Source organism: Lactuca serriola, chromosome 7 (genome assembly GCF_051521515.1).
Source record: "Lactuca serriola cultivar US96UC23 chromosome 7, Lser_US96UC23_V15, whole genome shotgun sequence".
Classification (NCBI taxonomy): Eukaryota; Viridiplantae; Streptophyta; class Magnoliopsida; order Asterales; family Asteraceae; genus Lactuca; species Lactuca serriola.
The window spans coordinates 166,456,844-166,528,932 of NC_136414.1; the positions used below are offsets into that span (position 1 = coordinate 166,456,844).

Genomic DNA, 72,089 nt, shown 5'->3' on the forward strand with positions numbered 1-72,089 from the left:
AAGAGAGGGTAATCTGTTAGTTTATTATATGAATAATAAATTAATTTGAAATTGGAATAAATGATTTATTAATATATTATATGATTAATATATCAATTAGAAATTATAATTATTAATATAGCATTAATCAAAATTAATTGGAATTAATTAGAATTAATTAAGGTGCAAGGGGTCTAGCTGACAATGTTCAAAATAAGAACAAGGGAAGGGTTCCAAAACCCTCCCTTGTGAACGGTTTTGGAGTGCCCTTATGGAGAATTCTAAAAGCCTCTATGATATAAGGATGCTAGACCCCCTTATGGAGAATTTTAAAAGCCTCTATGACCGGTTTTGGATTAAATATATTATTATTTTGTTCCAGATTAGGGTTTTCAGGGTTATCCTATCAACTATAAATAAGACCCCCTTAGGTTCCCAATTTCGTCCAACCTACCTATAATCAGAAGAGAAAAATTTCTACTCCCCTCTCCTCTCTCCACTTGTTCTTGATGTTAGGGTTTGGGTGCAAACCAAGATGCATCATCTCTTTGGTGTTAGGCTTTCCAAGTTCAATAACTACAAGGATTGGTGTGATTTGTTTGCAATAACAAATCAAAAGGTATGTAACCCTAAACTTGATTGTTTTGGAGATTCATTATGTTTATGTTAGGTATAGTTGTTCATTATATGTTGCTTTTAAGGTGTATGACATATACCCTTTGTAGGATGCATGTACCCTATTAATTGTTAAATGTTTTTCGCATACTACATGTTTTATTTTATACAAAACCCATCAGTGAACATGTTCAACCAAGGAATTGCTGAAGTCAGACTCCAACGCCGATCAGATTGTGCGAGTCGAGGAGAGACCGACAACCATAGTGACAACTTCTTCGGTTAAGGAGGCATGAAGGATGATGGTGGTTTTTTGATCATCAGTGACCCACGAGACATAGTCAGTCTTTTCAATAGACTTCCCATCGGGTTGAGATAGAAGAGAGGGACGGGCGACAGTAGATCCATCAACATGACAAAGAAGATTTTGGTTATATAGGATGGGCAGCATATAATTTTTCCATAGCAGGTAGTTTGAGGAGGATAGTTTGATAGTGAGCATGTGGAGGAGGGTATTGAGAGGCATGGCTCCACCAGGTTGGGAAGAAGACGCCATGGAGAAGGAGAGATACAAGGGAAATTTGAAGGAGAAAAGGGAAGGGAGATCAACCAATTAGGTTGATACCATATAATGAATTAAATATGAATATGCCAATACAAAATAAGATACATGTATATATAGGCACAACATAAGAAAGCCAAAAGACAAAAATGAATGACAAAAACTGATATAAATGAGGTAGAGTAATATAGTTAAACTATTCACTTTTGAATACCGTAACTAATTGGTGTTAAATTGAACATTTCTTTATCAAACTAAAATTGACTTTGTTTTCTTTATTTATTAATTTATAGATTATAAAATGTTTTATTGTTTTGGGTTATTTTTTGTATGTTTGGTATTTCATATGGGTCTTGCAGGTAATTAGGTGTTCCAGCTCGCGCGTTAAGTTCGGGTCATGGGTTATCCTTGGATTGCTCATTTGGATCATATATATTGTTTGTTTATGCTTATTAGGAGATTATTCATACATGAAATATATCAGCTACCTTTTCTCTCGTTATTAGGGTTCCTGTATTCTTAGTGTTCTTGGTGTATAATCAGTTATCCATCTATTCTTGATCACCTTGATTATAAGTGTAGTATAGAAGAGAGTAATATAGGTTATTGTAGTAAGGTTTCTATTGTAAAAGTTGTCAAACGAACTGATCTATCATCAAGAATAGGTTGTTCATGTTGGGAAATCGATCCTGTCAAATCGTTGATTGTATTAGAGCAAGGTGTCGACGTATAAATGACTCCGATTAACTCTTTTATACACCAGAACTTAGAAGTTCTGAATAACTCTGAAGAGAACGAAAGTGATCTTGTTGCCAATTAACTCTTTTGGAGAACGGAACCTAGAAGTTTTGAAATAACTCCAAAGAGAACGAAATTATGCCTTGATCCATATCTCGATCTGAAAAAATGATTTCCGAATCGATATTCCTTGTGATTTTATGGGTATGTGTTTCTGAAAGTTGTGGATTCTTCATTGTTGTTGTTCAAGATTTCGTTCTATCACTGTAAGTCATCTTGTTCCCTTCTCTGTCCTCGGTATCTGTATTCAGGTCCACTGTAAGCATCTTCTACTTACTCTTTCTTTATTGCTCCTGTTCCTTTATCGAGCAAGGTGTCGACGTATAAATGACTCCGATTACTCTTTCTTTATTGCTCCTGTTCCTGAGACCCGGGTTCTTAAGTTTTTTGTTTTTTTTTTTTTGGTGTGTTCATTCTCTTCTTGTTGTGTTGTTTGATTTACTATGAATATTGGGAAGACTCATGGTGTATCAGGGACTAAGTCCATTGAAACACCAGATGTTGATGATCTTTTGTGATGGAACTATTATATTTTTTTAAACTGCATGGAACTGAAAATTTCAGAATTTGGAAAAGCTCTATGACTAGAGCATTAAAAGCTAAAAACAAACTTGGTTTTGTTGAAGGAACTGTTACTAAAGTTGAGAATGATCCCATTAAGTCTCTTAAATGCGAAATAGCCAATGTTGCTGTGTGTTCTTGGCTTCTTGGATCCATCGATGAGACCATTTACGCAGGACATGGTGGTTCTGAAATAGCAATTGACATTTGGAATAATTAAATGAAACTTACTTTAACTATGATGGTTCTATTGTCTTTAATATTCATCAGAAAATTAATTCGTTAACTCAAAATGGATTATATGTTTCAGATTATTATTATAATAAGACTGATTTATTATGGAACAAATTTGATGGTTTAACAAACTTAACTGAATGTGTATGTCCTGCTTCCATCCGATTTAATAATCACTCAAAACTTATGAAACTTATACAATTTTTAAGTGGTCTTGATGACTGTTATAATCAGGTCAAAAGCCATATTCTCTTAACTGGTCCCTTACTTAATGTCAGAACTGTTTTTGCTATTATATTAACAAAATTGTCTTTTTATAAAAATAGTTCCATGTCTAATACTTCTAATAAATCTCAAACCTCAACTGTCTTTAATAGTAAATTTAATGATAATAAAAGGAATAAAGGTCCAAATCAAGGTCTTCAGTGTAAACATTGTGGTATTAACGGAAACGTTTTGATCCATCCATTGATATATAAGTTCAATGACAATTATACCTTTATTTTAATTTTACCTTTTTTTTTTGCCAAACCTGGACCCAACAGTCTGTGTGATAAAACATAGATCTAAGTGTGTGTATCAGTCTTTACTCCCAACCATCTCTTAGTACCACTTCTTCACTTCCACAAAATCATACATTCTAAATGTTTACATTCAACTCTATTAGAATCAATGGAAAACTGGAATACGAAAGTAATAGTATCTCAATTTCTAAAATCAAAAGTGGACTAACAGTTTCCATTCATACCCTTTTATGATCAATACAAATGAAATAAGAAATAGCTACAACGTGAACCAAGCAACAAAATAATCGTTTCAGCAGCCAAACAAGAATATGATTGAGAAAGAACGAGAAATTAAAATCTAAAAACGGGTTGACCTGAACGACGTTCACCACGTCTGTCAAAGACCGTATGAAACAAATGGAGCAAGTTTAGAGATATTAAAAGTAATAGCAATGGATTCAGGTTTGTCATATCAACGATTCCATTCACGAAAAAACCCCACTAATAGGGACGTCAATGGTGTAAACGGAGCTGATGGGTTGTTTCCTTTCCCTTGACTCCCTTCCATTGCTCTATTGCTTTGAGGTGGATATCAGAATTGTAGAATCCGACAATACATGATGGTGGTGTTTTGATCGGAGATGGAGTTTATAGACAAACTCATCTAGGTTATCCATGGCTTAAGTAAACCCATAACATTTCAAATCGTGAAGGAGGACATCAATTTTAGAATATTTATAGTTATCGTTGTTTGATCGAATAAGAAAATGAAGGATTTTTTTTACAGTGATTTGAATCTTAATGCACAAAGATATCTATGTATGTAAGTGTGTGTGAAAGAAAGAGAGAGGGAGAGGAGTGAACTGTGGACGAGGTTTGAAAAAAATGGATGGATATTTCTGTTACTTCGATTACTATAATTAAAAAGGGCATAACTGTAAACACACACACACACACACACACATATATATATATATATATATATATATATATATATATATATATATATATATATTTCCGTGGATATATAAAAAAGTGGAGTGGAAAAATCAGCTCCTTATTGAAAAATATTATAAACTTGTTGGTTATCCAAAAGATTTTAAGCCTAGAAATGGAATTAATAGATCTTCTAATAACTATAACAACAACAATCTTTCTAATCACAATTTTTCAAAGAGATCCTTCTCCGGGAACAATGTTGTTTCTTCTAGTACTAACCAACGTTCTTCTAGTGTTAATAATTCTGATTTTAGATCTCTCACTCAAGAACAATTCTCCAAGCTTCTTCAGCTTATTGGTGATAAAAAATCAATGGATGAAGTAACTTCCAGTGGAAATATTGCAAGTACTTCTTGTAATTCTTTTCTTTTTTTTAAATTCTCTTAAATCTAATAAGTGGTTTATGGACTCAGGAGCTAATCAAAATATGACCTCTTCCGAGTCAAATTTAAATGATCTTGTTAATGTATCTAATTTTAATCTCAGAGTAGATCATCCCAATGGGTCTACTGTTAAAATTCATAAAATTGGAAATATGAATTAATCCAATAAACTTAATATGCCTGATGTCTTTGGTGTGCCTCATTTCAATGTTTATCTGCTTTCTGTTCATAAATTATGTAAGGATAGTAAATTTAAAGTCCTTTTGAAAAATAAAAATGTAAGGTGTAGGACTTACAGTCCATGGAGACTGGTAATGAGGGAGGGGGGGCTTTACTATCTCAATAGTACTCCTTCAGGCAAATCCTCATGCAACTCTAGTGTTGTTAAGTGTTTTGTATCCAAACTAACTTGGCGCAACAGACTTGGTCATCCCTCTGACCAAGCTCTCTCTTCCTTAAAAGAAATATTAAATTTTAATAATAACTCTTTGCCTCCTTGTGAAGTTTTTCACAAAGCTAAGCAAACTAGAGAGCCCTTTCCCACTAGTCTTCATTCTTTAAGAAAACATGGGGATCTTGTTCATTTTGATGTTTGGGGTCTATATAAAGTTCCTTTTACTGAAGGTTTTAAGTATTTTCTAACTATTGTAGATAATTTTACTAGAGGTACTTGGTTTATCTGTTAAAGTCTAAGGATGAGGTTTTTTCTTGTGTTTCAAATTTCTTGAATCATGTTGAGAATTAGTTTTCTGTTAAAATTAAAATGGTTAGATCTGATAATTGAACTAAATTTATAAATAACAGAATAAAGTATTTATTTGAATTAAAAGGGATTGTTCATCAAACCTCTTGCATTTACACTCCACAACAAAATGGTGTTGTGGAGAGAAAACAAATACATATTTTAAATGTGTCTAGGTCTTTACTTTTAGAATCTAGGTTACCAGTTAGGTTTTAGGGAGATGTTGTTATGACTACTGTTTTCTTAACAAATCACATTCCTACTTCTGTTTTAATGGCTTATCTCCTTTTGAGAAATTTACAATTACTCTCCAAAATTTGACAATTTAAGAGTTTTTTGTTGCGTTTGTTTTGCAACAAAGTTAAATGTTATTGACAAGTCTTCTCCTAGGTCTAAGAAATGTGTTTTAATTGGTTTTTCTAATGAAAAAAGGGTTATAAAATTGTATGTCTTGATACTAGTCTTGATTTCTTTTCCACGGATGTAAAATTTTATGAAACTGTCTTTCCTTTTAAGATGAAGTCATCCCCTGCTTCTTCAAAAGTTTTTGTCCAAAATGGTCAACATCCATCCACCTTTTTTGATCCATTTTCCAATGATGGGTATGATATATCCGATTCTGTGATTAATAACTCGAGTTCAGATGACTTGGGAGTGACCCATCAAACTAATGGTGGAAATGTTTCTCAGTCTTATAATGATATAGATAAAAAATAATTTAACAGATGATACATTTGTTCCTTGGTTTTGTGAGGATGTTCCCAGTATATTTGATCAGACCGAGGAAAATATATATTTGTCTTCTTCTACTCCTAGTCATTCTAATAGACCTTTAAGAACTCCTAAAATGCCCACTAAATTTAATCATTATATTGTAGAAGGTAAGTACAAGTATTGGGTTGAGAAATTTGTTAACTATTCAAGTCTTGACACTGAAACCAAATGCTTTGTTTATAACTTGAATAAAACTCTTCAACCTCAAACTTATCATGAAGCTTGTAATGATCCTAATTGGATCAAAGAAATGAATGAGGAAATGAAGGCATTATACAGGAATAACACTTAGGATATAACTAAATTACCTGGAATTAGGAAACTTTTGGTTGCAGGTGGATTTATAAAATAAAATACAAGTCAATTGGAGAAAATGATAGATATAAGGCTAGACTTGTAGCTAAAGACTATAATCAAAGGGAAGGTCTTGAAGGTTTGTATCGATCGGATACACTCAAGTATGAACAAAAAAGAACAAACTAACAAAGCTAAGATTAAGGAAAAAAAAGAACATGTTTGATCACAAAGATACTTTCACTAAGAAAGAGTGTTCTCATAAATAGAACGAGGTCACAGAGACGACACAAAGCTCTATTAGTGTTTGACCCTAATAGTACATTATATATGATTACAATAACAAAGATCCCACTATTTAGGGGATATATACTAATCAATGTAAAGGTCTGATCCTAATCACAAAGATTACAGATCATACATCTATTCTATATATACAACGTATAACTGCCTAATATACATATGATCACCAAGATCATTAAGCTCACACTGATGATGATCATACTGAAGCTGGTGTTGGCGCTGATGCTGGAGTTGGTGGCCAGCGTGTAGTGTTTGACTCATCAGATCATAAGTGTGACCTTACAATCTCCCCTTATATAATGATGTCAAAACTAATCTTCAAGGGAGTCATCATAATCATCATTGGAGAATTTTTCAGCTTCTGTTAGAATCTCAGGTTTAATCCACTTAAAGTCATCAAGATGAAGATCGGTCAAACGCTTACTGAGTTCAAGAGAGATTAGCACATGGTAGCCTCTTTCCAGTTCTTTATGTTGAATGATATCCAAATGAAGAATGAATAGATGCCCAATGGATGCAGTAGGATGCATTGAAAGGACATTTGATTATGACTATCAAGATAGAAGATACCATGTTCTGGTTCCCAAACGAACACGTGTTAACTGACTCAACACCCACTGGCAGCTTGTTGTTTATGTAGACAGTGCCATATGGAAGGAGGAACTTAGTATATTTAGACATCCTGAGCTTGCTTTGTCTATCTAAGGTAAATGGCTGAGATTGACCAGCTGAAGGCACCAAGTTCAGCTTCTTGACTTTGTTGATAAAATGTTGAATTGCCAATTTTACCTCTGGAGCATGAACACCTTTATGTTTTGAAATTATCTCTTGAATTTGAATCCAATTGTTGTAGCCATATTTAACCAACTCATGAGCAAAGACAACTTCAATGTATTCATACTCTGCCTTCTTCCTAAGTAGATGCACTTTAGGGGATTCTTCCTTGGGTTTGGAGCACCAAAGATTTATGATGGGATCAGGTTGATATCTTCGAGCTAGAACGTCTCCAAATTTCTTCTTGTTGTTTCGATAATTTAGTTCAGAGACCTAGTTTTGTTTGGCAATATGAATATTGAAACGTTGAATGTTAATCTCTTGAACATTGATCCGTTCATCAGTAGAGGCAAGGATTTGAGTAAGTTTGATGGATCGACGTTCATCTCTTCTTTTTCGAAATTATGCATTATGCTTCAGCATGAAATCTCTGACCTCATCAATGGCCATTTTCCAGTTCTTCCAAATTAACTGTTAACTTGATTTTCTTGGAAGGAGGAGGAGTTGGAGCTGAAAAACTATCAGCGGCTAAGGAACTTCCAGCTTCAACGTCATTTGCTCTCCTTGAGAAGGAGGCCTTTCTTTTTCTAGGATTAAGCTAATCATCATTAAACTCAATGTCACTATGATTTCCTTGGGGAATCTCTCCCTCTGAATATGTATCGGGGTGAACAACACTTAGAGTAACAACATTTTGTGCCATCAAATCCAAATCAAGAAACCCTTCATACTTATTAGTCTCAGGTTGATCATCAGCATCTGGAATAGGTTGATCATCATCCATTGTTTCAGACTGAAAGGCAACCATTTTTCCTTGATTATCGTCCCTTACTGATTCAGACGGAACATTCTGTAATGGAGCTGCCATTTTTCCTTGATTATCCTCCCTTCTTGATACAGACGGGTCATGTTGTAATGGAGTTACAGTCTTCATCACTAGTTCTTGACTATTCTCCAACTTTTTGGCATCGTCAGTTTTGGGAGGAGTGTCACGGGGTGGACTGGGAGTGCGAGGAGGAGGATTCGTTAAAGGTGGAGGAGGGTTATTTCTAGGTAGAGGAGGAGGTGGCTGATTATTTCCAGATGGTGATGGGTGTGATTATTCCTAGGTGGTGGAGGAGGAGGTGGTTGATCATCTCCTAGACAGCTAGGAGGAGTGTCTTCAATCATCATATCAGCATCATCATCAACCAAAGCCATTTTGTGTTTGATGTCAGCCACATCATTCTATGCTTTGGTCAATCTTTCTCTAAGAGATTGAGTCATCTGAACTAATAGGGAGAGTTGGGAGAGCACAATCGTTTGAAAGTTTGGACTATGCTCCCCTTGAAAGGTAGTGGAAGTCTATATAGGAATTTGCATTGGGGGAACAGTTGCAACTTGAGGAGAAGGAGACGTTGATCTTGGAGAATGCACATATTGAATTAGTGGATTAGTAGTTTCCACTTGGGGTGGAGATGATCCTTTCTGTATTATATCTTCTGCAGAATGAACTGATGATGAAGTAGAAGTCAAGGACAAGAGAATATGTTGGTTCAATCTTGGAGGATAATTAGTCATTCCTTAAACAGAGGATTCCCCTATATTAATGTCTATTTCATCTTCTTCATCACCAGCGTCTTCTTCATTATTTTCCTCATCATCCTCTTTTTCATGATTGAAATTATAACCCTCTTTAGTACGAACGAAAATTAGTTCAAGCCAACGATGATAAGGAACATATGTTGGCTTCTTGATCCCAGTGACACACCCAACTAATTGATCAAAAAGAGTTTAGAAAAATCCGGTCTTTTGTTGCAAGTCATGGCATAGAAGATTTGTTTCTCAAATAGGTTAACTGATCTAAGCTTCCAATCTTATGTCCAAGACATTTTCCAATCACCCCTGATAAGTACTTCCACCCTACATAATAGCATTGACTGAGGATGTATTTGGTCGTGTCACGAGTAGTACCCTGAGGAGAGAAGTTCTACCCTAATCTTGAATAAAGAGACTTGCAGAAGAGGTTTCAGAATAGTTTTCTAATCGAGGAAGACGAAGAGCAGTTTGAAAATATGTTTCATTAATAATAGCCCTAGAGTGACCGTCTCCAATGGTTCTAGTAATGGTTTGAGAATTAGAGTCGACTGATAAAGAATAGTAGAACTCACATACTTTCTTAGGGTAGAATGGATCTAAGAAATCACAGAATGCATAGAAAAGAGGACAGCTGTTGAAGTAGTTGACAAAGTCTCCAATCCATGAGTTCTTGTACTGATTTAGGATAATATCAGAGAATGCAACGTTGTTTTCTTGAATGACAATGGGAGTATCGGGAGCATACGGGCCTATGACCACATTAGCATCAGGAACAAATACATAAAGAACCTTCGACATGATGAAAACTTGAGGAAGTTGATGTTCAAGAGAGCTTTTTAAGAGAGAAATTTGATTGCTTGAATAGGTTGTAAAAGTGACATAGGAGAGAGAGTTATCCTAATTTATCCGTGAATTTTCTTTCCTTTTACGTAATCATGATTGGAGAAAGCGGCGCCATAAAAGTCTCGTATTCCAAGATATTGTTACATAGTCTAATGGTTATCCAAAATTTACCATTGAGGTAAGTGTATAAGGGAGACATAAGCGGAAGCGGTTAGCATATCACAGTTACATTATCAGCAGACCAAGGTTACAGCTGACAATCGAGTGAGATTAAGATGTCTCCTGATAGCATGGGTTTGAACTATCATTCACTGACATAGTATTGCAAGGTCTCATCAACGTATGGTTTTATACGCTGAATCATCAACTTCTTTTCTTAGAAGAATAAAAGGCGAGAATGGAATGATGTGTGTGATACATTCTGGTACAGAATGTACCCATCAGTAAAGAGTGTCGAAATTTTATCAGTGTATGGACAACACAATGAATCATCAACTTCTTCAATAGAAGATTTGTTGGGAGAAAATAGGTTGGTGAGTGTAATACATCACGGGAAGTGATATACCCATCGGCACAGAGTTTTCGAATTCTCATCAACATTTGGTTTCATACACTAAATCATAGAATTCTAAAGAAGAATGTATAACTAGAGTGGATTGGAGCGTGTGATAAGCTAAGGTACATAACCTGACATCAACACATATTTTTCAACCTCTCATCAGTGTATAATATGTTACGCTGAATCATAAAGGTTTTAAGAAGAATTTAAGGGCAAGAAGGGATTGGTAAATGTTATAGCCTACGACACATAGACTAACCATCAACGCAAAGTTTCAAACATTTATCAGTTTGTAGATTATCACAGTGAATCTTTAAGTTTTATGAAGAAGACATTAATAGAGAGAATGGAATGTTTCAATCATGCTGAGGTGGAATCAACGTGATTCATAAACAGCATAAACTTGTCAATGAGAAATGGTTTATCTTCTGTATCATGAAGTTAAGTTTCATTCAAGAATTTAGAATTCACCATCAATTCATTTAATATGGTAAAAGGTAATAAAATAATAAAGAATACAAAATTAATAAGAGAATAAAACAAAAGAGTTAGTCAATCAAGGAAGTTTTCTAAAAGCAAAATTTGAGCAACTTTTTCATTAATGAGATAAAGATCTGATTCAACAACTCTTTTAATTTGAAAGGCCATAAATGAGTTTCCTTTCTCCAAGATATATTCCCCTCAACACTATCTATAAAAGAATACAGAAGAAAGATCAAATACATTAACACAATTCACAACAAAACAAGACATAAGATGCCTTTAATCGTTGAAGTATTGCAAATAGATTCCAAGTTTCATGTTCACCAAGAACAAGGGAAGAACAAGAACCAGTCTTTATAACCAACGAGTTAATATGATCCAATCTTTTGTAACCTTCGAGTTATGAGAGTCACCAAGACAAAACTCAAAGGTTCCATTCTTTGTGATATGTTATAGAAGAGATCAGGAGCACTGTCTTGTTGAAGAGGTCTTTGGATCTCAAGTGGGAATCGGTGTAGCATTGAGAGCGTCTATGTAAATTAGACATGCCACGTTAGCTAGCTTCACTTTAGACATAATTCTCCCTTTTTTTTACTCGTCAGTAGTATACTTCATGTCCATCAGTGTGATCATTAACTTCAGGGAGAGAGTAGTTGGTGCTGAATAAAAGATACTGAGCCAGCTTCAACCAGCTCTACTCAGAAAATGCTACACCAAAGGAATGATACATCGATCCTTTCCAAAGGAAAAAATCAATTAAGATCATTCTCGAGATGAAGGCAGAAGATCCTCAGACTTAGAGAGTGAAAGAGAAGAACATACATAGGAAATATTAGTAGTACAATATACAATGTATACTCCTTTGGTAAAATAAAAGTTATAAATAATTGTTGAAGCATAAAAGTTTTATAGTAAAATAAAAAACAGAAGTGTATGTTCAAAAATTTAAGATGGCAAAAAGTAATGTAAAGTCATAAATCAACATTGTCCAACAAAAATATAATTAAAGCATGTAAATTATATTGTCCTGGAGTGCAATGAGCACATTTGTATTCTTTGAGTCAATGACCTTTCCTTCATTGTAGTCGAAAAGAACTTTGTAGCCAGCGTCACATAGTTGACTGATAGAGATGAGATTATTTTGAAGTAACATATCTATTTTAAATCCCAACTCTAGTTACTTTAAGAAAAGTGAAAAGTGTGCTAATCCATGAAAACGCACATCATTATTTATTAGAAGTTAGTGGAGCGTGTGTAGTTAACCGGCAAACTAATTTGGGACTATAAAGTTGACAAAGTGGCCCAAATCAAAAATTATCATTGTTAATGGAGAGCATGTCAAGCGTGTTTGAATGGTTATTCACATCTTGTTTATGATCTGCGGTATCCCAGGCACAAATAGAAGAGCATAATTTGAGATTAAACATGTCATTAATAAGATCCAATGAATCTCAAAGGATCTAGGAATTTCATAAATTGAAATTGGTGAATTGTTTTACCTACCTTCATAAATTCGCAAAAAGACTACGACATCCCTCTTCTTAATTGTGAAATGTATTTTGGATCCTAGCCTTGAATATTTATTTTGGGTTAAAATATTAAGGATTTATGTCAACTAACTAAAACTATCTCTCTTATATAGATGTATACTCCTGGAGATGCCTCGGTTACTCAATCTTCCACCAACAACTCGAACTTCACTCTACTATTGATCCTCTCATAAGAGAAATTAGTTGGTCCAAACTACATGAACTCTATGCAAAATCTCAAAATGAATCTTCGATACGAGGGCAAAGTATATGTCCTCGATAAACCTCTACTCGATGTCGATGAGTCAACTGCTACTCTAGAGGCACAATATGCCTACAAATAACACTATGACGATGCAACAAAGGTTGCTTGCATCATGGTTACAACCATGGTACCTGATTTGAAAAGTTCAATGAGGACTATTGGCCATACGATATGTGTTTGGATCTTGCAAAAAAGTTTCACAAGAAAGCACGTCAAGAGAGTTATATGGTCTTCAAGGCTTTGATGGTGAGTAAGTTGAAGGAAGGAGAAGTTATATGTAATCATGTGCAGAGAATGCAAATATATGTGGAGAAGTTGGAGAAGCTCAGTGTGTCTTTTGACAAGGAATTGGCCATAGACATGGTCCTAAATTCCTTGCCTCCCAGTTATGATCAGCTCATCTTAACTTATCATTTGAACAACACAGAGACCACATTGACCCAACTCCACAACCTGTTACAGATAGCTGAATCAACGATGATGAAGAATCAGTTCCCTTCTACTACTAATGCTCATGTCCTTGCCATTGGGAAAAATAGAGGAAAGAAGAGTAAGGCTAATCCTCAATCGAATTGTAAGAGAAATGCCCATGTTAGACCATCTGGCAATGGGTCAGAGACAGAGCCCGATTCTAATATTCTTGTTGTTAGTGACCCCAAATGGGCCACTTGCTACTACCGTAATGAAAAAGGGGCATTGGATCGAAATGAAGTTGTCCTAAATACTTTCAAGATTTGAAGGATAGAAAAGTTAAGCCATCTTCAGCACGTATATACAGCTTTTTCTTGGGTCCTTGACACAGAATGTGGTTTCCATATTTGTTCTGATTTGCAGAGGCTAAGAGAAATTTAGGAGGTGTAGCATGGAAGAATAAATCTGATCATGGGGAATAGGCGACCTTCACCTGTTACCAATATTGGAACTTATGGTCTTGTGCCTAGTGGTGATTTTAGGATAGATTTGATTAATTGTTGCTATTCGTTAGAAACAACGCGAAACATGATTTCTTTTCTTGCATTGTACAGACAAGGTTTTTGATATTCTTTTGATGATATGAATGGTTCGATTTTTGGCTTATAAAAATGATGTTTTTATGTTTAAAGCTTTACCTTTTAGTAGTGTGTACAAAACTGTGATTTGTGTTTATAGCTTAGGAAATAATGTATTTCACATTGACTCATCTAATGGTGTAAACAAAGTATGCTTGTGGCATTGTCGTCTTGGGTACATCAACAAGAAATGCATCGCCCAACTCCAAAAGAATGGAATGTTGGAATCATTTGACTTATTGTCAGATGATGAATGGGAGTCTTGTCTTTTAAGGAAGATGACAAAATCACCTTACACTAGAACATGTGAAAGAGGTGAAGGATTGTTGGACCTTATCCATACTAATGTATGTAGGCCCTTCGGATCTACTACAAGGGGTGAAAATCGATACTACGTGAGCTTTACGGATGATTATAGTAGATATGGGTATATCTACTTAATCAAACATAAATCAGATTCCTTTGAAAAGTTCAAAGAGTTTAGACACAAGGTCGAGAATCAATTGGGAAGGAAGATAAAAATGCTTCGATATAATAGAGGCGGAGAGTATCTTAGTATAGAGTTCCATGACGACCTCATGGAATGTGGAATAGCTTCACAATTGACTCATCCTACGACACCACATATTAATGGTGTGGATGAGAGGAGAAATCGAACCTTGTTAAACATGGTCATTCCATGATGAGTCGAGCTTCACTTCCTATTTCTTTCTGAGGGTATGCCTTAGAGACAACCACACATATCCTAAATCTTGTTCCTACTAAGAAGGTTTTCAAAACTCCTCTCGATATCTGGATAGCAAAATCTCTTTCGCTGGCACATGTCAATGTCTGGGGTTTTGAGGCTCTCGTGAGACGAGAAACTCATAGCAAACTAGAACGCAAAGTCGAGAGGTGTATTTTCATTGGCTATCCACATAACACGTTTGGATACTTGTTCTACATACCTAGTGAGTACGTGGATTGAAAAAAGCATATCGCAGCTAGGATCTTTGCTTTCATGAGAAAGTTAAAGAGTTTGATTTCTCTAGGAGTGAGGATGAGTCCTGTGTATATGTCAAAGCTATTGGGAATATAGTGACTTTCATAGTATTGTATATTAATGACATACTCCCTATAAGAGCCGACATTCTGACCTTCTAACAAGTAAAATCTTGGCTTGGAGAGTGTTTTCCCATGAAGGACTTAGGGGAAGCAACCTATATTCTTAGAATAAGGATTCTGAGGGATAGAATGAAAAGATTTATTGGCCTTATTCAGAGTACATACTTGGATAAAATACTAAAATGTTTTAGTATGGTGAATTCAAAGAAAAGGGATTTACCCATCCATCATACTGTTAAATTGAGTAAGAATCAGAGCCCCAATACTGATGAGGAAATAGTTGACATGAGTGGGGTACCATATATTTTAGTTGTAGGTTCGATCATGTATGTCATGACATGTACTCGGCCTAATGTGTCTTATGCTTTGAGCATTGTTAGTCGATTTCAGATCAATAATGGTAGAGCTCATTAGATTGTAGTCAAAAAAATTCTTAAGTATCTGCAAAGGATGAAGGATATGGTTCTAGCCTTGGTGGCAGTGATACGTTAAGAGCGTGTAACGATTTGTTTTCTGTTCAATTATTTTGAAATAGGGTTTAAGAAATAAAATAAATAACTATATAATTAGGATTATATTTTAAACTTGGGTTAAGTAAATTAAATGAGCAAATGCATCATAACGATCTAAAGAGATGTGTTAATCATTCTAATAAAATGGCATGATTAATCATCATGATCAATTGAACGGCTTAAATGAGTTAATAAAATATTTTATGGGAATTAACGTAAATAAAAAGGACTAAAATAATAATAGTAATATTTATTATAGCATTAACAGGATGGAATATAAGACTAGGGGCTAAAAAGTAACCCATAAAACATCTATTTTGTTAAGAATTCGGGTCTAGGGTAGATTATGCCAACTTACCCCAACACTAGGGATTGTTTCTGCCTAATGCGAAATTAGTTATCCTCATTTCCCCGTGTCACGACACAGGAAGCTGGAGACCTTCTCCTCCTTATTTTTCCTATTTAATACCCATGTGATTGTACTCCTTAAACCCATTAACCCTAAATTTTCTTCCAATTGGTGTGAGCTGCCAGTAATATGGGTTCTAGGGAGGTGCTTGGTCGATTTGTTCATACCCAGTGTTCTAAAAGGCGCGCCATGGCGTGCGCCAAGGCGTGCCATGGCGTGAGGCGTGGCTTTGCCGTTACGAAAAGCTTCATAACGTTGTTGCTAGGCGTGGCGTGTGGTAAGGCGTGATATGGTGTGCCATGGCGCGTTATGGCGTGTTATGGCACATGTTTTTTCGTTTGAGACAGTTTTTTGCTTTTTGTTATGTCTTTTCAAATCGTAGATACAAGTATTGTGGTTTTTGTTAACTTTTGGTTGTCAGTTATTGATCTAACACTTCTAAAAAGTAGTTATATTTATTATAAATTTATATTTATGTGGTAATATAATTTTAAATTAATACAAAATCGCCGCCTTACATCACGCCTTGAAAAACGTCATGACTCGCCATAGCTCGTTAAGCTTGAGGCTTGGCCTTGCCGCCACGCCACGCCTCACGCCATTTAGAACCTTGTTCATACCGAAGGAGTGAGGAGGATAATCGTCGTCGTTTCCATTTCTACCACCAGAAACAGTCGCCTCTTGTTTTTTGTAATTCGTCGAAGAGAAAGAGAGAGAGAGAGAGAGAGAGAGAGAGAGAGAGAGTGAGTGAAGCAACAAAGGATTATTTTGGAACATTGAAGAAGCCCTTGTGGTGTTCCATTGGCTGGAATAGAGTGGGAATCGAGGCCTTCCACCATCGGTAATCACCATGTACCGCCAGAAACTAGTCGCCGGATATTGGAGGAGGGGAAAATAGGAGTGGTTTGTCACTTGGTTCACTTTGTGGTATAACTGTTTTTCATTTTTAGCATCCTTCTTTTTCTTTCTTTTTAGATACACTTCACACAACCACCACTAACCATCATCTTCGGGGGTGGATGCTGTTGTAAAACGTCCCTGCCACCACTTTAAAGCTCAATGGGTGGTGGTGAGGTCATTAATATGCCGTGTGTTAAGCACCTAATAAGTTTGGTTTGAAAACCAAACTCATAAATCTCTTCTAATGAGCTTAATATGAAGAAGTGGGTTTATATGTTAATTGTTTGAATAAGTTCTTAATTCATTAAGTCATTTACTATTTGGTATTGAAAATAGTTGGTTTAAGTTCACCTTTAATTGTTTTGGTTGTTTGTAGGTTTAACCATGAAGGACTTAATGAGACAAGTGGATTGTAAGCTCAAACTCAATTGTTTTGTAATATTCTGAAATTGTCCTCGGTCTTTGAAAAATCATATAAAATCAGTGGTTGATCCAAATTAAGAAATAAATATATCCCTGGAAAGGTATGAATATCTAGTTTCACCCATATCAATGAATAACCTGACTTTAAGTTCAATTGTACAGTTTTCATTTTGAACACACGTTGGTCCAGAAATTTCACTTATCACTTTGGTCGTTTTATAAAAATCCTAACTAAATCAAGGAAGCTCCATTTTTAATGTGGTTTTTCCTTAAATGTTAATATTTATGTTTTTTTTTCAGTGATAAATTGGGCTTGGTCTGGTTCTATTCCTAAGTTATATGGAATTGGCATTTCTTGCAGGTTGGTTAAGAAAAATATTGTTTTTCAGACATTTTGAAAAATACGTAATTAAATCTACAAAAATCTAAAATGCATAAACTCAAAGGTTGAGTTTAGATGGAAGGGTCTAGTTTGTCACATAACTTCTCAATGGAAGGATTCCCATCCCTTCTAGGGTGTTCATAACCATTTTTCTAATTGATCCAATCAGGGGACAACTCTTATAACCAACTTGTGAAATCTTTAGAGTTTAATAGAAATCTAACTAGCGAATGTGTCCTACATTATGAAATGCTAAGGAAATGTATTAAAAGAAGTAATATCAACCTTCAAGGGTTTGGGGGTTGAGCGAGGTTTAATTTCCGACAGAACCAATTTCCACAACGATAATAAAAGTGAATAAGAAGTATATTATGAAGTATCTATAGGTAACATGTGTGATATGGGCTAAGTAAGGATTATTGATGTCATTGTAGGTGTGTTAAGAGCTAGAAACCAATCTTAGCTACCTATGTCGCTTTATTCTATGTAACTGCTTCTAATGAGTCTTCTCACTGTACTCGTGGGTCGAAGACACCAATCTCGGACCACTAGATTGTGTTGTGTAAAATGATAATTGTCTTTTTGACTTTACATGCATGTCTGTTTGGGTTGAAATACACCCCATGGATGGGTCCACTCTTGTATGTTTGGGTTGAAATACACCCTAAGGTTGGGCGTACTATCTTATGTTCGAGTTGAATATACCCCAAGGCTGGGCCCTTCGATATGTATTTGGTTGAAATATACCCCAAGACTGGGCCCATTGATGTGTATTGGGTTGAAACACACCCCAGGGTTGGGCTTACCGATTTCTATGGTATGTGGTATTTTTGGAATTCACTAAGCTTTGTGCTTACGGTTTCATGTTTAAAATGTTTCAAGTTTTCTTATATTGAAGGAAGATCACGACTTGATTGCATCGCAATCATTGGAGATTTCCACACTTAATAACTCTTATTCTATATTGTGATACATGTTTGAACCAAATGGTTTTATTTATATCTTTGAAGTTGTAATTGGTACAAATTCTTTTATTTCTAAATGAAAAAAAATAGGTTGAAATTCAGGACATTACAAGTTGATTGCAGGACATTACAAGTTTGAGGGATTCGGGCACATTCTCGGGTGTTTCAGAACTTAAACTGAGGAATTATTAATCGTTTTGAAAGAGAATAAAATTTTCTAAATATACTTTTTCAAAGAAAGGGGTGCAATGTCTGCAATCAACCAAGCTCAAGTAAGTATTTCCCAAAATACCCATACATGTTGATATGTTATATGTTTTAAAATATTTGCATGCTAAGATAAGGCCAGGGATACCTTCAAGGACTGCATGATAGAATGGCCTGATTACTGATGCCTTGTATCCTAGGAGGATTTGGATTTTATGCCTCATTTGGAATCTATGTGGAATTATTTGCTAAGTGTATGGTTTAAAATTATATATGGTTAGGATCATATAACCCTAGAATGGTTGATTTAGCCTTATTTCCTGTTCGGCGTCTGGTTGTGGGCTTAGGGTAGAATCATTTATTCGACAGTCTATTTGACTCCATATTGTGTATAATTTGCATGCACAAGGCAAACGAAAATGTTGGTAGAAGTTCTTAGCATCGCATAAGTTAGTGAGTTAGTGGATGCCTTTTAGGTTTTGTGGCCTATTGAGTTCTATTTCTTGAATGTTGCTTGCTTTGTGCTTTATAGGACTCATATTGATGTGAGTTAAGTATTGTCAGAATATGTTAAGTTGCATGTTGTAAAGGTTAAATAATCTTAGAGTGATTGATTCTGCCTAATTACATAACTCTCGTCTGAGTCTAACTGTTGTAGGGTTGGGTCTTTTAGTCAAAAGATTATTTAAGTTTTGTTGCATGTAATTTTATTCATGAAGTAGTTAACTAACATTAGTAGGAGTTCTTCAGTAGATGGTAGGGTGAGGTGGGGAGCATAGGAGAGCCTAGGAAGTGCTCTAGTGAGAATAGTGCATTGTTTAGCGGATTTTGGGAATGCCAGTTTGAGAAGATGACTTAAAGGACTCAAGATGATTCTTGACGAAAGTAAGGATATGTGTGGAAGGTAGTATTGGTCATGTACTACTGAAAGCACAGAACCCATACTCGAATCAAGGAAATTCATGAAGATTCTAAGAAGCCTGCAGGATGAGGATTCTTTGGGTATGTTCTGATCATTTATGAGGTTCCCTTTCAGTATGGTGATGAGTACTCGTGGAGGAGGTTTTGGTTCAGGTTCAGCCTCTGGTGCTGCGCCGATTGATGAGAGCATACACAAGTTTGTTATGTCAAAGATCACTCACGGTATTTTGGATGCGACTCTTGTGGTGCTTGGTACCATCAAGGAGGGGATCATGGAGTTGTTGGATGAGCAGCTTGGGAATTTTCATGCAGAGTTTGCGGCTGGTTAGATTGGAGCATGGATATTCTCTTTTCAGGAATTCAGGGCTTCTAGAGCCCCGGAGTTCTTCGAGGATAAGGACCCCATGAGTAGTAGACAGTGGATTGTTGACATTGAGAATGCTCAGCGGACTAGTTCCTAGTTTGAGGAATCGAATTTGGAATTTGCATCCTGCTTTCATAGGGATGGAACCTCTGACTGGATTATCATTGAGGTTTCACAGAACCTACAAGAGGAATTGTCTGGCATTATTGGTCATATCACTGACAGGTTGGTTGCCATGTTCAAGGAATATATTACATCCGTTCAGACAGTTAATGGGATTATTGAGGTGAATTAGGAGCGGGAGCTTGGTTTGGAGACGCACCGAGGAAAGAGGAAGCGGACTCATGAACCGAATCTGCTAATAACATCTAAGAAGCTTGATGTTAGAGGGGCCATAACATTGTTGCTAAGGGTGTAGGAACCCACGAGCATGTGTGCTGCAATTCCAAATTAGGCAGGTACGGACGGAAAGGACATGTTCACCAAGATTGCACACTGGGGTAGAATTATGTCATCATTGTCATCATCCAGGTCACATTAGGACAAATTTCCCACTCTTGTCGATTGGGGTGGCTCAGACCCCATCATATGTGGTCTTTCGAGAAGCAGAGTCAAGACCTCAAGATCTCGCGAACATCAGTCGGTGGTAGTTGGATCCCTAAGTGGGGGAAATTGGGTATTCATCTTGGACGCTCATCAGTTTGTTCAATATTTGTGATTTCAATATGATGAGTCGGAGGAATCTACAGTTCAAGTATGCGAGGTTTTTGTTTAGGTTTATTAATGCATAAATGAAGGAATATAGACTACCATTGAAGTGCTCGTGGTTAGGAAATTTCCTCATTCCTTTTCTCAAGGATCCGGTGGAGTCCTTCATGATCTGAAGGAATTTAAAAATTGGTCAAATCAGGGGTGCAGAGCAAGTTGCCAATGAATTTATGTCTTCAGGAATGCATGGGTTTTCCTCGCATTCGGAAGTTGTTGGGCAAGGAGCTTGTTGTGGCCAGTAGTTTCTTTCGGGAACACCAAGTGTTAGGTTAAGAAGCGTTTGGGCCACTCAGATTGGGTATCGATTATTGAGATTGGTTAGCTCATAATATAGATCTCTATTTATGGTCTAGGATGGGCAATTGTCAATTAATGATCAGTTTTACAAGTGGGGATGTGCATTTTCTTCATTACAAGTTTTGTCGAATATCAACATAAGTGTGGGAGTAATTGAGTGTTTAAGGACAGTTTTCATATTAAGAGTAGCCGTAAGGGTATGTAGTGGTGCAATTTGAGGTTTGCTAGTGCACCAACGGTAATTGTGAGGTTTATTGATCGAGATTGTTTGCACAATGGTGGATCAGTCGGTTTTAGTGTTTATCACGGACATCTGCAGTTATTTGAAGGGCTTGGCATGGGTTAATAAATGTCAGGAACGACGTTTTGTCAAATCTCCATGCATAGCTTTGATTTTACATGAAGTTCAGTTATGGGATGTTGTGCTGGTGTGGATGGTAATTGGGTCGATCCAGCCAGGGTTTAGTCAACATTATTATAGGTGATTATAGAATCTCCTTGAGATTGAGAGTTTCTATGATCTAGTAGGGTTTTATCGTAGGACCGTTCAAATTTTATCAAGTTCTGGAATCTTATTCCAAATGTGTAATCGAGTAATGTTGCTAATGAGTTGGTATGCTTCAGTTAGTTTGATATGGGGATAAAAACGATGAGGTTATCAGTTTGCAAGTTCCTTCACTCTTTGAATTGAGTTGTACAATAGAAAAAATGTAGTGGATCGGAGGCGGCTTGTATGCCCTCTTTGTTGTTATGTGAATCTTGGTAGTAAATTTAAGGCGGCTAGTGTGTTCTCTTTGTGGGTTATTTTTGGTAATGTATTATACTTGTGCTGGAGATGGAATTGGTATTGAAGGCTATGGTCAGACCGTAATAATTATACAAAGAGTACAGATGGATATTAGCACATATAGGCACGCCACTCGGTCCAGCAATAAATCACTCGTAAATTTATGAAAATGTAATAAAATGTTTCATGGGGCATATGGTGAGGTTGTGTCATGGACCTCAGAACCATTAACAATTGTAGCTTGGTGACTCAGTATTTTTTCAGAAGTAAGATTCAAGATCATCAATTTCGAGGACGGAATTCTAATAAGTGGGGGAGAATTGTATCGTTTTGTTTTCTGTTTAATTATTTCGAAATAGGGGTTAAGAAAATAAATTAATAACTATATATTTAGTATTATATTTTGAATTTGGTTTAAGTGCATTAAATGAGAAAATGCATCATATGGATCAGAGATGAGTTAATAATTATAATAAAATGGCATGATAATCATCGTGATTAATTGAACGACTTGAATGAGTTAATAAAATATTTTATGGGAATTAAAGTAAATAAAAATGACTAAAATAATAAAATAATAATAGTAATAATTATTATAACATTAATAGGAGGGAATATAGGTCTAGGGATAAAAAGTAATTGAGAAAACATCTATTTTGTTAAGAATTCAGGTCTATGGTAGATTGTGCCAACTTGCCCCAACTCCAGGGACTGTTTCTGCCAAATTCGAAATTAGTTGTATTCTTTTCCCCATGTTACGACACAGGGAGCTGGAGACCTTCTCCTCCCCATTTTTCTTGTTTAATACCCCTGCCTGCGATCGTACTCCTCAAGCCTATTAACCCTAAATCTTCTTCCAGTTGGTGTGAGCCGCCGGTGATAAGGGTTCTAAGGAGGTGCTTGGTCGATTTGTTCATACAGAGAGAGTGAGGAGGATAGCTGCCGTCGTTGCCATTTATGCCGCCAGAAACAGCTGCCTTCGGTTGTTTGTAAATCGTTGGAGAGAGAGAGAGAGAGAGAGAGAGAGAGAGAGAGAGAGAGAGAGAGAGAGAAAAGGAAGGAAGGAAGAAGTGAAGCGACAGAGGATTGTTTGGGAACATTGAAGAATCCCTTGTGGTGTTACCTTGGCTGGAATAGAGTGAGAATCGAGGGCTGCCACCGCTGGTAACCACCGTGCACCGCCAGAAACCGGCCGCCAGATATGGGAGGATAGGAATGGTTTGTCATTTGGTACACTTTGTGGTATAACTCTTTCTCATTTTTAGCTTCCTTCTTTTTCTTTCTTTTGAGATACACTTCACACAACCACCACTAGCCATCACCTCCGGGGGGTGGCGGCTGCCGGAAACGCCCCTGCCACCACCTTAAATTTCAATGGGTGGTGGTGAGGGCATTAATAGGTACAAGTTCCATGGCTAGGTTGTTTATTTTTGCAATTCTTTCCTTTCAAGTTCTAGTTGCAATTTGGTCCGGTGCGAGGGTTTTGAACACCCTAGGATAACCATGACTCCACCACTTCATGGTGGTTCAATGGTATTGTGTTTTTATGATTAATATGTTGTGTGTTAAGCACCTAATGAGTTTGGTTTGAAAACCAAACTCATAAATCTCTTCTAATGAGCTTGATGTGAAGAAGTGGGTTTATATGTTAATTGCTTGAATAAGTTCTTAATTCATTAAGTCATTTACTATTTGGTATTGAAAATAGTTGGTACCTTTAACTGTTTTGGTTGTTTGTGGGGTTATCCATTAAGGACTTAAGTGATGTTAAAAAAACATAAACAGTTTCAAAATGTCAAGTTTTACATGTTTATTAAAAAATATTTTTGAAGTTTATGAAAAAACTATTTTGAAAAGTGTTTTTGAGTTTGCTAGACACTTTTTTTGACTTATTAGTTTTTCAAAAAGTCAATAACCTGTTTTGAAAAGCAATCCCAAACACCTCCTTAATGAGATAAGTAGATCGTAAGTTCAAACTCAATTATTTTGTAAAAGTCTGAAATTGTCCCCGATCATTGAAAAATCATATAAAATCATTGGTTGATCCAAATTGTGAAAGAAATATATCCTTGGAAATATATGAATGCCTAGTTTCACCCATATTAATGGAATAACCTGATATTAAAATCAATTGTACATATTTCACTTTGAACACATGTTTGTCCAGAAATTTCACGGAGACAATATAAAGTCAAACTATTTTTCACAGAAAGTGACAATACACAATCTATCAAAGTATTCAAATTAGATTTGATCATCAGTTTACCATGTTTCCTACCTAAATTTTTAACCCCCAAAAACAATCTCGCATAACAATTAGAAACATTAGTGTTCAAAGGACACTCCTCTCCATAAATATTTTAAATGTCAAGGATCCATAAAGCCTCTTAAGTTATTAAGGAAATGCAACTTCTGCCTATATAAAAGAGCTCTATTGAGCATATAAAGACTATGTGAATAAATACAATTTTAAACCATGTTAACTGTTCCACAACTAACACAATTCCAACAAACTTCACAATTATATAATATTTATAATACATTTATTTCAACACTTAATAGAAAACAAGTAGTCTTAAGCTGCTTCAGCAAATCCAACTTGTAAATTACCATAATCGAATACCGTATGGTACTTACCCATAAATACATCTCCCAAAATCCTACACCAAAATACAAATATGTCACGTATTAAATTTAAATTAAAAAAAAAAATTATGGGAAATGTAATTATACCATAGAGGTCCACGAGGAGGTGGCACATCTAGAGCACTAAATCCACTGATGCATTGTGTTTTTGCTCCCTCACCAAATTTCAAAACATACTGATCCATAAAAAATAATTATTAGTAATTGCCAAAATTATAGTATTATAATAATATATAAATTAAAAAATACACAAATAAAGTTACCTGTTGAGGAGAGAGTTGAAAAGTTTTACCACCAATAGTAAAAGCAATATTCGGCATGGAAGAAAGACCTTTACAGTCAACTGTAGATTGTCCCCCGGGACTTGGCAAATTCTCACACAGCTGAAATTTATAAAACAAAATTTTGAAATTTGGAAAGTTATTATTATTATTTTTTTTAATTTAGATTTATATTTGTTTGACCTTGTCGGCATAATTAATTATGGAATCCTCGGTCTTGTTTTTCTTGAGCTCCTTTTGCATCCAAAAAACCACCATCTCACAGAAAGTACACATTTCATCGTTTACACCAGAAGATTTTCCATTATCTTTATCAACCACACTTTCAATTATTATACTATAAGAAAAAACATAATTGTTAGATATGAAATAATATGAATAAATAAAATAAATATAATTGTAAAGGAAGTGTGAAATTGACCTAGTTTCATGAGAGCCTTCAAACATGCATAACTTCATTTGGGAGCATATTTTTTCAGGTTTTGCCTACAAGGCAAAAAAAAACATATTTATTATTTACCAAATGTTTTTTAATTTTGTAATTAAAAATGAAAAATATACCTCGGATAAGAGCATATCAATTATAGACTTTCCATATTGCTCGACCAAAGTCTTGCATTCTTGGCTCATTAATCCATGAGCACCAATAGCTTGATTGATTTGAGTGACAACAGCCTAAAAACGATTGGATTTGAGAATGTTTTTTTTAATAATAAATGTCTTTTCTATGTATTTTTAGTTTCAATTGATACAATGTTTTCCAAAAGGGGGTAATTACAGGAAGAAAAAAAACATTATATTTTGGGCAATCAAACAATAAAAATTTGATATTTTTTAAATTAACCATTTTATGTTTTTAACATGTCGAAATTCAAAATGGTTAATTTAATAATTTATAACAAAATTACCTATGAAACTGCTATGACTTTTATTGCTTGATTAGATAAAATGAAATTACCCAAAATATAATGTTCTTTTTTGTAATTTTCCCTTTATTTAAAACTAATATACATGTCTGAATGTGTATAAATGTCTATTTTACCCTTAGAAATAATAAACTATATATACCGTTGGACCAGCCAACAAAGAGGTTCCAGAATCAACAATTGCTGCACAACCATTGGTGCAAAATCCTAATAAAATCAAATCAAATAAAAAAGGAGAGAAATTCTGAGATCATAAACCATGAAAACACAATTTAAATATTAGAAAGGAATCAAGGGTAAAAGAATGCCATAAAATTACCAGTTGGTTCGTTACCAATGAATACATCATTCATTTCAAACTATAAACAAGTAAAACAACTGAATGAGTAATAAATTTTATAAAAAATAAAAATTAAAAAAATAAAAATAAAAAATGAATATAAGAATATAAGAATAATAACCTGCCAGTAGCCTTTTTGAGTGACAGGGACATAAATGTGTTCACCTCTGAAATGATTAGTATCAACACCACCAAACACAAGTTCACCTCCTTCATTATCTTTAGTATTTCGATTAAGCCAAAATGAAAACACAGGTTCATGAACAAGACCTTGGTCAACCATGTTGTACCTAATATGGTCAATTATCAAACATTAACAAAAAAAAAATTACGTTTTTGGTCCCTAACTTTGTTTAAAATTGTAGTTTTGGTCTCAGGTAGTTTCCTCTTACAATTGAACAGAGGCACCAACATTGCAGAAGAGAACTATCTGGAACCAAAACTAAAACCTTTGAATAGAGTCACGGGGTAAAAATGTAATTTACTCCAAGAAAAAGTTTGGAAAGTGAGTGAAGTACCAAACAGGAAGAGCACCCCCAACAGAGATTTCTTGAAACCCAAGGCCAAGAATACCATCAAACTTTGCTGCAACAAAAGTGATACCGGGCTCTTTGGTTGCTTCTATGAAATCCTGAAAAGGGGTAATTTAGTAATTGTGAAAATGAACAAATTTTAATAAAAAAAAAATGCATAATTTTTTAATCTTTAGTTTTTACCTGTTCCTTGATAGAAAAATCACCAAGTCTTATAGAATCTTGGCTAAAGAAACCAGAGATAGCACCAGTTCCATATCGAATTGCAGCAGATTTCCCTAGATGTAGAAAAAACAAAAAACAAAAAATAATAATAAATGCCACATCAGCACCAACTCAACAAACCTAAAAAGCTCAACATATATCTATTTTACGTACACAAAAAAGCACTTTTTATTTGTGATTAATAAACTAAAAGAATAGAAGGTCAAAAAAATATGCAAAAAGTTATTTGGTCAAGTTTATAACTGAAAACATATGGAAAAGCTATTCCATTGAAAAAACAAACTCCACGATAGGAGATTTGCTTCTTCAAATTATTTGACCCAAAAAGCTTATGAATAAGCTCCTATTTTAGATGCTATAAGCATTTGAAGGCATCAAAGAACAAGAACATGACATCATACCATTTTTCTTATAGGTACTTGATTGGCTAGACTTATATTTTGAGTGGAAAAGACAAGCAACCTGCATCCATATCAACAGTAATCAACATCTATTGAATCAAAAGAGACAAAAAGATTGTATTATGAATCCTTAATAACTAGAAAAGATTGTAAATCCTTAATAACTAGAAAAGATTCACTCACTGAGAAGTAGCACTTTGTAGAAGGCACCCAAAGATTAGAACTTCCAGTGTCAAAAATGACAGTGAACTTTTGAGGTGGAGTGCCAATACCAATTTCACCATAATACTGAGCATCCATATAGTTTTTTAGAGAAATTATATCAGTGTCTGAATCCCTGAAGTTGCCATGGAGACCAAAGTTTCTTCTAGAATCCTCTTCATTTGATGCATCATGTTGGTTTAATTGGTTGATTTTTCTCTTTTTGAGTCCAATTCTAACCAATCCACCATTAGAAGCTGAATATGCAGGAGGTGAGATAAGAAACAACAGGAATGACAAGAGCAAGCTTGCTTTTAATATGGTACCCATGTGTAGCTCTGCAATTAGATATCATCATATTTCGTTTCAGAAACAAAATCTCATAGTAAAATAGATCAAAGTTTCATTCTAATATCACTTTTTTGAGTACATAATCTGTAAAAATCTTTATGAAATTCTAATACTTGAGAGCTTTCACATTCATATGATGACATCAATTTCTAATTTCTTAAGCAATTTAGCCAATTGAGAATCAATCACTCTCATAATTACTTTCTAAAACTATAAAATTGTAACCATGATTTACCAAAGTCAATCATCAACCACTATCCAAATCATAATGTGAGAGTGCTAGAAGAGAATCTGAATGATCATCAAGGCAACAAACCAAAAAAAACCTTAATCCAACAATTTAGAGCCTATTCCTTTTAAACGTAAGTTTAACCGATAGCCAATATCCTTACATTCACTCAAAATAACAAAAACCCCATAGTACTGACGAAATTCTCAAATGAACTTCAATTGTACACTGAACGAAATCTATTAACAACTTAATTCCTAAATCGAAATTAAGTATGATCGTATGAAACCCGAAGCGCAAAGTACGTACCCTGAGTTTACAACGGCGATCAAAATGATGACTGAGAATTAGTTGAAATAAAACAAAGAAGCAATTATAACAATATAATACATGAAATTCAATCAACGCAGATGAAATCGAGTGATCAGAGACGATTGATAACAACGAATTAAAAGAGGCCTAACCTGCGTGACTACCTCCAAAAGAAACAATGTGGAAAGCGTGAATATAGAGCAATATGGGACAGGAAAAACAGAATGAGACACTTCCAACACTACACAATGGAGTTGTCCCTCTTTATATATCACATAAAGGCCATTTTGTTATAATTATATTATATTATATTAATTATTAAATATTAAATATTAAATATTAAATATAAAAAATGTCCATAATAGCCCATTTTTAAAGTATTTTACCATAAAATAGCCAATAGCCACAAAAATAAATAAAATAATCCAATAGTCCATGCTTTTTGCAGTTAACCTGAAAATCTAATTCACTAAGAAAAAATTGTTTTTTTTTTTATTTTTTTTTTTAGATTTTCACAGGTCATGTCTGCACATGACAGTCAAAAAGTTTTTTTTTTCATTTTTTAATCGCCCATTGCTAAAATTCGGTTGATTACGAAAAACTATTTTCTTCTTCATATGTTTGTATTTCATCATTGTGATTGGACGAACCCAAATGATATAAATGATATGATGATTGTTACGAAGTTTTATGCGAACTATGAAGTTTTTTTCATCGAATAATCTATCTCTAGAGTTAGAAAAATATGATTTCCCCACATCCAATTTGAGAGTTTAAGATGCCTATTGAAAGCCTTTGTTACAAAAGAATATAATTGATAAAAAGTTTAGCACAATCGGAGTTCATATGAAACCAATGTTTTAAAACCCGAGTTTTAGTTGACCAGGTGTGATGACCGGTTCACGGGTCAACCGATTGAACCGTCGGTTCAACCCGATTTATGGTAGTTTTCTATTTTTATATATTTTTACTTTCCTACATAATACATAAACATATAAAACCAATAATTTGATGTCCAATAAGCGGTCGAACCGCGGTTTAGGGGAAACTCAGCCGGTTCGATCTGGTCCATATTTTTATAAAAAACCATTCTCAATTGACCCGCATTCTACCCCGGGTCACGGTCCAACCGGTTGAACCGGTCGGGTCAACTCGGGTTTTAAAACATTGTATGAAACAGTTATAAAGGTTTGAAGTTGAGTTTTTTTTTTTTTTTTTTTCACCAACTAATGTACTCTGAAACTAAAAAAGAAAAACTTTTCGACATCCAAATTTGGAATGTAATATATTCATGGAAAAACCTTATTACAAAGAACACAACAAAAAAAATCAGCTAAAACAAAGTTTGTGTGAAAGAGTTATTAATGTTCGAAGTTTGCAAAAAAAAAAAAAAAAAAAAAAAAAATCGTAGCCAACTACATAAATCTACATTTTAACGTCCCGCCAAATTGTGAATATTATGGCTATTTTTGGCATTTTTTTTTGGCTATTTTATAGTAAAAAGTTTTTAAAAATAACTATTACGGTTATTTTCTTATATCATATTATATTATATTATGGTTCTAATGAAACAACTCATAAATGTATACGATAGCCAGTCTAACCTAAACGGAGAGCTAAGCGATTAAATCCATATTTCTAAGAATATTTTCAATAGTTAATCTTTAAAAAAATTATATTGTGTCATTAGTTTTCTGATAACATTTATTTAATAAAAACATTACAAACACTCTCCAAATGGTTAACCTTTTCAATTGTTCATATTTGGCTTTTATCTCATTGCAACATTTTATGATATCCAAGTTGGTTTTTCATATTATGAGTTATAAATCTTTTTTCTTTGATATTTTTTAAGACTTAAACGAATCTTTCATTCCTTCACGTATTCAGTTACTTGGCCTACGAGACATACGAAGAGAGTTCGTTTTGTTTTTGTGAGAATTTGTTTTTAGACATCAAATGGCATGCTTTTATAAACATAATGCTACAAATATACAAACTAAACAAAATAACTATGTAAACAAATCAATGGTTCAAAGACTTACTTTTCACTCAACCAGTAAAACGTACCAATCCTAATAACAAACAAACTCTAAACAAAAGCCTATAAGATGGGAAAGGATAAAAGGAAACAAATCATAGTAATCTAGCTACGATAAGATAAAATATATAAAAGATGATAAACATAAAATAAAAACAACAAAATAATATGTGACCACCAAGTGCTATAATATTAAATTTTTTATTTTATTTTAAAGTTTGTAAATGATTTGACTATATTTATGTCTTTAAAAGGTTTTTTCTTCCTCTCACCCATTACCCAAATATGTTTAGACGGGTGAGTGAGAGGAGTTAGTAGACCCTAGTTCCCCTGCTCTATGACATCATATAAATATAGAGGTGATCATTTAATCTTTTTCTTTTTCTTCGTTCCTTTGCTTCTCAAATTTGAATCCTTTATTTCTAAATGAAAAGGTAGAAAAAAGAAGTTTGAATAGGTGTCAGATTCATGATCAAAGTAAAAGAGTATTCCCGACAAGTAAAGGGGTATCCACGACAAAATAAAAAAAAAAGTGTAATACAGAATAAGAAAAAAGAATTCAGAAAAAAATTACACTACTAAATTTTTTTTGAAGGGTATCTCGGGATATATACTAAATCTGTCAATGGTTTGAATTTGGGAGGTTTAGTTTCGGTTTTTGTGATTAAACACAACATGTATCTAGGAAAGTTTATGGTTTATAATTGTGTATATATGTGTTCATTTACTTCCAATGCACCCAGTTCCAATTCTTGATTTATGGTTGTTATTTTGTACTTCTCTCCAAGAATCCATCTCCTACTTGTGCAAATGATCCTCTTAAAGGTAAAATTTTAGTAGTTTTCCGTAATGGGTCCGTATATTTTATAGAATTTGTTGTATCCTTTTGCTATTTTTTTTATGGTGGTTTTTGTTGATTCCAGGTTCTATCTTCTCATTCACTCGATAAAAGAGTATTTATACATCAATAGATCCAAACAGATAGATAGGACATGCTAGATTCGTACTGAGGGCTCATGAGCATTCCAGATACAAGTTGGGGGTCGGGTAGGACATGCCAGACTCGTACTGAGGGTTTGATGGAATTCAGTCCAAGGACTGATCTAGTCGTGGAGCAAGTCAAACATAAGTTGTGGGCTCCGAGGGCAAGCTAGACTTATGTTGTGGGCTCACAGGTAATCCATACTTGTAGTTGTGGACCCATTGCATGCTGTTATTGTATGTTTATGTTATTTGGATATGTGTTGGTATTTTTGGGGAACTCACTAAGCGTTGGCTTATTGTTTTGGGTTATGTTTAAAGTAATTCAGATGACCATGGGAAGGCGAAGGCGTGACCGACTGACCGTATACATTCTCATGTTTTGGACTTATGATTTTTGGAACTCTGATGTTGAAATGCTTTTGAAATTATGTTTGTAAACAATTTATGAAGTTGGTTGGTTTTTAAAAGTTTAAATTTATCATGATTTTTATGGGTATTACACTTAGATGCCGGAAAAACCAATATGACAAATGTAATATCACGCTCTCCAGTCTTAGGAGTATAAAATATTATAAAGGAGGCTTCTTAGGGTTTCAATAGTCCTTATAGCCTATTATATGATGCCTTAGGTGTACCAACATTCTTGGCTAAGTAAAATAGGTCGAGTATATCCCTATAGTCTACTAACTAGTTGCCTAACAATTTTTTGAAAATTAATCCATGTGTTTATTTTTACTCGTTGTAACAAAACTTATTGCCTATTTTCTTTTTGTGTGACCAATCAGGCTCAGATAATGTTGGTTGTGACATGAATGTGGGATGTAGGGTGCATATAACTCAACACATACCACATTGGAAAACTACCTCTTTTTCCTTTTATTGATAGATAGTGTTAATTGTATTTCACCTTTTACATTCCACATTCTGATGTTTGAGTTCCTTCACCACATCTAACAATGGGGTTTAGATACTGTAACATCCTAAAATTCAAGGCCAAAAATTTCATTTTTAAATAAGTTATTATAAAACCATAAGTATAAAAACATCCATAATAACATCTCATGTCAAAACCAATGTGTCAATAGTCAAACATGTTATCATAAAAATAATATCAGAGTGTAATCCCAAAGATCTCATGGGCGGAAAACATAGTGTGATGCGCTGCGATCGAGCCGGCTTCTTTCCTTTGAAAACGAAGTACCTAAAACCAAAACTGAAAACCGTAAGCACGAAGCTTAGTGAGTTCCCCCATCATACCACATACTATACCAAACACTTACTGTCATACAATTATGGGGTGCCCGACCTACCCTGCCAGGTAATTCTGGGGTGCCCGACCTACCCATCTCAAGCATTTATGGGGTGTTCGACCTACCATGTTAGTCCATTATGGGGTGCCCGACCTACCATGTCTGGAAAATCTAGGGCGCCAAGCTACCCTTCGGTTGATCGCAACCAGCTACGGGAACTATTTCACCCCTACTACTACCACATAATAACATAGCATAAACATACTATAAGGAATATATGGGGTGTCTGACCTACCCTTCGGTCCTTACGACCGTAACATGCAAACTATTCCCCTCCTACTACCACTATCACATAACAACATATCATAAACATACTATCAAGCATATATGGGGTGCCTGACCTACCCTGTCGGTCCTTACAACCGATATCAATGTCTATCCTACCCCTCCAACCACTATCACATAAAACATAGCATACGAGCACATAACACATAACTGATAGTGGCATACCAGACAATTATCACAAAGACAATCATCTCAACTATAATCGACTACTAGTGGGCCGACATTGGTGCTTTCGACCCACTTCTAAGGTCCAACCATTTAGTCGAGTCCAACATTTGGCATTTCTAGTGGCCCAATATCTCATAATCATGAAGGCCCAATTATGGCCCACCTATGGCAAATTTTCCAAATTGCGATCAACCCCTCAAATGGGCCTTACCCTAAAGCCCATCCAATTATTCTAGTCCATATGATTGTTCTTGAATGACCCATTATTGGCCCAATCACCAAAGCCCAATAGAAAGGCCCAAGTTAAATTAGGGTTTTCACATAAAATGACGATTAGGGTTAAGTGTTTCTTACTTAACCCATTAATGAATTAATCCATTAAGTCCAATATTACCTTAGATTAATTGCAAATGATTATTAATTAATTATTTTAAGTTTAGAAAATAATTCTAGTGCGGGTCCCGATCAACCCCAAAATTAGGGTTTCATGACATTAGGGTTTTTCAAACCCTAATTAGGGTTACCAACCCAAATACTGCCCCATTAGTCACATGGTTAAGCTTTTAGATTACTTTGGGCTTCCTTGGGCCCATTAGGGTTTCATTAGTCGGGCACCACCCACTACCACCTCGGGTAGTGGTGGTCAACGACGGCTCACCGTGGCGGCCACCACCTCACGGTGGTGGTTAGGGTTCTAGTCCAATCGGGTCCAAGCACCCCAAAAGTAATCCAAACACACGTAAAGCACACCGCCACCCAGCACGGCGGCCGATGGCGGCAGCCACCACCCTATGGTGGTGGTTTTGAGTTTTCTTTTCATTATTCCGACACTATTACAGTTTACAACTTAAACTTCAATAACACACACACACACATCTACCTTAGTGGTGGTCGGCAATGGTACATGGCGGCAACCACCACCTCACAGTGGTGGTGGTGGCGATTTTTGCCAAGAATTCCACACACTAGACCCTATATAAACAGTCCACGCCAAACACACACATACATATGTGAACACAACCACCTAACGTGGTGGTTGGCAATGGCAGGGGTGGCAATCACCACCTCACGGCAGTGGTGATGGCCTTTCTTAGGTTTCAGGCCGAGATGCACTCAAACAACCTCCTGGATGCTTAAAGACAACTCAAACACGTTCCCTTCACACACACCCATCACGTTATAGCAACAAACACCCACCTGATGGCAAAAAATCGAACACAATCATCCTTCACGGTGGCATGCGACGGTCTTAATGATAGGCAGCGCTTCACAGCGAAAGGTGGTCGGAGTAGCTCCGACGAATTTCGTGAAACATCTAAGGATGGCGGTAGAAGGCGGGAGAAGAAGAAGACATGGAGGGACGGTGGCAGCGGAACAACATTGCTAGAACGGCACTTATGGTGACTTAGTCATCACCGGTTGCAGCGCAGCGGCGGTAGAAGAAACGTCGGGACTGGATGGTTGAAGGCTCCCATTGATGGCAACGCCATAGGCCGGAATCAGCTGTCATTTGGCAGCCATGTATGGTCGGAATGTAAGTGAAATCGATGGTGGTAGCTGGAGGATCATACCTGACGGCTGTGAATAAGAACAAGGTTTAGGGTTTTAGCATGGTAACGAGTTTATATACCCGGTCTTCATTCCAAACTTATTGCCATAATACTATCTTTGCTCCCTCCCTTCCCTTTTTCTTTCAAAGTGAGTCCGTAATTTACCTTTTTAACCCCATTCATCCAAAAACCCTTCAACTTAAGTCCCAATAATTACCATGCAACCCCTCCTCTACAAAACCTTTTCAACTTAGGTCCATAATTTAATCTTTAGCCCTTGCTTCCATAAATCCTTTCATATTAGGCCCAAATGATACCAAACACCCCTTGTCTTCTAAAAATCTTTACAAAATAAATCCCGGAACTTACACTTTTAACCCCCAACTTCTAAAACTGTGACAGTTAACTCCTCGAGACCAACACCTTGCTATATAATTATTGATTTTAGGGCTACTATTTGTTGATTTATTTATTTATTTATTTATTAAATAAACAAGGTGTTACAACTGTTGGGTTTTGAGCATTCTAACACTCCTAAGTGTACATGCAACCCTAAATACCTTGGATCTATGTTTTCTCTATTATACATACAAATACAAATATCCAAGGTATTATCCTAACTAGCATAACAAAAACATTGATACTAGGATAACAAAACATATAAAATACATACCTTGTAGTTGTTGCTTGACTCCATGAAGCTTGAGTGCCTAGTGCCCCAAGTGTGACACCTCAAATGGTTCACACAACACCATGAACACTTGGAATAACCTTGAGAATAAGGATACTTTGGTTTTTCTCTAGTGAAATCGGCCTTGCCCTTTTGTGTAGACACAATAGTCCAATTTCACCAACCAAGGACATCTTTATATAATGTGGAGATTAGGGTTAAACCCATGACCCTTCATTTCATATGATCCATGGGTTAAACACTCCATGGACTATCCATGAAAGCTTAGCCCAACCTAAATGAACTTGGCCCATCACACATATATATCTAAGAGTCCATATTTAATTAGTTCCTTTTGATCACTTAATTAATTCTTGATCAATACTAATTAAATAATATGATTATATATTAATATATTAGAACTTATAATATATTAATATAAATCACCAGTATCCTTTTTTCCCTCATTTTGTCTATCCAATTGTCCCGATGTCATGCAACCCAAATGGACCATGCCGGGTCGGGTCAAGTACATGGCAAATATAGTTATGGACTTAGACATTAATCCAACAGTCTCCCACTTGGATAAGTCTAAAACTATTATTGAGTATGACTTCAAAACCCGACTAGCAATTTGTCAAACTCTGACGTGTTAACTGAACTCTGATATTGTCAATGACTTGTCCATTAGATAAGGGATCATATATTCCTCCATTCTAGATATCATATGGACTGAGACATGGATTATAATCATTCTCTCTGTCCATCTGTTGTTTCCCAATTTCCGATTCATGATGACTGACTGATTGAATAGATCAAATTAGTCCTGGCTTGGCCAAGCACTCACATGTGTCATCATTAAATCATCGAGGGGCCAACAGATATTGCTTTTATCCCAAAGTTAAAAGGAATGGATAAACTTCGACTCATATGGCTTGTTCTACTACTCGTTGAATCATACACAAAGGCACGTTTTATGACATCGAGTTACCATTGTGGTTTCGTGCAATCAATGTATAACCAACTCATATCTCTAGGTTTGAAGAATATAAGATATTATCGTCTCATGATCACTCGTGATTAAAATCCATGAAGTGATTCCAATGAGCACGGGTTGAATCCAATACCCATAACTTATGAGCACTCATGAGTGTTGTAGCACCACTTTGTCCAACATCTTAGACCTCTACAATCCAACCCATGACAGTCTTGATTCATATCTACATCCAACATATGACAGACTGTGGATGGTTTGAATAACTTAGTCATTCTGGAAGAATAACCTAGTTATTATGGAAGTCAAAACATGCAAAGTGAAACACAAGAATAAATGAATCAAATATGGTATCAAACCCTATGAATATAAATAGACCACTTTTATTTATCACCATATTGATTACTCATTATTCATTGTTTCGGTTTTATCAAATTTATACTTGAATTAAAAAACACTAGTTGTCCCATGCTCCAAGCATGTACATTATGTTTTTTTAAACAATAGCTTTGCCATACACCAAGTATGCACTCTATGTTTGTCTATGACCGTTACTTTGTGAAATAAACCAATTGACCAAACTTTCAATGATTCTAATTTCACACTCCCAAATCGAAATCTTGTTAGATTTTAAACTTAAATGCACTACCCTCTTGCAATGAATGTGTACAAAGTCACAAAGACTTGTCAACAACCATTACAGGGTATTCCAATGAAGACCTACTCCATGGACACAAAGCCTTATGTTCAAAGTATGCATTGCTTTGAACATATTTCTTGCACTATGTTTTTCCTAATCTTACACGGATTGCTTCTATCTATGGAGACAACTCTATATTCCCATTTTGACTACCACTTCTGAACAAGAGTTGCCTCTTTTCATACTATGTCAATATGGCCCTTCCAAAATTCACACTATACTTCCAACTGTCCTTGAGCAACCAATCTTTGGTAAACCTTAGATTGTCCTTGACAATTGCTTAATCACTTTAGTCATATCCAATTCTAGACATTTTTCCCCTTAATGCCCCAGGCATTTGGAAAAATTCAGAAAGGATAATTATTATAGCACATGTAATCGATCTTGTACCCAAAGTAAATGGGACACAATTCATGATGTTTCACATAAAGACATGGTTCTAGACCAGTCTTTTGCCATAATTATTTTTTGTTTTGCCATATTCTCAAATTTTGACTATGAAAAGGGATGCCGTAATCATAATCGAATTTTGAGAACACAATATATATAATTTTCTTAAGTTGAACCAAACCAACATAAAATTCATATATATATATATATATATATTCTTGACTAAGATGATTAAAATCTTAATCTAAGCCTTTTAGAATTGAAATGAAGTATAGTTTCCTCTCCCTCAATTATAGCAAAACAACTTTTTCAACCCCTGCAACCTCACAAATTGAAACTTTTGTTTTCTATAATTAACATTGCTAACTTGCAATACTTATCATAATTATCATGCTCTCACTAACATGATGATTATTAGCATAACACTTATGCTCTCACTAGCTTTGACATGTATCCAGAAAACAAATGGACTTCTAGAAGTCAATACTTTATTGACATTCTTACTAAAGTTCAGATTTTTGATACTAGATTGCTTTGATAAGGCTTTATCAAAATCATACACCTTATCTTAGATAGATCACAGGTGTGTCTAAACAATTTTAGAACTATGAAAATGGATGTCGTAATCATAGTCTCAATTGTTTAGACCTTTGCTATCTGCTTCAAATCTACTTGGTGGAAGTGTTTCCTCACCATCATTTTCATGAATCAGAGAGAAACCTTATGACCCTTAGATTTTATGGTATATGTGTTCCTTTCCATGTGAATTTTTGTCAAAACCATAATCACAAGACAAGATTAGTGACAATTCCAAATTCATATGGACTGAACTTGTGCAATCTTAAATTCTTGCCACCTGGCAGCTCAAGGGCCTGCCATTGCTTCCAAGTTGATATGAAACCAATTGAGAACTCTAAGAACTCATATGCAAAGCCAACTTTAACTAGAATGGGCACAAAATAGAAATATGTCAACTACAGGTTTTTTTATTATTGATTAGATCTTGAAATTCTTTTTAGGATCTTTAGGACTCCCACTATCCTCTTGATATATAAGACTATCTTGCCAAATATTCAAGAGATAGTGCGGATTCTTTATCAAGACAAACACTTCACACAATTGGCCTATGTTGGTCTTTGTTTTATTCAAAACATCACAACTTACCAATTTCAAATGTACAAGAGTAGGACACTTTTACTCTTACATTTGACAAGTGTTTTAAACCTTTCTTTAAGATATGTCACTCAACTTACAGTCTTGGAGTATGACTCTAAGACTTGTTTTAGAACGAAGTATGACTCATCTTCTTGATTTGACCACTTCAACAATTCATAACTCCTCTTCTTAGCTATCAGAATGCACTTAGAGAATGAATTGTGATAAGGTCTCTTAATCATTAAGATGATCATATAACATGATACTAAAGTACTCTCCCGTCTTTTCAGATTTGATAAACTTTTATCCTTCTGCCTAATTTGATTCTTCTCATTCATTCTGCCATACATCGAAAATTTTCCAATGTATCAGAATTACACTTAAGCCTGTAAGTATAACCATATTTACTAAATTTTAGTAAATCATGAAGAATAGTCTTATCGATTATTTGTGGTGGGCTTGATCAGTGCACAAGAATGTGTACTCGATCCCTTAGTCCTTTACTTGACTCACACATCCATGCGAACAAGTAATTAGTCTTAATTTTCCAAAGCTGAAAATTCTCATTCATCATACTGTACAACTTGTATGATTCCATGTTTCTATCCAACTGAAAACTTGGGTGATGAGAATCTTTCCTTATTTGGTAAATTTAGACACTACCACAAATGAAAGAATCAAATTCATATTTCCACTCTTGCTATTAATGGAATCATATAAGCAACAATTTTTCGCAAATGCCATTGTAAGGATATTTTAAAATAAATAAAAACAAAAAAATTTCCTTTTATTTTAAAACTTTGCGGAAAAACTTATCCTTACAGTGCAAAAGCATATGAAAAATTTGTTGTTATCTATTCCTAAGCAATATATCATAACTCCTAAGCAACAGCTCAAATTCTGATCACCGAACCATGCGATCGAAATTCGTCTTCGCGATCAGAATCAACATATACTCCTTTAAGTTTCTTCCCTTTTCTTTGATTCTTAAAACATCACCATGTGACTCAGTCACATTATGTAATAAGAATCTCCAAATAGGAGCTTAACAGAGTTAGACAATGGACTTTACCTGAAGTAGAGTCAAACTTATTGACTTTTACATCCTTAGGTAAATTTGGTAGCTTCGCAAACAGTGCCCCTTCCTTTGGCAATTCTAACAAATGGACCCTTTGGTAATGGTACATGGGACTATCACAGACTTAGCTTTTCTCTTTACCATTTGGTAAACCGAATTGACTATGGCCGATCCCTTTCCATTGGGAAGAGAATGTTTTTTCTGGATTTCCAGTGTCACCATTGTCAATGTCCATAATGTTTTGGGAAGTCGATTTTCTAATCAAATTTTCTTTACTAGCCTTCCAAATCATTGTTGATTCAGCAGTACAAGCAAATAGATAAGATCATTAAGGGTCTTGTCATAGTCTGTTTCATAGGAGTCCCAAAGGAAATCACTATGTGACTTAGAAAGTGATTGAACCACCAACTTTCTCAAGACTTTGACACCCAACTCTCCCGGCTTGTCAATATGTGACTTCATCTCCAAGATGTGATCACACTAGACCTTGCCTTGCCAATAGGGCTTGAGTGACCTTGAACTTGTGGGTTAGGGAGAATAATTGGAGGAGGTGGAGGAAGTGAAGTTCCAAGAGATTTGGGAAGATCATAGATGTATGAGCTAGACATCTTTTGGGAGATATTCAAGTTTAGTTGATTTAAAGTCCTTTCTATAACACCCAATATGAAAGATTAAGGCTAAGGCCCAACAACCTATTTATAACTGGAAGAGGGATGCCGTAATCCAAGTTATAAATAGTTGAAGGTAGGTAAATGACGATTTACCAATTTCCACTATGAAAAAACGAAATATAATTAAGTTTTAATTGGATTTGAAACTCCTAGATCTTTTGAGATACATTGAACTTTCAATGGCATGTTTGAATCTCGATTGTGCCCTCTCAAGTTTGTAACTGGGATGTCGAGGATCACAAACAAGGTGTGAATAACCATGCAAATTGACTTGGTACCCTTAATTTTATCACCCAATCAATGTGCCAGTTAACCACACACGCTCCACCGATCTATCATAAAACTTAAGTCACCCTTTGCCACACATTTTCAGTCCCATGTTAGTGTGCCGGTTAACCACACACGCTCCACTAACAACTTAACAAGGGTGTAAAGTGTAATTTCATGGGTTAGCACCAAATTCACATTTTCCTAAGTAACTAAGACTGGGAATTTATAAGTGTTTAGTTACTTAGTATTTATCATTAATACTTTGAATGAATGGAGAATTATAGTCATTGTCCTACCTGTTCCGCTAACGACCCTCCACCAGTCCAGGAAGCAGTGGGTGAGAGTGGACACCCATTAAACTACCTTTTTATAGGCAATAACCTTATACCCCCCTTACAGACCGACTTCGTGTGTAACACCGTAAATTTCAAAATAATTTTTCACAATTTATAAAAACATTTCCCATTAAATTTTCATAAAAACATCAAGTTTAAATCTCAATTCACATTATACAAAATCCCAAGATCATAAGTATAACAAAATCCCATGCGTGTGTACGGATCAAGCCGGCGCCTTCCCACGGTCATCGCTAGTACCTGAAACAACAACACTAACACTGTAAGCACAAAGCTTAGTGATTTCCCCAAAATACCACACATAAAACACATATTAGCCACTCGAGACTATAACTCTATGGGTCCGTGCACCCAAACTCTGTGAACCCTCAGGTTCTAACTCTAGGAACCTTCCGGTTCCAACTCTGTAAACATGCACAGCATAATCACATAGAAATAATGCAGTACAACATATAGCATACATAACATACAATACTCTGTCACATAACTCTGGTTACCTACTCAAGGTAAAGTATAGTGAGAAGACTCACCTCGCGTATCTCGATGACTCACAAATCCTGAAATCCCTCGTGCCCGATCCTCCGAGCTATAATCCTCCTATAACATCATATGACTCTAATTAACACTTTTTTATCTCTAAGGTTGACTATTCCTAAGAAGTCAACACAGGTCAACTCTGGTCAACGGTCAACGGTCAACTTTGACCGGACTCGGCGAGTGCACAAGGGCAACTCGGCGAGTCTAGACGTTTTCACCAACTCTCTAGGATTCCCTTCTTACACGTCGAGTACTCCCTCTGACTCGATGAGTTCCACCTGGAAGAATCGCGGGGCCACCCCGACTCAACTCGCCGAGTCTCAAGAACAACTCGGCGAGTCCCAGCTCGACTCAGTCCACTCGACCACCCTTCCCTAACTCGCCCTGACTCACTGAGTCAACCCATGACTCGATTGGACCTCTCACTGGCCGATCCAAGCCAATCTTCAAGCTACTCGCCGAGTCTGCTCATCGGACTCGACGAGTCCATGCCATGCAATCACTCAAACTCGCTTCTAAGGTCAGATCTGTTCCATCAATTCATAGATCTGGCCTTCCTAGACTGATTCACCACGTAAAGCCCCAAACTTGGTGTACATACAACCTCTATATGTCCATATATGAAGAATTATCAACAAATATCACAACTCAAGGTCATAACCTCCATTGTTCTTCATAAAGCTTGATGAATGAGGCTCTCTGGGCCTCTATGGATCCAGATCCAAAGCCTCATCACTAGCAAGGGACTATTTGGCCATTAAATCAACCCAACAAAGGCCACAAGAAACCCTAAATCCAAATATACTTCACAAAACAGAAGATGAGCCGAAATCATACCTTTAGATCGATGATCTAAGCTTCCAAACCACAGAATAACAACCTCCTTTGCTTCCTCTTGGCTAGAACCTCCCTCTTCTTTGCTAAACAACACACAAAGGTCAAGAAATGCTTCCTTTCTCTCTCAAATCGCTAAAGCACTCTAGGGTTTCTCTCTATGGACTGCTGGGTACAAATGACGGCCATAAGGCCCCTTTAAATAGGTCCCAAACCCGAGAAATTAGGGTTTCATTAAACAGCGCGGACTCGCCGAGTCCATATCCTGGACTCGCCGAGTCCAGGCGAGTCCCGCGTCCAGAATCACGACCCTACTCGGCGAGTCTGAGCTCCAACTCGCCGAGTCCCCTCACAAAACACCAAAATCATAAACAATAAAGATACCTGGAAATCCGGGCTGTTACATCGTGAATGAGACCTACTAATGGTAAGACGACTTGCTCTTATAAATATATATATAAATATTATTAACTTAGAATATTATAAAGTATAAGGGTTGAATTTTATCTTTTAAAATTCTAAGGGCTTAACTTGGAATTAAAGTATTCATTAGAGAAAACTTTTGAAATTCCAAAACTTGAGGGCAAGTTTTGAAACTATTCAAAACTTTTGGATTTTCATAACTTATGAGTTTTAATTAAAGCTTTAAAACTTTTAATGAAGAGACTCTTGGACATCCATAACTTGAGGACAAGTTATGGAGCCATAAAGACTATTTATAAGAAAAAACTCTTCATTTTTTTTGTAACCTAAGGCATTTTTATGAGTTTTTAGATTCATAAATGTGACCTTTTATGTAACTTGAGGACAAGTTAAAAAAAACACATTTTATGAACTACCTCTAGATTAATTAGGATTGAAAACAACTAAGACACAAAAAAATTCCATTAATCTAAACTAACTCATAAATCAAGGAAACATAAAACTTTTGGTAATCCATAACTTATGGAGTTAAATGCGTGTTTTATGATGAAACTTTTCATGTTCCATAACTTAAGAATAAGTTATGGAATTCTTTAAAACATTAATACAAAATTTTGTAACTCTATAAAAACTTTGAATCAATTTTTTTTAAAACCGTTTCATATCCATAACTTATGGAGGTTTCAAAACACTTAAGATCACAACTTAAAAAAAAAAAAACTTTTGAGCTCCAAAATTTTATGACAAAATTTGTAACTCCTTAAAAATTTAGATCAATCTTTTAAAACTAATAAAATAATCATATCATTTTATCTTTTACTAAATTTGACCTAATTCAACTCATATAGAAAATGATTCAAATTTTACAAATAATTAGTTTTTCACAAAATAAGTAATTATCTTAAAATTTGACAAACTTCATGTTTTTTTTTTCTTTTTTTTTCAACTTTGAAAATCAAACATTTGCATGAATATAACAGAAAACTAACCATGGCTCTGATACCACTGTTGGATTTTGAGCATTCTAACACTCCTAAGTGTACATGCAACCCTAAATACCTTGGATCTATGTGTTCTCTATTATACATACAAATATGAATATCCAAGGTATTATCCTAACTAGCATACCAAAAACATTGATACCAGGATAACAAAACTTATAAAATACATACCTTGTAGTTGTTGCTTGACTCCATGAAGCTTGAGTGTCTAGTGCCCCAAGTGTGACATCTCAAATGGTTCACACAACACCATGAACACTTGGCATAACCTTGAGAATAAGGATACTTTGGTTTTTCTCTAGTGAAATCGGCCTTGCCCTTTTGTGTACACACACTAGTCCAATTTCACCAACCAAGGACATCTTTATATAGTGTGGAGATTAGGGTTAAACCCATGACCCTTCATTTCATATGATCCATGTGTTAAACACTCCATGGACTATCCATGAAAGATTAGCCCAACCTAAAAGAACTTGGCCCATCACACATATATATCTAAGAGTCCATATTTAATTAGTTTCTTTTGATCACTTAATTATTTATAAATTAATTCTTGATCAATACTAATTAAATAATATGATTATATATTAATATATTAAAACTTATAATATATTAATATAAATCACAAGTATCCTTTTTTTTCCTCATCTTGTCTATCCAATTGTCCCGATGCCATGCAACCCCAATGGACCATGTCGGGTCGGGTCAAGTACATGTCAAATATAGTTATGGACTTAGACATTAATCCAACAACAACTCTCTCCTACTTAAATTAGATTTGGTCCTCAAAATCATTCCTTACCATTTCTTATGCGCCAAACCACTCAAGTAACATGGTCACCATCTTGGACACACACTATCCTTACCAGGGTAGCCGTAACCAATCTTCGCAAAGCCCTAAAATCCGCAGGTGAACAGATTCCTCGCAACAAGATCACGTCTACTCCGTCTGAAATCTGCTGTCTCGAGATGGTCTGAATCCTTGACAGACCACTGATACTGAATCATTATTGTTGTACCCAGTCTACTTACCCTTAACTGACCCCTCAAATTCTGATAACTCGAGGATCCCACTATCTAACAGGATCACAGACCCAGTTATCCCTGCAGCTCATTTATACTTGGCCAAGGCTTAGGTAATCCTGCTGTGAGTGTCTTATCACTTACCAACCAATCAGTTTCTTCGTCCGCACATGCAAACCTGAAACACCGATATTGCCAAAACACTAAAACTGCCCGAAGCACTGAACTGCCCAAAATAGCATGTTGCTACATGGTTGCTTTCCAAAATCTACCAAGACCTTCCTGGTCTCAATTCATTCGTCAGTCATCTATAATACCAAGTTCTGGCCCGGGTGCGGAGCCAAAGGACTCCCACTTAGTCGTCTCACACAACTTCTGAACGAAATCCATCGCTGGAAATAGTTGCCACTAGTTATCATGCCACTGTGGCTCTAACAATCTTCTGATCTAACCGATTGGGTCCATGCGTCAAATCCTGACATCACCAATCCAAGGCTAAAAGTGATTGCCACATGACCTAATGGTAGCCTGATATCACAAACGACCTTAAGCAGTCCATTGCTTCCCTAATCTTATAAACGTAGTGGTGTTCCTACAGTCTTATCACTGTCTCAACCAGGTCTAATACCTCTAGGGAAATCCATAAACCAATCCGTGGATTTTCCACATCCTCACTGCTACACCCGACTGGTGGGTACTACTGTTCCTTCCAGGTCTTAGCAACGTGCTCATGCTATCTACCAACCTAGTTAATGCTATGGCTACACTCACAGACTTACATCACTCTATCACTATCTGACCACTACTGAATGCTACGAATACCCCCACAGTCTTACAACACTTTCCATGCTAATTAACTGTTAGTGAATGCTACGGATACCCCCGTAGTCTTACAACACTTTCCATACTATCTGACTGTTAGTGAATGCTACGACTACCCCTGTAGTCTTACAACACTTTCCAAACCGGTAGAACAGGCACTCGATCTAAAACTCATCTGAACTTGAATTCTAATTGGACCTCTAAACTAGTTCCCTAAACCTGTTACCCGATGCCAAGAAAAAACACGAACTAATCATTGGAACGTTTTCTGAACTCCCAACTCATCTAATACTCAACCTATATGGCCACTCGACCGCCTTTCTGTTCTGATGAGGATGTGAAACGCATCCTAGCTTCACACCTATTACTTCTCCTAAGTACCTAGTCAATTATCCTCCACTTAGATTCGACTAAGTCTTCACGGCACGTGAGAGTTGAAGGATTCCCAATCCTTCTTGCTTTCTAGTAATCCGCTGTTGACAACCTGTGCTTACCAATGCTAACGACCAATTACCAATCAAACCTTAAGATCTTTCATCCTATGAATCTTGAAGTATTCTTGAAATTTGGTCCAATCTGTCACCTCAATCCATCTCCCATGCTGACAACTAGAGACCTTAATCTTCACCTTCGTTAATGAGTCCTCGTTCCCACTTCCAATCTTGCAGCACCACTGAACTCTAACCAAACACAGCCCATGTGAAAATACAATTCTCTTGAACATCCAATGACCAACCACTTATGTATCTAACACCGACAACTGACACTTCCATCTTCATGCTATCATTCCTGTCCTAGAAACAGTAGTGCCTTGAAATCCAAAGTTCTTCCATAGGCAATTGTCAACCATACCCGAACAAATGATAGAACCATTGAACTCTGACTTCACTGGATAACTATCGCTCTAATTCTAACCTAATATCCTCTAAATAGTACTCCTGCACAGATCCTGATAAAGATCCGGAATGATAACAGTACACGCGGAACCCACTCCGCAAGATACGTCCCTCTGTAGGTTCATTAAGGATTCTTCAGCATGTAGGATGGCATATATGATCCTTGATAACCCAGACACTAGCAAAAAACTGACCCGAGATCAAACTTATCCAAACTCACTCAAAAATCCAAAGTGGTAGGTATTCCCAACATCCACCTAGTAGCAGTAGAAGATGACATACCCTAAAATCTGAGTTATAACGAAAAAGATAACACCAGCAAAAATTAGGTCAAAAATAAATTTTTTCAGTAACCATAATTGAGTATACTAAGTGGTAGATATCATAACAAGGTTTTCAAAAATATAAAGGACACTAAAATCCGAGTTATAACGAAGAAGTTATGACCAATCAAAGATCCACGACAATACCGGCAAAACACTGTTAAGCAGAAAATACGAAATTCCAATAAAATGTTTTTTAACCTTAGGTATCTAAATGAAAGTCATAGATATTCCAAAACCATAAACATACATAAAAAGAACGCCCAAATCTGACTTCATATGAGGAAGTTATGATTTTACGAAGTTTCGAACATAGCGGTAGACAGCTAAAAACTCGAAATAGAGATCGAGCGACTTTTAGCCAACACGACCTAAATGAGAATCGAAGATCTCGTCAATGGTAATACAACGGTAAAAATACTGAAAAAAACGAGCATCGTATGAAGAAGTTATGAATTTTTAACGGATTTTTCCAGTCCCGGCCTGTTAAAAATATATTACTAAAAATAAAGCCAAAATTAGCCGACGGAGTCTAAATGAGAGTTGTAGAGCATTTTATCACATACACGTGGATATAAATAGAGCTCGTACGCAAAAGTTACAGAATTTCAAAGAACTAGGCACATAACTCGAGGTTGGTCTGAAGGGAACGCCCTGCGTTCCCTACAGAACGCCCCACGTTCGCAGATCAGAACCGAGTCCCATCGCCATCCAATCTGAGGTTCCTAAGCAGTGACGCACTAGGCTCCGAAACACGCTGCGTACGAGGGAACGCCCCGCATACCTCGCAGGAACACCCCGCGTTCGAGGCCTCTTCCAACCTTATAAAAAGGATGCGAAGGCTCCGGGTTTTGGTTGCTAATTCTCAACTTTCTCTCCCAAATTTCATACTTCTACCCTCTCGAGACTATCCCGGCATCCCAGTTTCATATCTGAGCTCTTACGGAAGTTCGAAGCCCCGATATTTCCGAGAAATCGACTTCTTTCCGGTCGAAGTGCTACCCAAGCAAAGTATCGTTTTCATCAAATCGCCACTTCTACCAAGTGAGTTCATACCCCTACAAACACATTTTAAATACGTTTTTAACTGCTTTTAAATATTTTTAGGGGGAATATAGGTAAACACACGGTCAAAATCGTGTGAAAAACATCAATATTTTGCTATACTTTTCATTATATAATCAATCATATGTGATTTGTAACTATCATACGAAAACATTAGCATGCAAAACATCTCACGATACCATTTTTCCCTTGAGGAATAAAACATGTTTATATATATATATATATATATATATATATATACATATTATATATATATATATATATATATATATATATATATATATATATATATATATATATATATATATATATATATATATATATATATATATATATAACAAACTATGTTTCATTTATATGTTCATATAACATATCATAAACACGGGTAACCATTTCAACTATAACATTATGCTTTTATAAGCAAATTCAACTCATTAGTACGCCTTTGTTAACACGGTAGAAAAGGAAATCATTTCATACAAAAGATTTTTCAACATATTACTCGTGAACTCGTTGTTAGCATTCATGTGAGGCATATGGCTTTGCTTAGTATCAAAGAAAGCCCTCATCTATAACTAGAGTCTCCTGGAGGGAGAGCGTGAATTTTTTGTATAGATCTATACGGGGCTTACGACTCAGCACCATGACTGTTAGCTACAGTCCAAGGGGTGACAAATGTCAACATTGGTACTACCGTTTAGTATGGTTATGAGAGACTCGCATGCAGAAACAATGACTCATGCACGTAGTAATACACTTCTCGAACACCGACATGGAATAGTATCTTTATGATTGCTTTTATATAACTAGGTTGTATTAAGTAATCATAGTAGGATATTATTGTCACGTTCACGATCGGATTTAAACACATCATTAGAGATTTTATTATTTTAATAATAAAACTATACATTCCCAGTTTAAGTATGGCATATTTACCTACATTCATGGTCTTGGTTCACATAAGACTACACCTCACTTTTAGGAAAATATAGGATTTTGTTGGTTCAAATATATTCATTTTGTACAATAACGATTTACAACATCATTCTTAAGAAAATATCAGATTTTCTAGAAACAAACGCGGACTTTTCAAATGACATTCATCTACACAAATAACAGCTTATGAACTCACCGACTTAAATGTTGACACTTTTTCTTTGAAATAACTTGTATTCTCAGGAAACCGCTAAATCAAGTTAGCAACTGCTTTTGAAGACTTACGCTCAGGCGTTAGTTTAATTTTGTAACACCCAAATTTTCAAATAATTTTTCACATTTATAAAAAAACATTTTCATTCATAATTGTCATAAAACATCATTGTATCACATAATCAATTCATAAAATCACGTCCCAAGATCAAAATATGTAAAAGCTCCTCGAGTGTGTACTGATCAAGCCGGCGCCTTCCCGCGATCCTAACTGGTACCTGAAACACATAACACAACACTGTAATCATAATTGCTTAGTGAGTTCCCCAAAATACCACACACAATACACATTAGCCACTCGAGGCTATAACTCTGTTTGACCCTCTGGTCAATGTGACTCAGTGGGACCCTCCAGTCCCATAACTCCGTGGGCCCTCTGGCCCTAACTCTGTGGACCTTCTAGTCCTAACTTTGAAAACTCTGGAACATATGTAGCATAAATAACATATAAATCACATCATGCAAAACCATACAAAATACTCTGTCACATAACTCTAATTACCACTTTAGGTAAAGTATAATGAGAAGACTCACCTCGGGTAACTCGGTAAAATCTCAACTCTGAAAAATCCGATCTACCCTCCGCCTAATCATATGAAATAAACACTCTAAATCAATACATCCCTTAAGGCTAGGCTATTCCCTCTCTTAGTACTCTCAGAAGGGTAAAAGACCATTTTACCCCTCCCATGGCTCAAAGACTCTAAAGTTGACCAAACCCTAAAAGTCAACCCTCTGGGTTACGCTGCGCATACCAAACATGTACGTTGGGCGTACCTGGCGTCCACACAGAAACGGGGTACACGACCCCTTATGCGGCGCGTACTAGGATTACGCCCCGCATAAACCCCAGTTTCAGACTCTAAGCTCTTGAGGTGTTAAACAGTTAAGACCCACGTCTAACTTTTAGATCTGACCATTTGTAAGCCTCTTAATCCATAAAGTTGGTGACTTTAAGCCTTTGCATGGATGGACAAGTCACTAACACCCATAACATTCCATTTCCCAACTCTAGAAAGCTCATAACACAAACATGACCTCATAACAACGACCAAGATGGAAACTTTATAGATCTACAACACAAATATCACTGAAATGGGACAGATCTAGGTCTATGGAGTACATTACACTCATAAAGTCTCCACCTTTGGGACTTTTAACCCTAGAGATGGTCCATGCACTCATCAAACCAAATGAAGAGGAAGGTTTTGAACTTTATACCTCTAGATGAAGCTCCTTTCTCGGTAGATCTCAGATCCAAACTTGCACTTCAAGCCTTAGCCTCCACAAGCTCTTCTCCTTCTTCTTCACTAACACACCAAGACACTTTTAGCTCCAAAACACACACACTCAGGCTAAGAATGATTGAAGGCTCTCTCTTAGGGTTTCACTCACTGCTATGGAGGCTGGGAAATGAACCTTAGCATCCTTTAAATAGTGCACAAGCCAAACATTTAAGGTTTGCATCTAGACCCTTTACGCCCAGCGTACCCAGGCGAGTCCGCGTCTAAATTAAGCGCATGAGTACGCGCAGCGTACCCCGGTGCACCCAGCATACTCATGTGCTACAAGAACTCACTCAAGGACTAGTCTTGACCACTTTTGACAAGTTGACAAAATGGAAGGATATAATAGCTTTACGTGGATTTAGGGATGTTACAATGCTCCCCCATTAGAACCAGACTTCGCCCTCGAAGTCTCATGCCGTAAACAACTCCGGATACTGCTCCCGCATCTCTGACTCCGGTTCCCAAGTCAGCTCGGACCCTTTCCGATGCTGCCACTGGACCTGAACCAGTGACACCTCCTTGTTCCTCAGAACCTTGACCTTCCGGTCCAGGATCGCGATCGGTCTCTCAACATAATTCAGACCCATGTCCACCTGGATATCCTCCAATGGCACCACTGCCGACTCATCGGCTATACACTTCCTCAGCTAAGACACGTGGAAGGTATCATGAATCTGGCTCAACTCCGTAGGTAGCTCCAATCAATATGCTACGCTGCCCACCGTCGCGATCACCCTAAACAGTCCAATGTACTGGGGCCCCAACTTGCCCCTTTTCTTGAATCGGATCACTTCTTTCGAAGGAGACACTTTCAGGAGTACAAAATCACCAACCTGAAACTCAAGCTTGGATCGACGCTTATCCGCGTAACTCTTCTGGTGACTTTGGGCCGTCAGCAATCTCTGTCTAACCTGTTGTATCTGCTCTGTCGTCTGAAGCACTATCTCAACGCTACCCATCACCCACTGCCCTACCTCTCCCCAACAGATGGGAGTCCGACACCTCCTCCCATACAACAACTCAAAGGGAGGCATACCAATGCTCAAATGGTGGCTGTTGTTATAGGAAAACTCAGCCAAAGGCAGATACGAGTCCCAACTCCCTCCGAAGTCCAACACACATGCCCGAAGCATGTCCTCGAGCATCTGAATTGTCTGCTCACTCTGTCCATCCGTTTGCGGGTGGTAAGCGGTACTGAAATACAACCTAGTACCCAACTCCTCATGGAACTTCTTCCAGAACCTGGAAGTGAAACGCACTTCTCGATCTGACACAAACAAGATTGGCACACCATGCCACGATACCACCTCTCTCACATACACTTTTGCCAGCCTCTCTGCGGAAGAGCTCTCACTGATAGCAAGAAAATGAGCGCTCTTTTTCAGTCGGTCGATGATCACCCAGATTGCATCAACGTCTCTCGCAATCCTCAGCAATTTGGTGATAAAATCCACGGAAATCTGTTCCTACTTCCACTGGGGAACCTCAAGCAGCTGCAACTTGCCATGCAGACACTAGTGCTCAGCCTTAACCCTGCAACAGGTCAAGCACCTGTCTACAAACCACGCCACATCCCTCTTCATATAGGGCCACCGATAATCTCTTTTTAGGTCCAAATACATCTTAGTGGCCCCGGGATGGATCGAAAACCTCGACCTGTGCACCTCCTCCATCAAAATGGCACGTGCCCCACCCTCGAATGGCACCCAAATCCGGCCCTGGAAGGTCATAAGCCCCCGACTATCGGTAATGAACTCTGATATCTGACCAATCACTCGCTCTCGCTTGCGGTTCTCCGGTATCACGGCCTCCACCTGGGCCTCCTGAATGGTGTCCAACACCGGAGTCATCACTGTCAACCTCATACAAACATCTCGCAAGGGGGCACTCTCTGCCCTGCGACTCAAGGCATTAGCTACCACGTTAGCCTTTCCCGGGTGGTACATGATCTCACACTCATAATCCTTTACCACGTCAAACCATCTCCTCTAACGCATGTTCAGGTTGGGCTAATCCATCAGATACTTCAAGATCTTACGGTCCGTGTATATGGTACACCGAACTCCATACAAATAGTGACGCCAAATCTTGAGGGCGAACACCACAGCCCCCAACTCCAGATCGAGTAAGATACCTCGTCTCATGAGGCTTCAGCTACCTCGATGCATATGCTATCACATGCCCTCTCTGCATCAGCACTGCACCCAGTCCCGATATCGACGCGTCACAGTATACCACAAAGTCCTCCATTCCCTCCGTGAAACATCCAGGTGATCACAGTAACAGACTCAGTACCCTGCTTGAGGGTCAAGAACTCCTAGGCCAAACGCTCCCTTTCCACCGGGGGAACGTACTCATCACGAAACATAGCGGTGAACCTCTCCTAGGTCACCGCAGCATGTTCTGCAGAAGAATAGTGCGCTGTCAAAAACTTCCTCCAGTCCTTCGCCCCCAAGCGAAGCTGGTTTAGCGCGAACCGAACTCTCAGATGCTCCAGACATGAACATGTGTAGAAGCACCCCTCAATGTCAGAGATCCACCTTATCGTGGCTATTGGGTCCTGAGTCCCATCAAAATCTGGTGGCTTCGTGTTGCTGAACTCCCGGTACAGCAACGCGTCACCCCCCATGCGGCCTAGCAGAAGCAACGGCTGCAGTGGCTGCAGCAACAACAGCATCAGAAAGAGCAGCATACCGCTCATCAAAAGTCTCAATCAATGTGGTCTTGAAAGACCCGAACATCTCTAGAATCTCAGCGCAGATGGCAGCAGCCACCTCATCATGAATCATCTGGCAGAGCTCCTTATCGCTCACCCCCCCCCCTCGCTAGTCCCTGGCATATGGCGTGTCCCAACCATGATGTCTCTCTCTGAAATACAACACAAGATATCAGAGACCTGCTCGAGCGTACACACACTCGATATCCTAATCCTACTTGATCCCTGGTACCCTAAGGATTCTTACATGGGCTGCGCATTGATCCGGTGCCTTCGGTAGTACGGGCCCAATACTACCGTCCGCACCGCATCACTATTTATCCCAATTCCTCCTCCTAGGATCCCAAATCCCAAGTACTCTACTCTCCCTCTATGCATAGTCTACTCTCAAGCAGATCTCTCATAAGCTCCTCGCTGCTATCTATTCACTCTCAAGTATCTCCTAGCAGCAAAATCCCTAGGCTAAGGCATCACAAATCAAGCCACTCTAGTCCTAATAAGAATACCTAGCCTACTCTAGCATCATATCATATCATAACATATCTCATAAATCATAATGTAAGGGTATTTTGGGAAATCATCGTTCGGGCGCTGGCTGATCGTCCACACTGCTCTGCTCTGCTCTTTCAAAAACTCTTTTTTACTCTTGAGAAAAATTTTGTGAATTTTATTTTGAAAATCTCTCAAATCCTTAGTTTGAGTTCAGATACGCCCGAAGGTGCACCCGAATCCCTCAAACCAAGGCTCTGATACCAACTTGTAACACCCAAATTTTCAAATAATTTTTCACATTTATAAAACTACATTTTCATTCATAATTGTCATAAAACATCATTGTATCACATAATCAATTCATAACATCACGTCCCAAGATCAAAATATGTAAAGCTCCTTGAGTGTATACTGATCAAGCCGGTGCCTTCCAGCGATCCTCACTGGTACTTGAAACACATAACACAACACTATAAGCATAATTGCTTAGTGAGTTCCCAAAAATACCACACACAATACATATTAGCCACTCGAGGCTATAACTCTGTGGGCCCTCTGGCCCTAACTTTGTGGACCTTCCGGTCCTAACTCTGAAAACTCTGGCACATACATAGCATAAATCACATATAAATCACATCATGTAAAAGCATACAAAATACTCTGTCACATAACTCTAATTACCACTCTCGGTAAAGTATAGTGAGAAGACTCACCTCGGGTAACTCGGTAAAATCTCAACTCTGAAAAATCCGATCTAGCCTTCGCCTAATCATATGAAATAAACACTCTAAATCAATACATCCCTTAAGGCTAGGCTATTCCCTCTCTTAGTACTCTCAGAAGGGTAAAAGACCATTTTACCCCTCCTATGGCTCAAAGACTCTAAAGTTGAACAAACCCTAAAAGTCAACCCTCCGGGTTACGCTGCGCGTACCAAACATGTACGCTGGGCCTACCCGGCGTCCACACAGAAACGGGGTGCGCGACCCCTTACGCCGTGCGTACTGGGATTACACCCCGCGTAAACCCCCGTTTCAGACTCTAAGCTCTTGAGGTCTTAAACAGTTTAGACCCACGTCCAACTTTTAGATCTGACCATTTCTAAGCCTCTTAATCCATAAAGTTGGTGACTTTAAGCCTTTGCATGGTTGGACAAGTCACTAACACCCATAACATTCCATTTCCCAACTCTAAAAAGCTCATAATTCAAACATGACCTCATAACAACGACCAAGATGGAAACTTTATGGATCTACAACACAAATATCACTGAGATGGGATAGATCTAGGTCTATGGAGTACATTACACTCATAAAGTCTCCACCTTTGGGACTTTTAACCCTAGAGATGGTCCATGCACTCATCAAACCAAATGAAGAGGAAGGTTTTGAACTTTATACCTCTAGATGAAGCTCCTTTCTCGGTAGATCTCAGATCCAAACTTGCACTTCAAGCCTTAGCCTCCACAAGCTCTTCTCCTTCTTCTTCACTAACACACCAAGACACTTTTAGCTCCAAAACACACACACTCAAGCTAAGAACGATTGAAGGCTCTCTCTTAGGGTTTCACTCACTGATATGGAGGCTGGGAAATGAACCTTAGCATCCTTTAAATAGTGCACAAGCTAAACATTTAAGGTTTGCATCTTGACCCTTTACGCCCAGCATACCCAGGCGAATCCACATCCAAATTAAGCGCATGAGTACACACAGCGTACTCATGTGCTACAAGAACTCACTCAAGTACTAGTCTTGACCACTTTTGACAATTTGTAAAAATGGAAGGATATAATAGCTTTACCTGGATTTCAGGATGTTACAAATCTTTTGGACATCATATTGTAATTGACTTTTGCAAACATGCAATACTACAATCATGTAAACTTTTCAATTATGTATATGATGGTCGTGTGTACTTTCTTCAGTATTCATGCAATACTACGTCCTCCGCCCCCGAATGTTTCTGTTGTTCTAGTTTGGGGGTGTGACAGATTGGTATCAGAGCATTGTTTATAGTGAACTAAGTATATCAAAGCCATTTTTGATATACAACTATAAACACAATTGGGCAAAAACACTTTGACTAAGAGTTATACTTTTTAAAATAAATCTTTTACAAAAGTATACGTGCATGCATTATATAACAGGGTCAGTATCATAATGAAAACAATATAGAAATATTATAGATGAGTTGTGCAATACAGGTATGCCTTGGAATATGGAATCGGGACTAGGATGAATATAGCCTGATCAACTATATTTGTCCGAGAGCCGACCAGCATATGCCAGGGGATAGCTATAGTGGACAACAAGTCTAAAACTCACCAAACTTTTAAACCTTAGAATTAAACATAACATTTAGAATACTATAGGAGTATTTTATGCATACCATAGTTTAACTTTAATGTTCAACCTTATGTGCCTTAGTTCTAGACAATTCTTATATCCCTATTCTCGTATAGACGCAATGGCCGGATTCCATCTACTAGGGGATCCCTACTACCCGAACCAAGACAGTGGAGGAGGGATAGAGAATGATCCGGAAGAAGAATTCAAAGAAGAAATGCACAAAGACTCCGACCCCTAAACCAATAACTTACCCTTAGTGACTCCGATCCAAAATCCTAATCCTCGATCAGGATTTCAGGGCCCAACACCTCTGTGGGCAGTGAACCTGAATAAGTGGAGCAACGAACAAGGTCAATCCCCTCCGTACCATGGAGATCGGAACTTCTACAATCTGAGTGAGGGAGGCTCATCATATAGAGTCCTTCCAATATTGGTTTGCCGGATTGCCCGTAATGATGAGCAAGGAAGGGCAACTATCCAACGAACCAAGGAGAATGATGCGAAAACCGGAGTCAATACAGTTCGCATCCGAAAGTTAGGATTAGCTCATGGTAGAGTCATAAACCAAAATGAAGCTTGGTAGAGAGAGCTAACTGCAACTCAAACTGAAGTCAAGGGGATCTGTGCTAACTCTAGAGTCAACACAGTTCGTCTTCGTCATCTAATCGAGGACCAGGACTTTGAAAGGTCTCGTATTGACGCCTTACAAGTGGAGTCGGATGCCTGTCGATCTGAGACTAAGGATCTTTGTCAGAACCAGGTGGCACTGCAAAGACGCGTATGGGAAGTGGAACAGCAGCTGGCTAAAGCCAGGGCTGAATCAAGTACCAATCACAACAATTCCCCTTGCAAGTAGAGTCTACTCTACTCTGCCTTTTGGATATAATTTAGGTCTTTATATAGACTCTAGTATTAACTTTTTGTACTGTAGACCTATAGATAAGGTCAAATTTTCCCAACATTTCGATGTATCCACGATATATATATATACTAACGCATTTGCGTTGCGTGTAAAATTTCTTGGCTATCACTCCAATTCATAAATTTATCTATTAATATATAAACTCTCATTATGAATCAAACTCAAAACCTTGTTTAGGTCAAATCCAATTCATGAAATGTTTAAAATAGCTAACTCATTAACACGCGACTTTCAATCATTAAATACTTATTGTCTTCATTGTTACTTCTTTAGCAGCATGATGCCGCCTCGCAGATCTGCATGTCGCGTCAACAATGCAACACCTACGCCACCGCCACCACCTCCACAATATGATCCTGTCATGGTACAGGCTGCTACACTACAGCAGTAGCAGCTGCTCTTACGCAAATAAATACTAACGGAGCTAGTGGAACTAGAAGCAGTACCAACCACTTTAATCATGGAACTAGCCATGGTCATATCAGAGAATGCAAATACAAGGAATTTTCGAATACGAAGCAAAAGACTTTCAACGGGGTAGGAGGATTCATTGCACTTATGCAATGGTTCAAGAAGACCGAAACGGTCTTCAAGATCTGTGCATGCCCGAAGACCAGCAAAGTCAAGTTTGCCGCTTGCACTTTCTCTGATCGATCCCTCACCTGGTGGAAGGACCATGTAAAAGCCCTATCCCTCCTAGTTGCTAATTCCATGAGCTGGGAAAATCTCAAAATCTTGATGCTGGAAGAATATTGCCCGAGGGGTGAAATCCAAAAGTTAGAGCATGAGCTATGGAACCTAAGGATGACCGGATCGAACCAAGTCGCTTACACGGCCAGGTTCAGTGATTTGTCAGCCTTGTGCCCAGGTATGGTAAACCTGAAATCGAAGAAGGTGGAGAGGTACATTTGGGGATTATCACCCCAGATCCAGGGGCATGTCCTGGCCTCTAACCCAATCACGATTGACAGCACGAAGCGCTTGGCTCAATGATTGATTGATCATGGTGTTAAACAGGGTACTATTACCGCTGTATCGGAGCCAACGAAGGAGTCTCGTGATTCACAAATTTAAAAATCTATTCAAACAAACACCCCAATCATTAAGCAAAACCTTCATAGTAGTAATAACAAAGATAGATAAAAAAAAAACTAAAAACACATGTGTAGAACACACTATCATGCTAATGAACACTCTTCCCATCGACTTCACACCTATTACGATAAGAAGTTCCCAAATAGCTACTAGAAAAGGATTGGCTTGGTCTTCACCAAGCCAATTGCATGTGCTATGAAAAGACCCTTCACTTTCATCATTAGCTAACGAAACTCTATCGATTTATAACGACAAACCCGACACAACTCCCAAATCGTTTCTAGTTTCAAAATTCCGTAGCACTCATGTGAAGAGTACTATATCCTTTGCAACCTTCCCGAAGTATTACCGACAGACTATTTAGGAATAGCACACGTACGACGAGTCAAGTTCAAACGCAGAGGCTAGGAATGATTACGGTTAACCTATCACTACAAATGTGTATGCAACTTGTATACACAAGGCGGTGATAAGCGGGCCATGTAAGAATTTAACCATGAACTTCAAAACAAAACGAATTGTATTACGAGTGAACAATGCTAACATTTAGATGAACATAGTCAAACAAACCCAAATCTACGCGACCTCTACCGGTCGAAGCAATGGACGGAGTAATGAAGGTCTGCAGGAACACCCACGCTAGGATCTGGGCTCACTAAAGAACAAGAAAATTCAAATGGAATAGAAGTACACACATCTTTCCTCAACAATTGAAGTCCCAGTCAAAATGCGAATTTCGGGACGAAATTCTCTCTAACGGGGGGATAATGTAACACCAGCAAAAATTAGGTCAAAAATAAATTTGTTCAGTAACCATAATTGATTATACTAGGTGATAGATATTGTAACAAGGTTTCCAAAAATATAAAGAACACAAAAATCCGAGTTATAACGAAGAAGTTATGACCAATCGAAGATCCGCGAAAACACCGGTAAAACACTGTTTAGCACAAAACGCGAAATTCCAATAAAATCCTTTTTAACCTTAGGTATCTAAATGAAAGTTCTATATATCCCAAAACCATAAACATACATAAAAATAACGCCCAAATCTGACTTCATATGAGAAAGTTATGATTTTACGATGTTTTAGACATAGCGATAGACAACTAAAAACTCGAAATAGAGATCGAGCAACTTTTAGCCAACACGACCTAAACGAGAATCGAAGATCTCGTCAATGTTAATACAACGGTAAAAAGACTGACAAAAACGGACATCAGATGAAGAAGTTATGGATTTTTAACGGACTTTTCCAGTCCCGGCCTGTTAAAAATATATTATTAAAAATAAAGTCAGAATTAGCCGACAGAGTCTAAACGAGAGTTGTAGAGCATTTCCTCACCTACACGTAGATATAAAGAACGTCAAAAACGGAGCTTGTACGCAAAAGTTACTGAATTTCAAAGAACCGAGCACACATCTCGAGGCTGGTTAGAAGGGAATGCCCTGCGTTCCCTAAGGAACGCCCCACGTTCGCAGATCAGAACGGAGTCCCATCGCTATCCAATCTGAGGTTCGTAAGCAGTGACGCACTAGGCTCCAGAACATGTTGCGTACGAGGGAACGCCCCGCGTACCTCGCAGGAGCCCCCCGCATTCGAGGCCTCATCCAACCTTATAAAAAGGATGTGAAGGCTCCGGGTTTTGGTTGCTAATTCTCAACTTTCTCTCCCAAATTTCATACTTCTACCCTATCGAGACTATCCCGACATCCCGGTTTCATATCTAAGCTCTTACGGAAGTTCGAAGCCCCGAGATTTCCGAGAAATCGACTTCTTTCCGGTCGAAGTGTTGCCCGAGCAAAGTATCGTTTTATCAAATCGTCACTTCTACCAAGTGAGTTCATACCCCTATAAACACACTTTAAATACGTTTTTAATTGCTTTTAAGTACTTTTAGGGGGGGGGGATACAAGTAAACACACGGTCAAAATCGTGTGAAAAACATCAATCTTTTGCTATACTTTTCATTATATAATCAATCATATGTGATTTATAACTATCATATGAAAACATTAGCATGAAAAACATCTCACGATACCATTTTGCCCTTGTGGAATAAAACATGTATATATATATATATATATATATATATATATATATATATATATATATATATATATATATATATAACAAACTATGTTTCATTTATATGTTCATATAACATATCATAAACACGGGTAACCATTTCAACTATAACATTATGCTTTTACAAGAAAAAATTCAACTCATTAGTACACCTTTGTTAACATGGTAGAAAAGGAAATCATTTCATACAAAATATTTTTCAACATATTACTTGTGAACTCATTGTTAGCAACCATGTGAGGCATATGGCTTTGCTTAGTATCAAAGAAAGCCCTCATCTATAACCAGAGTCTCCTGGAGGAGAGCGTGAATTTGTGTATAGATCTATACGGGGCTTACGACTCCGCACCCTAACTGTAGCTACAGTCCAAGGTGTGACAAATGTCAACATTGGTACTACCGTCTAGTATAGTTATGAGAGACTCGCACGCGGAAACAATGACTCATGCACGTAGTAGTACACTTCTCGAACACCACCATGGAATAGTATCTTTATGATTGCTTTTATATAACTCGTTTGTATTAAGTAATCATAGTAGGATATTATTGTCACGTTCATGATTAGATTTAAACACATCATTAGTGACTTTATTATTTAATAACAAAACTACACATTCTCAGTTTAAGTATGGCATATTTACTTACATTCAAGGTCTTGGTTAACATAAGACTACACCTCACTTTTAGGAAAATATAGGATTTTCCTGGTTCAAATACATTCATTTTGTACAATAACGATTTACAACATCATTTTTAAGAAAATATTGGATTTTATGGAAACAAACGCGGACTTTTCAAATGACATTCATCTAGACAAATAACAGATTATGAACTCACCAACTTAAATGTTGACTTGTATTCTCAGGAAATCGCTAAATCGCTAAATCAGGTTAGCAACTGCTTTTGAAGACTTACGCTCAGGCATTAGTTTAATATTTTCACATCATATTGTAATTGACTTTTGCAAACATGTAATACTACAATCATGTAAACTTTTCAATTATGTATATGATGGTCGTGTGTATTTTCTTCACTATTCATTTGTTATGATAATGTACATGACGTCCTCCGCCCCCGAATGTTTTCGCCGTTCTGGTTTGGGGTGTGACAATTATTGACCAATGTTAATTAAACAAATATAATTTCTCTTTTAATATATTAGTCTTATAATATATTAATAAACCATAATCACCTCTTTCTATATTATTCCTCCATTCAAGTTGCTTTGGTTAAGGCAACCCAAAAGGACCATGCACAATCGGGTCAAGTACATACCAAATATAGTTATGGACTTAGACACTAATCCAACAGTCTCCCACTTGGATAAGTCTAATAACTATAAATGCAAATGCACCTTCTGGATCCGATTAGCAATCACAGTTCTCAAAACTCTTGATCTTATCAATAACCTGTCCTTAAGATAAGGGATCATATAATCCTTTGTTCTAGATATCATGTGGACAATTACATGGGACATCGTCATACTTATTGTCCAGCAGTTTGTTTCTCGATCTTAGATTCATTTGACATAGAACTTAATTGAACACATCAATTCAGTCCTGACTGGGCCCGACACATAAGTCAAACCAAATCATCGAGGGGCCCTGATATTGCTTTTACCCTCTTAGGATAAAAGGAATAGATAAATTCCGACTTATATGCATTTACTATCCACTAATCAAATAATACACAACAATGCGTTTTATAACATCAAGTTACTAATGCGTTTTCGCATTATCAATGCATAATCAATTAGCAAACAATAACCCATATATCTAGGTTTTAAGACCATATGATATTAGCGTCTTGCGATGTAACATCCCGAGATTCAGGTGCATTTCTTTCACCCTTATTCTTTGTCAATTGGTCATGATTAGTCCTTGAGTGGAGGGAAACTAGCAAGTGAGTACGCTGGGCGTACCAGAGGGGTACGTTGTGTGTACTCATGCACTTAGTTTAGACGCGGAGTCGCCAAGGTACGCTGGGCGTACCCAGAGTTACGCCGGGCGTACCCAGACCAGGAGCAAAAACCCTAATCCGTCTTGTGCACTATTTAAAGGGTGCTAAGACTCATTTCTCAGCCTCCATATCAGTGAGTGAAACCCTAAGAGAGAGCCTCCCATCGTCCTTAGTGTGTGTGAGTGTTGTTGGAGCTAATTGTGTTTTAGTGGCTTAGTGAAGAAGAAGGAAAGGAGCTCTTGGAAGCTAAAGCTTGAAGTGCCAATTTGGATTTGAGATCTACAAAGAAAGGGGCTACACTTAGAGGTATAAAGTTCAAAACTTTCCTCTTCTTTTGGTTGTTGTTGCATGTGCCATTTCTAGGGTTAAAAACCACAAAGGTGGAGACTTTATGAGTATAAGGTGCTCCATGGTCCAAGATCTGTCCCTTTTCAGTGGTACTAGTGATTTAGAACCGTAATGTTTCCATCTTGGCTGTTAGTTTGAGGTCATGCTTGATTATTAAGCCTTCTAGAGTTAGAGGATGGAATATTATGGGAGTTGGTGGCTTGTTCAGCCATGCAAAGGCTTAAAGTCATCAACTTTATGGATTAAGAGGCTTAGATGTGGTCAGATCTAGAAATTGGACGTGGGTCTTAACTGTTTAAGACCTCAAGAGCTAAGGGGCTGAAGCTGGGGAGTATGCCGGGCGTAATCCCAGTACGCGCCGCGTGCTGGGTGGCGTTCCCTGATTCTGAGAGGCAGCCGAGTACGCTCAGCGTACACATTTGGTACGCGCAGCGTAACCCGGAAAGTTGACTTTTAGGGTATGGTCTATTGAGGGGCCTTTTGAGTTATGAGAGGGGTAAAATGGTCTTTTACCCTTCTGAGAGTGTCATAAGAGGACATAGTCTAGCCTTTGTGAGTTATATTAAATACAGTATTTATTTCATATGATTAGGCGGAGACTAGGCCAGCGTTTACCGAGACAGATATTTACCGAGATACCAGAGGTGAGTCTTCTCACTATACTTTACCTAGTGTGGTAACAGAGTCATATGACAGTATAATTTAGAGCTGTGTGCTAGTGTATTTGCATGTTATTTATGTGTTATGATTTATTGTGATATGAGATATGCATGATTCATAGTTTATAGAGTAGGACCAGTGGGTCCATAGAGTTAGGGCCTTTGGGTCCATAGAGTTAGGGTTAGAGGGCCCACAGAGAGTTGGGGATGGAGGGTCCCATTGAGACACATTGACCAGAGGGTCAACAGAGTTATAGCCTCGAGTGGCTAATATATGTTAGAGTGGTATTTTGGGGAACTCAATAAGCTTTATTCTTACAGTGTTATGTGTTATGTGTTTCAGGTACCAGTGATGACCGTGGGAAGGTGCCAGCATGATTCGTACACACACACACATGGGTTTTAGCCATAAGAACTTTCCTATGTGCACATGCAAAACCCTAATGCTTGGATCTAGGATTTCTAATTAAACATGCTTTGAATCCATGACTTCTAATGACTAATTAGGTATAAGAACAATACTAAATCAGATCTAGAATCATACCTTTGAATCTCTTGTTTGATCTTGTTGTCTTGGAGCTCTAGAGTCACAATTGTCACTCCTCTAATGCCTTACAAACACCAAATAGCAAGGAGGATGATTTGAGAGAGAGGAGAGGGGAGGAATTCGGCTAGGGGTTCTCTACTTTAGATCAAGTTCCGATTTCCCTTTGCCATAGGGTCTATTTATACTTGTAGACTCCTTAAGGGTTACAACTTAAACCCTAATTGGATAATCTTTTCTTAAAGCAATCCAAATCCATTCCTTAGATAGCCTTGGACGATTTTAAGCTATCCTTAGCTTCTAGAATTCGTCCAACCATTATCCAATATGGATTTACAGTCTAAAGTTTAACTATCAAACAATTGACAGTTTATACCCTCTTATTTAATTAATCTCTTTAAGTTACCAAATTAATTCTAATTAATTCTATGACTTATATTAATCAAATAAAAATATTATTATTCTTTATATTATTCTCATAATATATTAATAATATTTATTCTGTCTTAATAAATCATCCTATCAAGTTGCTATGGTGAAGGCAACCCAAAAGGACCATGCACAACCGGGTCAAATACTTGCCTAATATAGTTGCAGCCTTAGACATTATTCCAATAGTCTCCCACTTGGATAAGTCTAGTAACTATATGCACAAGTACAATTCGATTTGCAATCGTAGCTCTCGAAGACATTGTCAAACTCTAATCTAATCAATTTTGTCCTTTAGATAAGGGATCGTACAGTCCTCTGTTAGATATCATGCTGACAATTCTATGGAATGATTAGTCAAGCATTTAGGTTTCTCGATCTCAGATTTATTTGACATAGAACTTAATCGAACACATCAATTCAATTCTGACCGGGCCCGGCACATAAGTCAAATCAAATCATCGAGCGGCCGAGATATCGCTTTCACCCTCTTGGGATAAAAGTTACAGATAAACTTCGACTTATATGCATTTACTTATTCATTAATCAACTATACACAACAATGTGTTTTATGACACCGAGTTACTGATGCGTTTTCACATTATCAATGTACAATCAATTAACAAATAACAAACCATATATCTAGGTTTTAAGACTATATGATATTATCGTCATGCAATCACCCTTTTATATCATATTCCATAAGGTGATTCCAGCAAGCACGGGTTTGTTCCAATGCTCAAAACCAGTTCATAAGCACTCATGAACGTCGCAGCAATCTTTTGCTATGTCTAATACCATTTAGACAATCTACGCACCGATTCATGACAATCTTCATTCCTATCTACTTCCAACATATGAACGATTGTGGACAATTTGAATAATTTGATTATTCTTAATAAACTCAATTATTCTGGAAGTCAAAACATGCAAAATGAAACAATAGTTAAATGATCAACATAAGATAGTAACATTACTCAAAAATAAAACTTTGTTATTTAATCATCAAATATTAATTACATTTATTTATTACACGTTTCTAATACTATCTAATTTATGCTAATATCATCCTTCAGCCCAATACTCCTAGCATGCTGCAAGTGCTTAACCCTACTCAGTCCCTTCGTAAGCGGATCTGCTAGGTTATCTTATCTTCCGATGACATCCTCTTCACTATGAGTTGTCCTTCTTCTACACGATGTCTAATAAAGTGATATTTTATGTCGATATGTCTTGATCTACCATGATCCCTCAGTTCCTTGGTCAAGGCAACCGCTCCTTCATTATCACAGAAAATCTCCATGGGCTCCTTTATGGCAGGTACAACTCCAAGATCACCAATGAAGTTCTTCAGCCATATTGCCTCCTTCAACGCTTCGCTCGCTGCAATGTACTCTAATTCGCACGTTGAATCAGCTACGGTTTCTTGCTTGGAACTTTTCCAAGTCACTGCTCCTCCATTCAGGGTAAAGACCCAGCTCGACTGCGAACGGTAGTTGTCCCTGTCGGTCTGAAAACTGGCGTCACTATACCCTCGCACCTTCAATTCATCACTCCCTCCGAGGACTAAGAACCATTCCTTCGTCCTCCGAAGGTACTTAAGGATATTCTTCACCGCAATCCAATGGGCTCTGCCAGGATTCCCTTGATATCTGCTAACCATGCTCAAAGCGAAGGCTACATCAGGGCGAGTACAAGTCATAGCGTACATGATTGAGCCAACTGCGGAAGCGTATGGGACTCAGCTCATTTCTGCTATTTCAGCTTCGGTACTCGGACTTTGAGTCTTACTCAACTTGGCATTACTTTGTATCAGTAATTCTCCATTCTTCGAGTTTTCCAAACTAAAACGTTTTAGTACCTTCTCTAAGTAAGTGTTCTGACTAAGTCCAATTAGTCTCTTACTTCTTTTTCTTACTATCCTCATTCCCAAAATGTAAGAAGCCTCTCCGAGGTCCTTCATAGCGAAGCACTTCCCGAACCAGGACTTAACCTCCTGCAGAGTCGGGATGTCGTTTCCTATGAGTAATATGTCATCGACATATAGAACGAGGAAGCTAACTATACTCCCATTGGCTTTGACATATACACATGATTCATCTTCGCTTCGTACAAATCCAAACTCTTTGACTTTCTCATCGAAGCAAAGATTCCATCTGCGAGACGCTTGCTTAAGTCCATAAATGGACTTCTCAAGTTTACACACTCTATTTGGATGCTTCGGATCCACAAAGCCCTCTGGCTGAGCCATGTAAACATCCTCAGCCAACTTTCCGTTAAGGAAAGCGGTCTTGACATCCATTTGCCAAATCTCATAATTATGAAATGCGGCAATGGCTAGCATCACTCTAATAGATTTTATCTTCGCAACTGGTGATAAGGTCTCATCATAGTCAACTCCGGGAGTTTGAGTAAAGCCCTTCGCGACCAATCGCGCTTTATATGTGTGTAAGTTTCCATCCACGTCGGTCTTCTTCTTGAAGATCCATTTGCACCCAACGGTCTTACATCTGGACACATTATCAACCAAATTCCAAACTTGGTTATCATACATGGATTGGATCTCGCTATCCATTGCCTCTTTCCATTTTGCAGACTTCGGGCCTGCCACGGCTTCCTTATAGCTATTAGGTTCATCAAGGTTTATTAGTGTACCGTCACTAATATACGTATCCCCTTCGGTAGTAATATGAAAACCATAAAATTGGGGTAGAACTCTAACTCTATCAGAATGTCTAAGAGGTAAGGATTCGTCAATCGGTTCAACCGGAGTTTCCTCCTCGGGTTGAGTGCCAGCGGTAGAGGTTCCTTCATCTATCGACTCTTGAATCTCTTCAAGCTCGATTTGCCTCCCACTGTCCTCTTGGCCTATGAGTTCTCGCTCTCGGAAAACTCCTCTCCTCGCAACAAAGACAACATTGTCCTTCGGTCTATAGAAGAGATATCCTAAGGATTTCTACGGGTAGCCGATGAAAATACATTGCTCACTTCGAGGTTCCAGTTTGTCGTGAGTGTCTAGTCTTACGAAAGCCTCGCAACCCCAAACCTTGATATGTGCCAACGAAGGAGCTTTCCCCGTCCACATCTCGTGAGGTGTTTTGGCAACCTTCTTAGTAGGGAATCGGTTAAGGATATGGGCGGCAGTCTCTAAGGCAAACCCCCAAAAAGAGATAGGTAGTGAAGCACGACTCATCATAGAGCGAACCATGTCTAACAAGGTTCGATTACGCCTTTCTGCCACACCATTCAATTGTAGTGTCCTAGGTGGCGTCAATTGTGAAACTATTCCACACTCCTTGAGACAACCGTGGAATTCAAGACTTAGGTACTCTCCTCCTCAATCGGATCGAAGCATCTTGATTTTCCTATCCAATTGATTCTCCACTTCATTTTTGAATTCTTTGAACTTTTCAAAGGTTTCTGACTTTTGCTTGATTAAATAGATATACCCATATCTACTATAATCATCGGTAAAAGTCACGTAGAAGCGGTTCCCATCCTTCGTGGTTGATCTAAACGGTCCACATACATCGGTATGTATTAGGGCCAATAGACCCTCACCCCTTTCACACGTGCTTGTGAAGGGTGATTTAGTTATCTTTCCAAGAAAACAAGACTCGTACGTGTCATCTTCCCTAAGGTCGAATGACTCCAACACTCCATCCTTTTGGAGTTGGGCTATGCGTTTCTTGTTGACATGTCCAAGACGACAATGCCACAAGGATGCTTTATCCATACTAGTGGAAGAATTTATGTTCAAAACATCATTTCCCAAGTTATCAACAATCATAACAGTTTCATAAATTCCATTACATGGTATAGCTTCAAAGTAAAAGACACCATTTAGATAAGCCAAAATAGAACCATTCTCATTATTAAAAGAAAATCTAAAACCTTGTCTAAACAAACCATGAAATGAAATGATGTTTCTAGCCATTTCTGGCGAATAGCAAAAATTGTTCAAATCTAAACATAAATTATTCCTAAGCACTAAAGAATACACTCCAATCTTGGTCACAGGCAACGATCTTCTGTTCCCCATGATTAGATTGATCCTTCCTTGCTCCACATCCCTACTTCTTCTTAGTCCCTGCACATTAGAACAAATGTGGTAACCACAACCGGTATCAAGAACCCAAGAAATAGCATGATTAGAATCGTTAGATTTAATTGTGTATATACCTGCGAAAGATGGCTTGATCTTTCCTTCTTTGATTGCTTGCAGGTACTCTGGGCAGCTTCTCTTCCAATGTCCTATCTTGTGGCAGTGGTGGCACTCTGCCTCCTTCGGGTTAGGACAGGGCTTAGCAGGATCAACTTTGGTCCCACTAGAAGAGGCACCATCTCGAGCTTTGACCTTGCGATAGTTCTTCGATGAAGCCTTCCTCTTCTTTCCCTTTCCTTGACAAATAGCCAAGACAGGAGCAGCGGGTGGATTGGGAGTTGGTGCAACAGACTTGTCTTTGAAGTTGCTCTCAGCAACCCTCAAGAGACCTTGGAGTTTGCTTAGGGTGACCTCTTCTTTGTTCATGTGGTAGGTCATCCTAAATTGGTTGTACATCGGAGGCAAAGAGTGAAGCACCATGTCGATCGCCAAGTCTTCCCCAAAGTCAACATTTAACTTGCGAAGGCGGTCGACATACCTTTGCATCTTTTGCAGGTGCATGGTAAGAGATTTTTCATGACCCATCTTAGCGGAAATCATGTTAGTGAAAATCTCATAACGCTCTTGTCTCGCGTTGTGGTGGTATCTCTCCAATAAGTCTTGATGCATCTCGTACGCGTACATGTCCTCGTAGGACTTTTGGAATTCGGAGTTCATGGTGGCAATCATGATGCAATGTACCTTCGTTGAATCTCCCTCAGGAGTCTCAAAAGCGGTGATTTCAGCCGGAGTAGCGATTTCAGGGTTGATTTTCTCGAGCTTCTCATCGAGGACATACTCCTTATCCTCATAGCGAGCAATGGTGCGAATGTATCTTATCCATTCGCTAAAGTTCGTTCCATCGAAGGTGACCTTTTGGCAAAGGCTCATCAACGTGAAATAACTAGCAGCAGCGTTGTTTGCGTTCGACATCTACAAAAGAAAAAGGACAAAGATAGATTAGAACAAGAATCCCTAATTATCACGCAATAAGAAAAATTAGGGCTAGGATCCAACAATAACATTTACATACTAGAAAAGGGATGCCGTAATCTAACATGCAAATAAATTGAAGGTAAGTGAATGATGATTCACTAATTCTCCATCACAAAAACTTAACTATTAGTCCTAAGTGTATTGAGAATTCCTAGGTTCGGATGAGATTCATTGAAACTATTCAATGGCATGTTTAAATCTCGATATGCCCCTCTTGTTTGTGACTGGGATACCGAGGATCACAAAGCAGGTGTGAATTACCATGCAAATTCACATGGTGCCTTCATTGTAACGATCACCTATTCGACGTGCCGGTAAACCACACACGCTCCATCGAACTATGATAAACAATGAATCACCCTTTGCCACCTTTGCTTAGTACCAATTAGTGTGCCGGTAAACCACACACGCTTCACTAACTTCTTAGCAAGGGTGCAAAGTGTAATTTCATGGGATTGCATCAATTCACTTTTCCTAAAGTAACTAAGATTGGGAAATTTAAAATATGTGTAGTTACTTTGTATTTCCTATTATACTTTTAATGAGAGGATGAGGTTTCCCTATCCTACCCATTCGGCTAACGACCCTCCACCGATCAAGCAAGCGGTGGGTGTGAGTGTACACCCATTAAGCGCCATTTTATAGGCTGCAACCTTATACCCACCTTATAGATCGGCTTCGTGAATGAGGCCTACTAACGGTAAGACTAGCATTTTAGTTATACATACATATATATATATATATATATATATATTAATCTTGTAATATTATATTAGTATAGGGTTGTATTTTAAACCTTTTAAAATCTAGGGTTTGAAATTTAAATTGTCTAAATTAAAACTTTTAATCACAAAATATAAATTTCAAGACTTGAGGACAAGTTTTAAACATTTAAAACATGGAGGATCAAATAACAAATAATTCTAATTAACAATTAATTTCCTAATTATCTATATTTGATTTATTCAAGATTTCTTGCAATATAATTATCAATTTAATCAAAATAATTAATTAATTATCATATAAGGAAATTAAATATTTTATTTGTTGATAAATATCTTTAATTAGATCAAGATTATAGTCATACATATCAAAAAATCGGATTAGGGTTGATCTAATATGATTAAGGTAAGTTTCTATAAGATAATCATGAAGAAATCCCGAATCTGGCCATTCCTGACGCTTGGACTCGCCGAGTGCACCAAGGGACTCGCCGAGTCAGCTCAACTCGCTGAGTCCATGACTCAGAAACACAAAAATCGAATTTTGTAGTTAAGTTTCAAGCAAATAAGCAACAATTTAATGAAAACCAAGCTAGGCTCTGATACCACTGATGGGTTTTAGCCATAAGAACTTTCCTATGTGCGCATGTAAAACCCTAATGCTTGGATCTAGGATTTCTAATTAAACATGCTTTGAATCCAAGACTTCTAATGACTAATTAGGTATAAGAACAATACTAAATCAGATCTAGAATCATACCTTTGAATCTCTTGTTTGATCTTGTTGTCTTGGAGCTCTAGAGTCACAATTGTCACTCCTCTAATGCCTTACAAACACCAAATAGCAAGGAGGATGATTTGAGAGAGAGGAAAGGGGAGGAATTCGGCCAGGGGTTCTCTACTTTAGATCAAGTTCCGATTTCCCTTTGCCATAGGGTTTATTTATACTTGTAGACTCCTTAAGGGTTACAGCTTAAACCCTAATTGGATAATCTTTTCTTAAAGCAATCCAAATCCATTCCTTAGATAGCCTTGGACGATTTTAAGCTATCCTTAGCTTCTAGAATTCGTCCAACCATTATCCAATATGGATTTACAGTCTAAAGTTTAACTATCAAACAATTGACAGTTTATACCCTCTTATTTAATTAATCTCTTTAAGTCACCAAATTAATTCTAATTAATTCTATGACTTATATTAATCAAATAACAATATTATTATTCTTTATATTATTCTCATAATATATTAATAATATTTATTCTCTCTTAATAAATCATCCTATCAAGTTGCTATGGTGAAGGCAACCCAAAAGGACCATGCACAACCGGGTCAAATACTTGCCTAATATAGTTGCAGCCTTAGACACTATTCCAACAGTCTCCCAATTGGATAAGTCTAGTAACTATATGCACAAGTACAATTCGATTTGCAATCGTAGCTCTCGAAGACGCTGTCAAACTCTAATCTAATCAATTTTGTCCTTTAGATAAGGGATCGTACAATCCTCTGTTAGATATCATGCTGACAATTCTATGGAATGATTAGTCAAGCATTTAGGTTTCTCGATCTCAGATTTATTTGACATAGAACTTAATCGAACACATCAATTCAATTCTGACCGGGCCCGGCACATAAGTCAAATCAAATCATCGAGCGGCCGAGATATCGCTTTCACCCTCTTGGGATAAAAGTTACAGATAAACTTCGACTTATATGCATTTACTTATTCATTAATCAACTATACACAACAATGCGTTTTATGACACCGAGTTACTGATGCGCTTTCACATTATCAATGTACAATCAATTAACAAATAACAAACCATATATCTAGGTTTTAAGACTATATGATATTATCGTCATGCAATCACCCTTTTATATCATATTCCATAAGGTGATTCCAGCAAACACAGGTTTGTACCAATGCTCAAAACCAGTTCATAAGCACTCATGAACGTCGCAACAATCTTTTGCTATGTCTAATACCATTTAGACAATCTACGCACCGATTCATGACAATCTTCATTCCTATCTACTTCCAACATATGAACGATTGTGGACAATTTGAATAATTCGATTATTCTTAATAAACTCAATTATTCTGGAAGTCAAAACATGCAAAATGAAACAATAGTTAAATGATCAACATAAGATACTAACATTACTCATAAATAAAACTCCGTTATTTAATCATCAAATATTAATTACATTTATTTATTACACGTTTCTAATACTATCTAATCTATGCTAATATCATCCTTCAGCC

At 37.3% G+C, this 72,089-nt stretch overlaps 1 protein-coding gene and 1 long non-coding RNA gene across 3 annotated transcripts; one reads left to right on the top strand and one right to left on the bottom strand.

Moving 5' to 3' along the window:
* Nucleotides 1-22,680: 22,680 nt before the first annotated feature.
* LOC145062832 (uncharacterized) lies at nucleotides 22,681-31,750 on the top strand. Its single transcript, XR_013687739.1, has 3 exons — nucleotides 22,681-23,111; nucleotides 31,279-31,530; nucleotides 31,658-31,750. It is a non-coding gene; the product is annotated as an uncharacterized LOC145062832 (long non-coding RNA).
* Nucleotides 24,199-28,483, bottom strand: LOC145061240 (cyprosin-like). 2 transcript variants are annotated; one of them, XM_079008671.1, is made up of 14 exons: nucleotides 28,467-28,483; nucleotides 27,405-27,760; nucleotides 27,222-27,282; nucleotides 26,779-26,873; nucleotides 26,581-26,693; nucleotides 26,184-26,352; nucleotides 26,042-26,081; nucleotides 25,865-25,929; nucleotides 25,358-25,471; nucleotides 25,218-25,282; nucleotides 24,980-25,133; nucleotides 24,779-24,898; nucleotides 24,603-24,691; nucleotides 24,199-24,529 (listed from the first exon to the last, which is right to left on the bottom strand). In XM_079008671.1, the coding sequence occupies exons 2-14, from the start codon at nucleotides 27,750-27,752 to the stop codon at nucleotides 24,445-24,447; spliced, it is 1,518 nt and encodes a 505-aa protein (XP_078864797.1). In that variant the 5' UTR covers nucleotides 27,753-27,760; nucleotides 28,467-28,483; the 3' UTR covers nucleotides 24,199-24,444. The 2 variants fall into 2 exon arrangements, with proteins under 2 accessions (XP_078864797.1, XP_078864796.1); XM_079008670.1 differs by lacking the exon at nucleotides 28,467-28,483 and adding an exon at nucleotides 28,312-28,455.
* Nucleotides 31,751-72,089: the final 40,339 nt, after the last annotated feature.

Excerpts from the sequence above, each read along its gene's own strand:
- LOC145061240 (XM_079008671.1), bottom strand. The coding sequence starts at position 27,752 with ATGGGTACCATATTAAAAGCAAGCTTGCTCTTGTCATTCCTGTTGTTT. Across the intron at positions 26,694-26,778 it reads ATTTTTCTATCAAGGAACAG|GATTTCATAGAAGCAACCAA; the intron begins GTAAAAACTAAA and ends ACCCCTTTTCAG. Across the intron at positions 25,472-25,864 it reads CTTTGTTGGCTGGTCCAACG|GCTGTTGTCACTCAAATCAA; the intron begins GTATATATAGTT and ends AATCGTTTTTAG.